Source organism: Microtus oregoni, unplaced genomic scaffold (assembly GCF_018167655.1).
Source record: "Microtus oregoni isolate MIOR12 unplaced genomic scaffold, Mior012 000052F_004, whole genome shotgun sequence".
Taxonomy (NCBI): domain Eukaryota; kingdom Metazoa; phylum Chordata; class Mammalia; order Rodentia; family Cricetidae; genus Microtus; species Microtus oregoni.
The window spans coordinates 230,628-302,716 of record NW_024543816.1 but is presented as its reverse complement, the minus strand read 5'-3'; the positions used below and the strand labels follow the sequence as shown (position 1 = coordinate 302,716).

Sequence of the window (72,089 nt, the reverse complement as noted above, 5' to 3'; positions counted from 1 at the left end):
GGCTAAGGATGTGATGTGAGAACGTTGCTCAAGCTCTTGATGCTGTATGACGTCACTGCTATGATGGACTGTAGGCAAAACAGTGCCCTTCTCCATTAAGTTGCTTTTTTTGTTTGTTTTTCAAGACAGGGTTTCTCTGTGTAACTTTGGAGTCTTTCCTGGAACTCGCTCTGTAGACCAGACTGGCCTCGAACTCACAGAGATCCACCTGCTTCTGCCTTCAGAGTGCTGGGATTAAAGGTATGTGCCACCACCATCGGCTTACTAAATTGCTTTTTGACAGGGTATTTTGCCATAGCATTGGAAAGGAAGCCTTAAGAGGGCACTACAATCACCTCTTAAAATGTTTTTTGGAGACAGGATCTCTTGTAGCCAAGGCTGGCCTCAAAATCACTATGGAGCTGTGGGTGACTTTGAACTCTTGTCTTTGATCTCCTGCCTCTATCTCCCAAGTACTGGAATTATAGGTATGTACTACCATGCCCAATTCATATGGCACCGGGAATGTATACAGAAATTTATTGTGATAGGTAAAACCACTCTGCCAATCAGGCCATATCCCCAGGCAGAATCTTTTGGCTATGTTTCCCAGGCTTCACCCTATGAGTACCAGGGAACGCTGGGATTAAGCCGTCACCAAGGCCAACTGTTAAAATAAAAGATTCATACTCTTCTATATATCTAGCTCAGTCATCCATTCCTTCTGCAAGTAGTGAGCCCCTACTGTGTACAGGCAGTAAGCTAGGCCTGAGGATCCAGCAAGGAACAGGAGATCATTCTTCACGCCCACCATGAAGCAAGCATTGAGGTTGGGGATCAGTAGGGGGACAAGCAAAAAAGGAAGTCAAGATTCATGTTAAGCATATATTGTCAGGTTTGAAGAAATGAAACACGGGAAGTTCATGGAATGGTAGCAGCTGCTGTTTTGAGTAACATGGTCAGGAAGATGTCTGAGACAATATTTGGGGTATAGACAGAGTCGGGGAGGTTTGGGAGCAGGCTATGTGCAATTACAGAGAACACCTAAGAGAGAGGTGCTGGCTGCCACACTTCAGCAAAGAGTCCGAAGCAAGTATGGCTCTGGTGTGATGGGGGACAGAGGAAAATGGCAGACGATGGGGCGAGAGGGGTAAGAGGAAGGAAAGTAGAGCTCTGAACACTGAAAAGACGTTGCGTTTCATTCTAAGTGGTGGTGAGCCTAGGAACGCAGCAGCTGAGTTGGACCGCTTGCCTAGCACACATGAAGGCCTGGGCTCCACCCCCACGCAGCACCTCATAAGTGGAGTGTGGTGATGCTGCCTAGAACCCCAGAACTTGGCAAATAGAAGCAGGAGCCTTGGAAATTCAAGGCTGTTCATAGCAAATTTGAAGCCAGCATTGTCTCAAAACAATAAATAAAAATCTTTAGGAGCTGGAGAGAGATGGCTCAGTGCTTACGAGCATTGGCTGCTCTTCCACAGGACCCAGCGCTCTTCTGGCCTTGGGCAACTGCGTGCGCATGCTTCACAGACAAATGTGTAGGCGGAACACCCACATATGCGAAATGAAAATGAAGAAGGCGAAAAGAGAGAAAAACGTTCTAAGATATGAGAAGGCTGATGTAAGAATCCAGACAGTCTACATGAAGAAGTGTCCCTTATGTGAGTGTCATGAAAAGAACGATTCCCATTAATCAAGTAACTCCCCCCCCCTTTTGTTTTTTTGGTTTTTGGAGACAGGGTTTCTCTGTAGCTTCGGAACCTGTCCTGGAACTCACTCTGTAGACCAGGCTGGCCTCGAACTCACAGTTATCTGCCTGCCTCTGTCTCCTGAGTGCTGGGATTAAAGGCGTGCACCACCACCCGGCTTCCAAAGAACTCTGAATACTCAGGAACTTGGCCACAAGAGCACTCACTCCATTGCTGGATTGATGATTTCACCGTGCACACTTGTAATACAAGAGCACGCTTTGTCATCTTGGTATTGTTGCTCTGCACAAAGACTGAACACACACACACACACACACACACACACACACACACACACGACTGAACATCTATATGTTCATATATGTATGCTTGCTTTCATTGTTGGGACCCCGAGTTTCAGTGGCCATAGACAGCCACTAGCGCATGAGTTTATGTGACCGGCAGCCATATGGGCTTCAGACATTACAATACCAAGCAAGCTTCCGTGTGCAGAGGCATTGAGCCCAAGCCTGCAGTTTGCTGCTATACAGAAAACATGTTGTGTGGGCTTTCACCTCACACGAAGGACAGTGGAAGCCTGGGCTAGATTCCTCCCAGTCTGCTAGCACGTGCCTTCCCCCTGCCTTAATACATCTTAGTTATTCAAATGAACGACTATCAAGCTAGGTAAATCTGCGGATTCACTTTTATCGTGAAATAAGTTGCCTCAGCTTCCTGTGTTGGCCTCCTAACTCACAGTATCTCACTGGCTGGATTTAAACAGAGAGTCTTACTTTTATACCTGCACATCCTTTTCGGTGTTTCATTTGTCTGTTTTGTTTTGTTTTTTCTAGACATGGTTTCTCTGTGTAACAGCTCTGGCTGTCCTGGAACTCACAGAGATCCACCTGCCTCTGCCTCCCGAGTGCTAGGATTAAAGGCATGCGCCACCACCTCCTGGCTTCCTTTCGATGTTTTAGCTATGTGAACGTGCTCGTGTGTGTTTGGATGGACACCTAAGGAAGCCAGAGGACACACTCAGGTGTCAGTCCTTCTGCTTTGTTTAAGGCAGGGTCTCTCATTTACATCTTCCAGGCTACCTGGTCTGAGCGCTTCCAGTAATTCTCCTGCCATCTAGAAAATTGATTTCTAGACCAGGCTATCTTCAAACTCGCAAGCCTTTGCCTGTGTCTGCCTCCTGAACACTGGGACTAAAGACCCACCATGAATGCCTGGCCCTCTCTCTTTCTTCCTTTTTCTCTCTTTCTTTCTCTCTCTTCCTTTTTCTTTCACTCTCTCTCCTTCTCTTCCTCCTTTCTCCTTTCCTTCTGTCTGTCTGTCTTTTGTTTTGTTGTTGCTATTGAGACAGGGTCTCTCTATCATGTATCCCTGACTGTCCTGGAACTCTCTATGTAGACCAGGCTAGCCTCAGATTCACAGAGAGCCACCTGCCTCTGCTTCTCAAGTGCTGGGATTAAAGATGCAGGCCACCACAGCCATCTGTCTTTTTCATTTTTAAGACAGGATGTCAAGCACCCCAGGCTGGCCTCAAAATTGCTACGTAGTGGAGGATGGCCTTGAACTCTGGGACTTCCTGCCTCCACTTCACAAGCATTTGGATTCCTGGAGTGTAGGACTACACCGAATTGCACTGTGGGTAGAACTTGGGGCTCTGTGACTGCTAAGCTCCACACATGCTGTAAATACATGATATCCAGATAACTTTAAGCACTATCTTTAGTTCGCCTCGATTTTGACTATGACATGTTACATGACATAAGACATGTTATTTCTCACTTGTGACATCATGGCAGGGCTCAGAGACGTTCAGATTGTATTGTAGTTTGCACTTGGGGTTTTCAGAGTAAGGACACTCATCCAGAAGCGGTTATGACATAACTAATATGTTTACTCAATGAACAAGTGGATAAAAAAAATTCCTTGTACCGATTTTGTAACTTTTCTACGAAGTTTGAGCTTTTCTATTGGAGTTTAAAAGTGAAAAAAATGAAGTAAAACAAAAAAGACAGCTCCACTATTAAAAGGTAAAGGGATTCTGGGGAGACGGACCAGGAGATAAGAACACTCCAAAGTCTGCCCTCACACTTCCACAGAAAACCTCATTTGTCTTTGACAGCTGTGAGCTTAAATGTATAGATCTTGCGGATTCAGTCACTGCACACCGGCTCTGAACCAGTCACCGTTCTCGGTGGTGGAGACCGTGAGCAGAGACAGCAGCCAAACCACATTAGTTCCTCACTCTTCGGGTGCTTGTAGTGCACAACAAACAGAATGTGCATTTAACCAGTACAGCAGAAGAGGGGAAGCAGAGAGGAGACTTCGAAGCAGAAAGCAAAGCAAGCTTGGAGCTTGAAATACGATCTGCAAGGTCTGGAGTGTGACCCTGAAACATTCTTCCTGCTGCTAGCATCAGGGCTCTTTGGACAAATGGCTAATTCAAGGTCAGGGTCAAGAAGCATGCAAGAAGAACCTGGAACATTTTGCTACACTAGAAGGAGAAACTAAAAACAACATGCCGCTCATTAGTCATTGTTGGAGGGTAGAAAAGCAATTTACAGCTTGGCTTCGTGGTATAGGCCTATAATTTCAGAATGAGGACGTTGAAGCACGAGGACTGTGAACTTGAGGCCAGCCAGGCTAAGGAGCAAAAGCCTGACCAAAAGAAAGAAAAAACAAAGAGAGGAAGAAAGATAGATTGCATTGGGGGGAGAGGTGACTGAGTGGTAGGGCGTTTGCTTGTCATGTCCAAGGTTCTGGAGTTTTAGATAATAAAAGGTACCTAATCCAGGGATTCATGCATGCTATGCAATTTCTGTACACTAAAAACTTTTTGGACAAATAATAATAATAATAGTTGTTGTTGTTGTTGGTGGTGGTGTGTGTATATACACAGGTGTGTATGCATGTGTGTACAGATGTGTGTACGCATACACAGCTGTGTGTGTGTATGTGTGTGAGTGTACAGATGTGCATGTGCCGTGGAAAGAATATAGAAGAGCGAGGACAACTTGGAGGGGTCAGTTTTCTCTTGTCATCATGTGGGTCCCAGGGCAATCAAATTCAGGTCAACAGGCTTGGCCATGAATTCCTCTACCCGCTGGGCCATTTCACCAGCCCTCCAAACTGTTCTTTGAGATAGAATCTTGCTATGCAGACTAAGAAGGTCTGGAACTCACTATGTAGCCCAGGCATTTCTGGAACTTGTGGAAATCCCTCTGTCTCAGTCTCACAGATTCTGGGATTACAGGTGTGAGCTTCCACAGAGCTGCGTCCCTAAATTTTGATGATCATTATCTCTGGAAGATTTTGAATTAAAAATTATAGCAGTAGACACATAGCATGATATTCACGATTCTATTTAAAATATACAGTTTAACATGTTTTGATTGCTGTGCTACCGACATCCACTATACAGTCTCACAACATCACTATACAGGTTTTATCCTCCCCACCTAAATTCTTTTTTTTGTTATTTATTTATTTATTAAAGATTTCTGCCTCCTTCCCACCACCGCCTCCCATTTCCCTCCCCCAATCAAGTCTCCCTCCCTCATCAGCCCAAAGAGCAATCAGGGTTCCCTGCCCTGTGGGAAGTCCAAGGACCACCCACCTCCATCCAGGTCTAGTAAGGTGAGCATCCAAACTGCCTAGGCTCCCACAAAGCCAGTACGCGCAGTAGGATCAAAAACCCATTGCCATTGTTCTTGAGTTCTCAGTAGTCCTCATTGTCCGCTATGTTCAGCAAGTCCGGTTTTATCCCATGCTTTTTCAGACCCAGGCCAGCTGGCCTTGGTGAGTTCCCTATAGAACATCCTCATTGTCTCAGTGTGTGGGCGCACCCCTCGTGGTCCTGAGTTCCTTGCTCGTGCTCTCTCTCCTTCTGCTCCTGATTTGGACCTTGAGATTTCTGTCCGGTGCTCCAATGTGGGTCTCTGTCTCCTTTCATCGCCTGATGAAGGTTAATCCCCAACTAAATTCTATACTCATTAGTCATTAATTCTCTTCTTTCTATTGCTCAACTTGCTAGCACCATTGTGTGTGTGTGTGAGCACACGCGCACACACACGCATGCATGTATTTGTGTGTTTCCTTTTATTTTGACAGAGACTCATTGCATAGTTTAAATTGGCCTTGAACTCAGTCTTCCTGCTTGACTCCCCAAATGCATGCATCATGAGTTCTGGCTTAAATCATAGCAGTCTGGCATGGGAAGGGGTTGATAAATGTGTGTGTGTGTGTGTGTGTGTGTGTGTGTGTGTGTGTGTTTATGTGAGTGCGTATGTGTGTGAGGGCAGAGGCCAACATAAAATGTCTTCCTCGCTCACTCTCAACTCAGTATTTGGAACGAGTTCTCTCACTGAACCTGGAGCTCAGCTATTCAGCTAGATTGCTTGGCCAGCCAGCCCAGGGCTCTTCCTGTCTTTGTCTCATCTCCCTGGTGCTGGAATTGCAGACATACACAGCAGCGCCCTGCTTTTTACACGGGCCCAGTGGATCTTTTTGTTTGGTTTTGCTTTTCAAGACAAGGTTTCTCTGTAGCTTTGGAGCCTGTCCTGGAACTAGCTCTTGTAGACCAGGCTGGCCTCGGAACTCAGAGAGATCCACGTGCCTTTGCCTCCCAAGTGCTGGGATTAAAGGCGTGCACCACCATGGCCTGGCTGGGCCTTGGGGATCTTAACAATTCCTTATGCTTGCGCAGCAAGCACTTTACCTACTGCGCCATCAGTAGCTGGGGAGCCCTCTTAGCAATTTTGAAGGCATAATAATATTCCATTGTGAGGCTGCTTCGTTTCTTCACCCATCAACGGGCCCTTCGGCTTGTGAATAGTGCTACTGAAGACAGGGGGCACACGTGAAAACTTTTGCATCCTCGTAGCACGTGATTGGACATGGCAAGTGGCAAGCATTCAGAGGAGGTCCCGGTGGGCACAGATGGACAAAACAGTGCTCAGTGGAAGGCAGTACTTGACTGGGTCCTAGACAGTGAGCGGATGGGGGCAAGGACTGGACAAGTTTCCTTCAGCTATTGTTTTATGGCTAGTGGCGTATGGACTTCATGTGCAGACAGGCAAGGGTGGAGGTGTCCAGTGTGACCAGTTGATCATGGCACCACTCAGGCCAAAGGCAAGAAGATGGAGCGGGCTGGGAAAGACTGGACTAAAGGATGCAATGAGCAGGCGGCAGGAGAGGGCAAAGAGGCTGGGTATAAACTGTTTCCTGGGAGGATCCTATTTTCATTCATAACTGGTTTTTACCGAAGGGACCTGGAATCATCTATGCCATCCTCCCAAGAGGTATTGTAAAAGCTCAACCAATCAGGGCCAGGAATGGGGAACACAAAACTGTAACCCCAGCATTCAGGGTGCTGAGGTGGGAGGGTCACAAATTTAAGGCTGACTAGGTTACTCAGTGATAGTTCATTTCAGAACAAAAGCCAAGAAAAGGGGCAAAAGCCAGCAAAAATCCAGAAAATAAAACCCAAGATTTGGCACAGTATGTGTGTAATTCCAGCACTGGGGAATCTGAGGCAGAGGTTGCGTTGGATGGAAGCCTGGGCTACATAATGAGTTCAAAGCCAGGCTGAATTACAAATCAAGACCCTGTCTTTAAAACAAAAACAAAACCAAGAGGCCCCATGAATCAGGCACCAACTGTAGAAGCTAACTCGATTTGGGAACTAACCAGGCTAGCTTAAAGATAAACAACTATATTTTTATTTATTATAAAGGGAAAATTCACAAAACCATAATGAGAAGTCCAAGCTCAGCTGTGCAGCACGGAACCAAAGAGGGAGTGCACCTGGGCCTTGGGCCCGCCCCGCCTAGTTTTTTCTCAGAATCCCAGAAAGCCACACCCTAACTTGGTCCCACCTCTTAAAGATAATTGGTTAGCAAGGCTTCCCCATCAGAGGACTTGACATCAGTTCCCAGCACCTAGCAGACTGGCTCCCGACTGCCTGTAAAGTCTAGCTCTGGGAATTCTGATGCCTCGGGCCTCTCCAGACTCTTGCATTCATATGCACACACCCACACAGAGACATACACATATACAAAGTTAAAAAAATAAAAATAAGCCGGGCGGTGGTGGTGCATGCCTTTATCCCAGCACTTGGGAGGCAGAGGCAGGTGGATCTCCATGAGTTTAAGACCAGCCTGGTCTACAAGAGCTAGTTCCAGGACAGGCTCCAAAATTACAGAGAAACCCTGTATCGAAAAACAAACAAACAACCAAAAAATTAAAACAAAAAAAATCAGAAAACAACAACAAAATATGGAGCAAATCAAAGTATCTCAAACTCTGGATTTTTAGGGTCAACTCCAGTCTTTTAAGGTCAGGGGTAAAAGGTACTTTCTACCAAGTCTGAGGAGCTGAGTTCTGTCTCCTGGAGCTCCAGAATTTGTCCTCTGACCTCTACAAGTGTCATATGCAAACTCATGTACTCACACTCCCTCACCAGGGGTGCACACAAAATAAATAAAATGTAATAAAAAGTGTAATTTAAAACAAAAACCAAACCAAACAAAAAAACCAAACCAACCAACCAACCAAATAAACAACAACAACAACAAAAAGCTGGTCGGTGGTGGCTCAAGCCTCTAATCCCAGCACTCTGGAGGCAGAGACAGGGAGATCTCTGTGAGTTTGAGGCCAGCCTGGTCTATAGAGCTAGTTCCAGGAATCCAGGGCTACACAGAGAAACCCTGTCTTGAAAAACCAAAAAAACCAAGCAAGCAAACACGCAAGCAAACAACAACAAGAAAAGAACCCCAAGGGATTGGAGAGATGGCTCAACAGTCAAGAGCACTTGTTGCTCTTACACAGGACCAGGGTTCTGCTCCCACCTCCTACACGTGGTTCCAGACCATCTGTAACTCCAGTTCCACAGGATCCAGTGCTGCCTTCTAACCTCAGCAGGAACCAAGCAAGCACTTACACGTGAGCAAAAACAGTCCTAAAAGAAAATAGTTCTTTAAAAAAAAGTTCCAAATCCCCCAAACAAAACTCTGCAGTCTTTTTGATTATTACTGCTTGCAAACCAAGATGGGTTCAAATCCGGACAATTCTCAGGGCATTTCTGAACCATCTTCAGGCAGAGATTGTGTCTAGTAGTTTTTCTGGCAGTGTGTGAAATCCTCCATGTTTTACAGGCAACCCTGCTCCATCTAAACCCCTAAGTAGCAGGAAAGCTGGTCTGCAAGGCACCCCTCAGTTCCCTTCTCTATCCGGTCCTGCCACTCAGAAAGTGCTCAATGGTCTACACTCCAGCTGAACTTTCTTGACCTCAGAAACTAAACAAGACCATCCTGCTTAGTTCATGTGTAGGAAAGCATGGTGACTGTATTTGTTGGATGAATAAATACGGTAGGGTAGTTTTAAAAAGAAGTCTAATATACATTGTGGCAACCGACAGACAAGTGAAGTTGACCACAGAACAACTTCTGTCTGGGGACCTAATCTCTCTTTTTTTCCCCCACCTTTCTCTTCCTTTCCTTACCTCTCCTCTCCCCTTCCTCCCCATCGCTACCTTCTCTCATGCCCCCTGCCCTCTGTGTCATTCTCTTTCTGGGTGCTTATTGGTGGTGAGTGAGATCGAACACTTTGTCCAATCTTCACTCTACAAAAGAGGAAACTGAGGAAAGACTCCACAGGGATGTGAAAGAGGGCTCTGCTACGTACAGTTCTACACTTAAAACCTGCCAAGGAGAGACTCTCTGGTTCAGTACTTAACCAACAAATACAAACCCAAGGACAGGCATGGGGATTTGGGCTTTCAGTCCCCACACTGGGAGGCAGAGGCAGGAGGACCTCAGTGAGTTAGAGGCCAACCAGATCTACAGAGTTCCAGATCACCCAGAGTAACATTGTGAAACCCTGCTTCAAAAACCCCCTAACAACAACCCCTCCACCACAAATCCCTAGCAAGTACTCTGATTGGCTAGGCTAAGATCACATGAGCTAGTTTGAGGCCAATCAATAGGAAAAGGTGTTAGAAGACTCCCAGGGGAGGCGTGGGGGTTTACAATGATTGACAGCTCCCCCAGAGTCTTGTGATTGTGGTGGTGGTGGTGGGGCAGTTCACCAAAGCAAAGAGCCCCTGAACCATTAGAAGACCCAGAGGCTAGAGTCTTGGCAGCAGTAGCTGATGGGAAACCAAATGTCTGGAGTCCGGTGCATGAATTCTCCCCTCAGGACGAGGTTGGCCTGGGAGTCCCCGGACAGTCTGGAGGATCCCAAGACAAACAGAAAAGTTGGAAATGCTTGAGATCCTAGCTTGGTTTTTGAAATTTGCCCTCCTTCGAACAGAGAAACTGCTGTAAATTTCTCACCGCTGAATCAAGTCTGCACTCCGGGAAGTCACGGCATCGGGTTTCTGTTCAAGACACGGTTCAACCCTCAGGGTCTAGCCCGGCTTGTCTTTGGAAGCTAGGTTTGTCCTTGACAGGTTCCTCCAGGTGCTCTTGACTGTTCCTGTGACAGAAGCCATCTGTTCCTGCCTCTGTCTGTGCCCCTGTCATTTCCCCCTGCTTGGAATCCACTCCCTTATTCTCTCAGCCCCTTCCAACCCTACCCACCTTTGAAAGTGCTCCTCAAGTCCCTCGTGCTTCCCTGTGTCTTCTAAAGTCACTCCCTCTGCCCTTTAGGCCCAGTGTATAACAGTAGAAAGAGGCCTGAAGACCAAAGCTCAAGCTCGCCACCAATTCTTTGTATGACCTCGCCGGGAGTTATTTCCTCCCTCTGCAACTGCGTTTCCTCTTCTGGGCGACGAGGGAGGACTGGTTTGTTAGAAAGGGAAGCCCCCACCCCTTCAGCACCACCCCCACCCAGAGCCTCTTGGCTTCCTCCCAAGTAGGAGGCATACTGTCTGCCACATTTTAGGAGATTCTGTGATTCAGAAATGGAACTCTCCTCTTTCGTCCCCTGCTAAATGAGAAGGCTGGAAGCCCGGGGCTTCAGTTGGTGGAGTTCTCTCTGCTTCTTTGGGCCTAGAAGCGAGTCCTTCCATTTTCGGAAGGTCTCTCCCTCCCCTGGCTTCCTTTCTATAATCCTTGCCTAGCAATGATCAGAATAAGGCCTAGGGGGATGGAGGTTGCCTTGATTATTCAGGATAGTAAGGAAGTTCTCAGGGGGATTGAGTCTGGCTTGGAAGAAGCTCACAAGATCTGCTGGCCGCTGCTTTCATGCCACACGGAGGAGAGGATTTGAGCATCCGAGGTCTCTCTGGTTCAGCTTCACCCCAACTCTTGGTTATCTCCTATCTTCCTTTCCAGGTACAGTGTGAGGGGCCCAGTAAAGATGCTCTTAACTAAATGTGACTGAGTAAAATATTTACGAAAAACTCACTGTAAGGGTCTGTCTGCCCCTGTGGTTGCTGTAAAGCGGAAGAGAAGGACGTGAGGCGCTGCAAGGAATGCATCTCCCCCAGCAGCAACCCTGCTTTATGGACAATATGGCCTCTGCTAGAGGGCTTTATCTCTTGGGGAAGAGCTTTCCCAGAATGCCCATAAATGGCTCAGAGCGGGACTCCGGCTCCTCTTCTAAAGTGTCACATTTGAGGACCATTAAAAAAACCTCTGGGAGGGTGCATCAAGATGGCTCTGCGGGTAAGGGAGCTTGCCGGCAAGGCTGAGGACCCGAGTTCAGTCCCAGGACTCCACAAGGTGGGAGGAGAGACCTGACTCCCACACACTGTCCTCTGATTTCTACAAGGGGGTCACAGCACACGGACATCCTCCATTACACACACCCACAGACATAAGTAAAAATGTAAAACAGCAACCAAATCCCAAGAAAACCAAAAACACCCGTGAGAGGAACCTCGTCAGTGATGGGTCTGCTAAGTGATCAGATGGCTCCATCTCTCTTAGGAGGAAAGAAGAGGAAAGGCTGAACTGGAAGGTCGCGTGGAGTCTATATCCCAGCGTTCAGACAGATGTGGGCAATAGGCGGAGGAATGTAGCCAGCTGCTGGCATCTGCACTTCCACGAAAGTGGGCTTTCTGGAAGGGGTTTTCCCTGGCTCAGGCATTTCCCAAACTAGCCAGCGTGTCGTGAGGCCACGGGCAATCATCCAAGTGCCACCTTCCTGAACTGCTCCTGAAGGAAAACGGTGCCTTTCAACTCTCTCTACTGCTTGACTCCATAAGAGCCAACACTCTGGCCAGGAGGCACTAGGTTACTCTGGGTATATACAGTGTTTTGAGAGAGGGTCTCACCCATAGTCCAGGCTTGGCTCCAACTTCCCACCAAACCGCCACCCTCAGCCTCCTGAGTGCTGGGATTCCAGGCTTGAGCTACCACACCCAATCATCATGCTTATTGGTTTTCTTTTTCCATTTAGTGTGTGCATGTTTGTGTAAGTGGGAGTATATATGCACATGCGTGTGAGTGCACGGAGGCCAGGGGGCAACCTTGGCTATCATTCTTCACCTTGTGTTTTTAGACAAGGACCATCACTGGGACTTAGGGCTCACCAAATCAGCTAGAGCCCCCAAGGATCTACCTGTGCCCACCTCCCCAGAACTCAAATACAAGTTATATTTAACAAATGTCTATTTGAGTCTTTTGTCCACATGTATGCATGCACACTACATACTCTTGAAGATATTAAAGGGCTTCGGATCCCCTGGAGCTGGAGCTACAGGTGATTGTGAGCTACTGTATGAATCCCCAGCAAGGGCAGCAAGTGTTCTTAACCACTGGCTCATCTCCCCAGCCCATCTTTCAACAGCAACCGAACAGGAGCTCTGAGGACTGGAATGCAGGGCCACCCTCTTTAGTGAGGAGCTATCCTCCAACCTCTGTATTTTTTTTAAGTAGGCTATGTTTCACCTCGGCCCAGAATAAATCAAAACACATGTATGCAGTTCAGAGAATATGGAGGTCCTGCAGTTTTCCCGTAGACTGGCTGGAAATTGTGTTCTAAGCCCACCGCTGCCCACATAGAAACCTTTCCCACCACACAGGTCAGGGGTTCATGCTGACCAAAAGAAAAGTTAATGTAAAGCCAGGCATAGTGGCATAGGCCTTTAATCCCAGCACTCTGGGAGGCAGAGGCAGGCGGATCTCTGTGAGTTCAAGTCCAGCCTGGTCTATGTAGTGAGTTCCAGGACAGCCAGGGCTACACAGGGAGACCCTGTTTCAACTACCCTCCCCCAGAAAAAAAAATCAATGTAGACTCTAGTACTAATATAAAATAAGTTTTATTATATCTATAAAAGAGAAACAGTCTGTTTATATAAATTTTGGAAAATCATTAAAAATATAAAGAGAAAAACAAACATCACCTGTGATATATGTGCTGTTAAAGTTTTGTCGTGTTTCTTCATAAAGTTTGTCATGTTTCTTTCCCCCATGTAGTGATACAAAATTACGTATGCAACATGTTCCCAATACACTTATATTATGTATTCAGGAATATACTGCAAAAATAATTCTGTATCTTATTCCTACGATGCGCTGCTTCTTTCTTCCAGCCTGTGTCTATGAATTGATACAAAACTATTTATGCAAAATGTTCCCAATATAATTGCAGTACATATTAGGAACACATCGCAAAAACAGTTCAGTATCCATCACTGGTGGTGCCACATCTTGGAGGTAACTGTCTCTTTAGCCCATACGATTGATGCAGAACCATGAATGCAAAATGTCCCCAATATACTCATAGTACATATTAGGAACACATCGCAAAAACAGCTCAGCACCATGGCTGCCCTGTCTCCTTCCTCTATTGCTCAACCACAACCCCAGCCCCCAGTATCTTTGTTCAATGTTAAAGCACAGCTCAGAGATGACCATAATATTTTGATGTCTTTCCTCTTAGCCTTATATCTGCACATTGATCCTATGCATGTAAAATGAAAATACAGAAAAATATTTTGCATGTTTATCACTAAACATTTTATCAGGGTTTGTGGCATATCCTCATGACACGAAAAATATTTTCAGAAATATCAATTTCAGTTAAGGCAAGCCATCCCGATGTCTTAGAAAAACATTTTTATTTATGCAACCCTTTACTATTAGTCAGTCAGTCATCCAGGAGAGTCCTAATTTTATTCTCAAAATTACTGAAGGGAAGGGAGGCCTATAATCACAGTGATGTAGGAGGCTGAGGCAAATGAACTACAGATTCGAATTCTGCCTGGCCTACAGAGTGAGTTAAAGCCTTTGTGAGAGCAAATCAATGAGACCTCATCTCAAAAAGAAAGATATATAATAACCTATAATTCCAGCACTTGGGAAGTGGAAATCAAGAGGACAAGGAGTTCAAGGTGAACCTTGGCTATACAAGCTTGAGTCCAACCTGGGCTACATGAGACCTTGTCTCAAAGACAATTAAACAAATAAATAGTAATAGACACAATGGAAAGAGCATTTTTCAAAGTCTCTGCAACCTTCTGGTTCCTTTGGCTTGCATATTTCTTCGTGGCCATGGTATCCATGACTCCACATATTACAGTTGGCCTTGTGTTTCTAATGCTGGCAGCTGGTGTTTTTCTTGTTTGCTTAAGCAAACACTTTTTGTTTTAATATTCCAGCCTATATATAAAATCATATACCCTGCCTTGGCTTCAGTGGACTGAATAGAAACACAAATTAAAACTCCTAGGCAGAGCCAACTCCTCCCCTCCCCCACTCCGTGGCAAGCCCTCCCCTCCTCGCTTGGGGCCCACTTCCCTCCCAACCTCTCAGCTCCAGTCATACTCACCCTGCCTGTTCTAGGAAGACGAGTGGTTCCCAGACCTTTCAGTTAGCAATCTGTCACAAGGGCACAGTGTATCTCGTGACACGATGATCCCCGAGATGCCTGAGATCCTTGCGTGGGGAACCTCAAATTTCTGTCTTTCCCGAGACCCCTAAAAACTTTTAGAGAGTTACATTTCACAATGCAGCAGCAACAACAAGAGCACACCCAAAACAAAGCAGCAACTAAGCTGCAAAGAAGGAAAAACAAACAAGCGGAGCTTTGGGTGTACTTCTACCATTAAACAAGTCTTTCTGTTTGGCGATGCCCTCCAGTTTCTGCTCCTACTATCAGCCACTATAAACTGTGGAATTCGGTGGCCTTGGTTTTTAAAAACTTGTTATCTCAGGCATTTTTCTAAGTTTCTAGGTAGTTTTTACAATCTGCATTTGTAATGGCTAAAAAGGGTCTATTGAGGCTGGCGCTAAATGATTCCCTGCGGTTAGCTCCTATTTGTCCTCTTAATTTGGTTGAATCTATAGACAGGAGCAAAGATTTAAAATGAATTCACTTCACAGTGTTTAAGGCTGTGCGCATTGACTTATGCGTGGGGATGTAACTTATAGTCATTACTTAATTCTGAGGTCAGTCTTGGGCCTCAGTTGGGAAGTGTCTAGCAGTTAGGCTCTTACTCGCCTTGGCACTAGGCCGCTTCCACTAGAACACACAAGTTCCCTCCTTTTTCTGTTGTAGTCACTGTGGTGTTGGTTTCTGATGATCAGGTAGGGCCGTTTACCTGGCACAGCAGGAAGTCTGGATGCTGAGACCTCGGTACCTAGGCTCCCATATATCCCTAATCTTCAGAATCCCCGGGGTGTCTTATCTCAAAGTTGTTGCAAACAATGCATCTAGGAGAGCAGGTGGGAAAGTAGGTGAGCAAAGGAAAAAAGGGCAAGTGCTGAGATGAGGATTGCAAAGATTTTGTTTCTAGGGCTCAAAAAGCTAGGGCTTTCTCGCTACAGAGAGGAGGTGGGGGCGGGGCAGCAAACGCCCAGCCAGGGCAATGCCTCAGGAAATTCAGGCTGCAAAGCAAGCAGTATTCCCAGCCCCCTGACTTGGGACCAGGGCCCCCTCTTCAGTTTCCATCAATTGCTCAGAAGACGCTTAAGGGGAGTGATCTAAGGCTGAGGGACTACAGGAAGTGGAAGTCTGTAGAAGCTCCTCCCTAATGACGCAGCTTAAGGTCCCCACTGGGCTCTAAGGCCTTTTGAACTTAAGGAGATCAATTGTGAAGCCAGGAAGGAAAGCAGATGGGTAAAATATTAGGACGGAGCGAGGGGATCCTAGCTAGGTGAACAGATACTAACGGGTGGGCGTAGTCAGGTCAGGCCGTACTGAGCCAGGGAGATACATATTTGATATGATTGGTGTATACATACTGTGTTTTGTTTAAGAGTTATGCAATAAGTCTAAATAAAGATGAACATATAAACTTCTGGGATCACGAGATGTGCTTCTCGCCAATGGGAAAATAGATCTCTAGAAATGAATGTCAGCTTGATATAGTCCCCAGCTCAGGTCCTTCAGTCTCCATCAATACACATTCATTGATCTTCCTCAACTATACTTTTGGAATCTATTTGTATTTTTCATGCTACATGGTCTCAAGGGAAAGCTGCCTGTCAATTCACTTCCTGAAGAATCATGTTTTCTCCAAGATTCGAGGAGCAAACTCAGTCCCTTGTTGTTCTTGCTTCCTCGATGGACTGACAGATTATGGTGTTTTAGAATACTCGGTAAAAATAATGTGCACCGCCAAGTCCTTCTTGGGCTTTTGTTTAATTGGATAGTTGCCCAAGTTAATGGAAATCAAAAGCAACATACAATTATTTAGTCTCCCAGCACTGGAGTATATCCAAATGTTTTCCTGTTTAGGATTCTACTTTTGTCCTTGTCTGTGTGCAAGCATAAATGCTTTACAGAGTTACACCTACTGCCTTTTGCTGTAGCCCTGGTTATTGACATCTAGTTTTTCCAAGTAACACTGACGCACATCTATTCAAATCAATTGACGCTCCCATCATGACTGACTCATTTGGTGGGAAAACAAGTTTACATGCCAACTGGAACAAATTTGGGGGGAGCCTAGGTTGGGAGTAAAAGCAGGAAGAATGAAATGGTGGGACCGGATCCTTTGACTTACAGATCATAAAACACTTTCCAGGAACATTTTTAAAAGACGTATACTATTACACTAGTGATTGATTATATTTTAACCCCCTAGTTGGGGAGTTTTCAATAGCTAGTGTAGTAAAATGCATATAAATTACAGCATCTGAAAGATGATTGTACTTTCTTGAAACAGAAGTCTTCTGGGTCCACATCCCCAAGACTGTTGATGTAGTGTTCCCTTGTTGGAAAAAAAAAAAAAACACCAAACCAGTGCTGCTAACTGAAGATGCCTTTGGAATTATTCCTGTTATGAAAATTGTTGCAAAATTATGTTCCATTCCAGTATATCATAATAACCTGAATGCCATGTCCTACTGCTTACAGAAATGTCGAAGTTTAGAGTTAGAGTCAGGCTCAGCCTTTTATAGTTTTAAGAGCCATGTCTGCCTAATAAACTTTATACAATGCCACGTGCACACAGCTTCCTCACTAACAAATAACGTGTGTTGGGTAAAAAAAAAAAGAGAGAGAGAGAGAGAGAAAACAATGGAGAGGTGTCTCTTTGAATGTGGTGATGGAGGATCAATTAATCAGCCGACTGCAAATTGAATCACTTTAGACAAGTCTCCCGCATTATGATGCGCATTTAGCAATGCTTGAAAAAAAAAAACAATTGAAAAGAATACCTTCGGGAGTGGTTAAAGAGAATTTATAGTCCGGAACGAATTGCCATCTTCTTAATTGACATGGAAGTGTTTGGCTAAAACATTGCTTTATTCACATTTTTGCCCTTGGAAGAAAATCTAGGCTCTCCACAACTGAGCAAATAAAGGTGTGAAGAACATTGCAAACCAGAAAAGGGCACCACGCAGCCAGGCGCGCTACGCAGATGAGCTGTTTTGGCATCCTTGGGCAAAGGACATCTTAGATTTTGGAAGGCAATGGCCCTAAATCGGATCATTTGCTCCCCTGCTCTCTGCCATTTTAAACCCCTAATCCGCCTGAATCTCACCTGAGTCCTGCGGGCACCCGCTGGAAGGAGCCGGATGACGCGGGCCAGATCCTTTCGGATGGAGCACCTTCAGTGCACCCCGGTGCTCTTCCTGTGGCGAAAGGGAAAAGCCTGTTGGACAGCAGAAATGGAGAAGGGAAGCTGGTGAGGGAGAGTAAGGAGTCTCAAAGTGCCCCTCCTCCAACCCAATGTGGCGGAACGCGGGAGTCTGAACCTGTTAGCCATTTGCCCTGGGGATTCCGGGACAGAGGGGCCCTGCCACGGGGCGGGGTGGGGTAGGAGCTGGGGGCGTGGCTTCAACAAATGGAGGGGGTTATGGGGACCGGGATTGGCTGAAGTCCCAAGAGCTATTGGTGCTCCTGGGAGCCTGGGGGTCCTTGGGGGCCCAAAGGAACCTAAACCACCTCCCACACATTGCTCAAGCGCAAGGGAGTCTGGGAGAAAGGCATTCGGTGGCTAGAGCTAGACTCCCAGGCGCACAAGGCCTCCTCTAACTGTAAATTTTATGGGGCCCTGTACCCAGTCCCTGGGGAAGACCACTACAAGGTAGCTCATAGAGACCAGAAGGGTGTGTGTATGCGTATTTTTATTATATTTTTTTAAGATGACAAAGCAGAGAGATTCCATTCCCACTACATTTTCCAATATGCCGGTGCTCTAGGTCATATAAAGTGATGTTCACAGGAAAAGTAAGGCCGTGCTCAGGTAATTCACACTCTTCTCCAGTTCCCAGGTGACTCTGAACCCCCTTTCTCATTGAGGGCTCAGAGGGCTCCTCAAGGGAGTGGAGGTGGCATGAGGGTGGGCTACAGAGGTGCCATGATCATTAGTCACAGCACAGAGTTTGGGGGGTCACAAAGGGACTTGGAATATACAGCTCTGATGCTGCTTGCTATTTTCTCAGAGCTTCTAAGAGCGAGGGTGTCCTTGAGTCCCTGCGGTCAGGGTAGGTTTGTGTGGTGACTTTGGGAAATGGGGACAAAAGCGGTCTAGAAACACTCCGAGGCTTCCTGTTGGCCTCTGCTCCTCACTGTGCCACCTGAGGTTCATCACCAGCAAGGCCATGTGCCTCTAGGTATGGTTTTATTTTTTTGATGCCAGAGATCCACGGATGCTGCCCCTCCCCCCCTCCAGCACAGCTGTGGGACCCTTAATCTTTCCTGACCTCTAACGTCCTTTCTACAGGGGGCTAAGCTCTATGGGTAGAAACTGCAGAGAGAAATAGGGATTGCTTCAAGTCACCCTTCCTGACCATCTTTGCACCCCTTCTTATTCCTTTTAGGGAAAGCCCTTCCCCGTTTTGTTGTTGAGGACTGAAGGCAGACTTTCTTCATTGCTGTCCTGGGGGTGGTATTTTACTAGGTTGTCGGGAAGTTCTTGCTTTCTAGTCGGTTCAGTTTTACCTGGGCAGGGAATGAGGTGCTAACAACAGTTTCTGTCACACCCAGTCACATAATCACAGAGGGCCAAGTGCTTCGCGGACAACAAACACAAAAGCTCTGGTCTGGAGCTGTTCTGGGGCCTGGCTCCCATTGGGGCCTATGCTGCAGGCGACAGATGGAAACTTACCTGGTGGGTGGGTGTGCCCATGTGTAAGTCCCAGACTTACCCGGGCAGCGGAAACAATACTCCAGGGCACCAAACACTCACTGCAGTACTGTTCCCGCTGCTAGGGCACGACTGAGTGTGGTGGGCTAGAGCAGGATACCTTGTCCCTCCTCCATGCGCATGGCCAGCTTGCTTGGCAGTCACCCCCTCCCAGGCCCTTGAACAGTGCAGGGTGGCCCTCACTAGACTAAGGCCCTGCCCAGGGAAAGGATGGACCGCAAGCCCCTGCCCTCCCACCTACCTGCTTTGGGGTTTTTAGGAGAACCCACACGGGGTCTGCTTTGCTGGCCCCCACCTTCTACTTTTCCCGCGAAGGGGTGGTGCAGCGCTTCATGTTTTGAACCTTTGCAATACTCCAAAACATGAATTGCTGCTGCATCCCTTCGGAGCCAACGAGGGTGGGGGTCGCACTGGGGTACCTGTGAATGAAGAAAGTCTCTGTGAGAAGAAGGAGCCCCTCCTTGCCCTGCTCCCTGGTGAGGATTAACTACAATGTATGCTGCTGAGGACCTATCACTCCAGGTTGATGGACTTTTCATAAGCTAGCACTTCTTAGAACTTTGTTTGCTTCAGGATCTGCTGGAGAGGTGAAGGGTAAGGCTTTCACACACCCTCACCATGAATATTGGAAAAGTGTATTGGTGGATAATGGGGTGGGGGGTAACTCTTACCTCAGAAAGGAGATGAAAAGTAAGATTAAATAAATCGAGACAATTTGGTAACATCTGGATCACTCTTGCCAGCTCCAAAGTCTTGGTGAAAGTTCCTGCTGCCTTGTATAAGTCTCATTTATTGTCCCCAGTTTGGGGTCATTTATTGGAAATTGATGCAAGGAACTTTTGATTTAAAAAAAAAACCTGTGGGTAGCTCCTTTGGTTTTAACTCATGTCTAATAGTTTCCTCCACTCTTACAGTGAACACCTTCTCATTAGTTGATTTTAAGCATGAGAATGTTCTATAGATGAAACCCCTAGATGTTTTCATACATTGCAGGTTATTCAAACTTATTCACAAATACTTTACATTTGTCAATGTCACTTATCAAACCACAAATCAGCTTTAAATACTTGATGTCAAATGGTTCCTTCTTGAACAACTCCACAGAAACTCGTGTCTTGAAATGGCCGGCACTGTGCACACTCCCGTTCTTGACTCTCAAAATGGACACATGAGCAGTAAGTTACATTCATTTCATTTCCTTTTGTTTAAACAAAACATTCAAGAAAGCACACACAAAAAAATCCTTCGGTCCTTAGCCACAGGCCTAATAATTAAAACAATAAAACTATACTGCCTTTGAAAGTAAAAATACATTTTGTATACATAAACAGAGATTCAACCTCACCAAACTTCCTGTATTTTCATTTAAAATTATGTCCGTTATTCAAAACTAGTACAATGAATTCTGGGTCCTATTAACTAATTGATTAATTAAATATACAGAGTATGTAATTAAACTAAGTACAAAATGCCTAACACAACAGATTGTGATCCAGTGCTAACAAATGCACTAATAATAAAGCCATAAGGTCATGATAAATAAAGCCATTAATAATAATAGCTCTACTCCTTAAGTTGGAGTCTCTAAATTCCATCTTGTCTTGGCTATATTACAAATCATTTTTACACGGACACGGCGGAATAATGGAGAAAAAAACCGTTGATGGTCGCCCTTAAAGAGAGAGAGGGAGAGAAAAAAAAAACATGTTTAGTAAAGGTACAATTATACTTTAAAGATACATAACTTTCTCCCAATTTAATTTTATGTACCCCTACAAATATGAGTCATCACATAATAGATTAAAGCCAATCCTAATTTAACATTTCCTTAGTTGATTACTTTTTTAAAAAAGTAAGTTCATTAGAAGTAACATCAGCGCCCTTCTAGATCATTTTGTTAACGAACACACCGGAACCAAATTCATCTATATTTTACCTCACAGATTTCTTTTCTTCCAGTAACACTACAACGACTTATATCCCTTAAAAGTCGTCTCACTCCCCTGGCTCACGTATTTCCCTTTGGGCTGAATTTTACTTACGAAAGGAGAACACAAAGAGGCGTCTGGTCACTTCTAGAGAGGGTCATTCGCTGAATAGAAAAGACAAAGAATCAATACTTTGGAGTTGCCCTGGCCCCACCCCCTTCAGGACTGCGACGTGTTTGGCCAAATGATTTAAGAGCCAAAGACTACGCCTCTTCCTCTCTTCACAGTTGAGAACGTCTCGTCTTTTAACGTTTTAAGCCTTGCGCCCCCACACCCAAAACGCACGGTGTACACGTCCTCCGCACCTTCGAGCCAAACTTTTCCAACGTCGAGTTTCATACTGGAAGAGCTAAACAACCTTAAAAAGTTTTAGTTAGGGAGAGACAATGTAAACTGAAATTTATGTTTCTTTCCAGGACAGTCTTTACTGCTTACAAATGAGAGTCGCCTAAAGTCCATTTACAGTCTGTCAAAACCAGTCGCTCCCCACCCTGGCGAGGCTGACAGCCGGCCACCGCCCCTCACTCACTTTTCTCTCTCTGCTCTTCCCTGTTCACTCTTCTCAGACTATTTTCTGAGTTCTCGGGGCACACTCTGTCCTCTCCCCACACCGACCCCCCCAAACACACTTTCCACCCCCACCCTCCACTCAGCGCGACACAAAACTTTTTTTCAGAATTATCCCCGCATCTGTTACAGTCTGCAGTGACTAGCCTCATAGTTGGGGGGGGGGCGGGAAAGGTCAGCCTAAAAGTCCCCTCCCCCTCCTTTTTTTAGATCGCAAGTCACCTCTCACTCCACTCGAAAATGGCGCCGAAATCGTAGAACTTCTTAAATTTCATTGTAAGCTTTTTGCAATGGTTTCTGGGATTTTCCTGCGAAGCTGCCCCGCCAAGTCGAACTAGCGAACAAGCCAGAGACGCGGGACAGAGGAAGGAAAAGGAGGGTGGGGAGGCGGACAGACAGACCGACTGACGTCCAGACAGTTGGAGAGCGAGAGAGAAAGGGCAGAGGACTGTGGCGGGGTTGAGGGGGGTAGAAGATTGGGCACAGGGTCTTGGGAGGGCGCGAGGTCACGGGGGTACGGGACGCTGAGCGCCAGAGGGACCGAAAGTTGGGAGTCGGGAGTCGGGGTGCGGAGCTCACAGAGAGGCGTGGCGGAGGAGAACGGGAGCCAGGCTGGAGCAGGGCAGGAGCCGGGCTGGAGCAGAGCCGGAGCAGGGCCGGAGTCGGGCCGGAGTCGGGCTGGAGTCGGGCTGGAGTCGGGCTGGAGTCGGGCTGGAGCTGAGCGCACCCCAAGAGGCGAGCGGGAGCAGCCAGCGCCCAGTGGCTCGCCGCAGCCCTAGAAAAAGCCGGCCCGGGGGGTGTGGCCAGGCTCTGCTCCGCGCCCCTCCCAGCGATTCCGAGGCCCGGGGGGCGGAAGGAGGGGGGGGGGTGAGGCCGTGCTGGCGCTCAGCGCCACAGCCTTGGCCTGCAGCCAGGAAGGGCTGGGGAAGGACGTGGGGAGCCTGCAGTGGCCACGTCCAGAGCCTCATAGCCCCGGGTTCTGGAAGAAAAAAAAAGGAGAAAGGGGAAAGGGGGAAAAAGAGCAAAACCAAGGACACAAGGTAGCTCAGCTCCAGCTGAAAGAACCAGAACACAAATGCCACTCTGCTCTCACTAGTCCTCTGGGCTGCCAGCAGGGCACAGAGTGGCTAATCAAAACCTCTTGGGATTGTTTATCTTGGGGGGGGGGGGCGTTCTGAAATGGGATGGGGGAAATAAGGGACCCTCAGACTGCAGGGGGGTGCTCAGGGTGCATTCGTGTCCCAGATCTGTAGGTCTTCTGTGCTCTGACTACTCTTTCCAAACTCTCCCTCAGGTAGAGGACTCCCTTAGGTCCTGGCGGTCCACTTTGGGGGTGGTGGGTGGGCATAACACCGAGGCAGGGAACAACATTTTTTATGTATGTCCAGCCCAAGAAGGGAAGTCTTCATGACAAGTTTTGAGTCTTGACTGAGGAAAGAAAAGGAGTCTTTCTTCTGTATGGTCGATTTCCTTAGGGACAACGCGGTTTAGGGAGGTGAGAGAATGGTATTGAAGTTAATAGCAGGGTGTCCACATTCTGACAAGGTCTGTGTCAAAGCAAGAGAGATGAAGTGTAACGATGGCCACGATTTTCAAATGATGTCGCCGACACACACACACACACACACACACACACACACACACACACACAGAGAGAGAGAGAGAGAGAGAGAGAGAGAGAGAGAGAGAGAGAGAGAGAGAGAGAGAGAGAGAGAAGAGAGAGAGTCAGAGAGGGGGGAATGCATTGCCACGAACTAACAGACAATGTTGCTTCTGGGTGGGAAGGAAATAGCCTTTCATTGTACTATATTCGCGACTTGCTTGTATATTTGCAAAATGTCATAACAACACAAATCTGGAGAAACCAAACATGGTGGTGCACGCCTAAGATCCCAGCACTAGGGAGGTGGAGCAGGAGAAACAGAAGTTTAAGAGCGTCCTTGGCTACATAACAAGTTCGAGGACAGTTTGAGCTATGTGAGAGACTGCCTCACAAAAAAATCTGGGAGAAATCCCTTATAAAATAGCGCCTGGATGCTAAACATAAACTCAGCTTCTTTCTTTACCCCTTTCCCGGGTTGGACAAATCTTTGAGCGAGCGGGATGTAAACTCAGATGGATTTGAACAGGAAGGGCAACGGGTATCACTGGCCTGCATCAGCCACATATCTGGGGGCACCAGAAGATGACCAGAAGGGGCCACAGGGGCAGGTGGAGTGCTGGGTGCAAGGCGCTACACAGGAACTACTTAGCGCGTTTGCTTGGGGACTCCGAGGGAGAGGCCCTAGTCCTGGTTGGCAGCTCTTGACTAAACCTCCACTCCATCCACCTCTTGTCTGGTCTGGGACTTAGTGGGTTCTGGGGCGTCATCGACTACCGAGAACATCCGGACGTTCGTGAAACGCCAGCAGTTGAGTGTCACCCTGGCAGCTGCGGTGCGGGCCGCGGGGTCCTCCATGCTCCCAGAGTACAGCCTGTTTTGTTGCTGAGGGTAGAACGAGTGAAGGATAGTTTGGAACGTCAGGAGGGAGCTGGAGCAACTGCAACAAAACGCACCAGGTGTCAAAAGAGGGGGGCAAAAAGCAATCGTAAAACGGGTAAACACGCTCGCAGGCGCAAAAACAGCAGACGGATACTAAAATCACGAATTCCGCCGTGCTCAGCGCTGCCGCTTCTTTGCGCTGCTTAACTCTCTCTGTACTTCTGTATTTTACTGCGATATTTCTTCAGGGCTGATCTGAAAACTGAGTTTTACGAGGACGATCGCAAAGTTTCAAGGCGTTGCTAGAATCGCGTGGCCTTATTCTGATGATTTGGGCTTATTTTCGGGTTTTTTGGGGGGGGGAGGGGCGAGAGGGCAGGACAGCAGAGTCTTCCAGGGTCTGCAAAACTGCCGAGAAAAATTAGTCAAAAAGATTTTCGAGACCAAGCTTTTCTTTTCAGGATTTTTTTTTTCCCAACACGACGGATAACGTGTATAGTTTTGGTGAGCACTTAACATTACTAGTAGGACCTACAAATTTTTTCTATTAATATCTTCATAACTCGTGGACAGGACTGAAAGTTTGCCGGCTTGCCAGACGTGACTGAACACTCGTCTAAGTCCTCGGCAAGATCATTCATACAGTTCCCGAGTCCTCGGGGTAAGAGGCTTTCTTTGGGCTTTTAAGGTTCGGCTTGGTGGGTCCGTTTGTTTGGATTCCTGCACATAAACATTAATTTTCCTACATAAATACCAGAAGATTCCAGCGCTGGAAGATGAAAGATGAATTTGTGACAGGTCCTCTGAAGAAAAATGGCAACAGCTTTCTTTATTAAACTCCTTTTGCTACATCAGCATATTAAGAGAGCCAGTTGAATATTGATGAATTCTTTGAGGCTGAGTAATATGGCTACAGGCCCAAGAAAGCCAGGGAGGGCAGGCTTAAGTATTTACTCCAGTGAACAATCTTCAAATATTTTTTCAAAGATGGTGTCTCAAGGATTTTCTTAGGACATCTGTAGCAAGCTCTGCTCTGAAAATGGCTTCTCACCTATTAGGCCCTTCCTGACTGAGTGTGATAAAAATCACCTTAAAGAGTGGCCCGAAGGTCTTTCTGGGCGTAGAAGGGGAGCACAGTTCACCAACTAGAATGCTAGCGAGCTTCCGATAGGGGAGTCAAACACTTCTCATGGGGCAGCTAGGACCCAGAAGGAAAATGCACACAGGGTGCCCCCAGCCCACACCTTCACTTCCAAAATGTTGCTTTTAAGCAGTTTTTTTTTTTTTTTGGAAAATAGCATGTAATTTTTTTTCCTTTCAATTTTTTTCCAAATAACAGTCAGAAATTACCTTGATAAATAATTGTAGCTGGTGAGGGGGGAGAGGAGGCAGCAGCAAATTTTAATGGTCTTGGGTGCATCTGAGAAAAATAAATCTGCCTTAGACTTGAAACATTTAACTGGAGATACAACCGTGAAGGCGTTTGAAATAATTTGGGGGCCATAATTTTTAGAAACATTCATTGACTTTGGATGTTAGGGAATCAAGTTGAATTGAAATTTTTTTTTAATTACAAAGAAAATTTCTAGACGTTGAGATTTTTAATTTTAAATAGGAATGCTTTTTATGGTATGTGGGGTTCGTGTGTGTGTGTGTGTGTGTGTGTGTGTGTGTGTGTGTGTGTGTGTTAAAAAGGCCTTGAGTTAGAGAAACAGGACTTTCCTTAGGTTGTAAACATTCAGAAGTCTTGAGAGAGAGAAAGTCAGGATACAGTTACAGATTTAACAGAAAGAAAACAACCGGAGGATTCTACTGTGTTATTGATAAAGGCCCCCAACCCTCGGAGTTCAAGCAAAGGCTAAAAGAAACAGTAACGACACAACTATCAGATTAAACTAAAATGATAGCGTCCTTTGGCAATTTCTATCTTACTTTATAAACTCAGTTATGAATGATTTAAATAAACAGTTCCTTGAAAACTTTCGAACTTGAGGGGAATTTTTAAATCTACATTTCTCCCAGCACCATGATCTCACCCTAGAAAGGAATGAATTAGGACATTTTTCCTTTCTGCCAAGGAGGGGCTTAGTAAGTCACTGATGCTTCTGTCTTTGGATCTCAAGAGTTCTTGTCCCTCCCCAAAGACGCACACAGTCGCTGCCTTGAACAGGTGTGCACTTGCATTGTCTTAATTATTTCTGGATTTCGGACCATTTAAATTGAAAACTGCCTCAGATTACAGAACTGCCTGATTAGCCTTCGTACAAAAGAGGCCCCTGGTGATGGGAAGTAGGGTGACCTTAGTGTCCCTGTGTGCCTGCCCTATCAGGGGTTGAGATTTGCTCTCTGGTCAGTTGAACTGACAAAGTGTACCATGAGGGACTTGGTGACAGAAAACCTGTGTATATGCAAACAGAGGCAGTTAGTTAGTTTTGAACTCGACTTTTCTATCACTTTCCTGGAATCTCATCTCATTAGGAACAAGAGAAGGAAGAAGAAACACTCTAGTCTCTATCAACATCACCCTGCCAAATGTGTTCAGGGAGGCAGAAGCGCATTTGGACAGTTGTCTGGTTGCTCCATTTATATAAAAATGTCAAAAAAAAACCCCAAATGAATCCCAAACAACAACAACAACAACCTCAAACTAACAAGCTGAAGCAGTGACTGGAAATCCTGAAATCCCCTTAAAAGTGCAGTGCTCTGGCAAGTCTGAATGACGTCATTTTCTGAGTCTGGTTCCATAGGGATCAGACTCCTGGGGGTGAATTTTATCTTACTAAGTAAGGGAAGAAGAGGAACCAGGAAGTGGAAGGCTCCCGAAGGATGTTATCTCTGTTTAAAATGGACACGCGGATATGGGTTTTTTAAAGCCTGGCTTACTCCGTTGCAGTAGAAGAGGGGAAAAAACATTTCCCTGTGCTGATAGTACAGACTTTTCCAGAATTGACTTAGAGTTCTGTTCTGTCTCCATAACATTAGATGTTTGCATTAAAAAAAAAATAAGAAGACAGGGTGTGGTGACCCTTGCCTGTAATCCTAGCACTCCAGAGGCTGAAGCACAGGTCGAGGCCGCCTGGATTACATGAAACCCTGTCTAAAATAAAATAAAATAAATAAGACTTAGTTGGTAGGGTTTCTGGGTCCTGTGGAGTACGCCATTTCTTTTACTTCCCGTCTCTAAAAATAATTTCTTTTTCTTTCCCTCTTTTTTCAAAGCAGTTCTGAGGGCCAGACACGGGGCCTTGTGCTTAGGCAAGCATTCTGCCACTGAGCTCCAGTTCAAGCTCTTAATAATTACGGGGCTTGCAAGCGAGGTTGGAGTCCGCAGCTGTCCATGGCCAGAGTGAAGTCCATCTGTTCGTATGAGAAAGGAAAGCGAGATCGGAAATCAAGGTTTCTGTTTCTAGACAACCTCTCATGTAGCCCAGGCTAGCCTTAAACTCCTGATCTTCCTGCCTCACCTTCCCATGTACTGGCGTTATAGGTGTGCACCATCCTCCCTTCAGATTGAAACCTGTTCCATCAACATTTTTTTTTTAAGCATTGGGGCCTAAACCCAGAGCCCAGCAGCTTCTTTTGCCGAGGGCCCCCAGGAAGACAGAGGGCTAGGTCAGCCAGAGCGAGCATAAGAATGAGAAGAAGAGAAGGTGTCAGCACAAGAGAAAGGAAGAAGGTGAGCGGATGACAAGAAAGACTGTCTCTTCCCTTTTAACATTTGCCCTAAAGTGCAGCCCCCAGAGTGCCACTGGCTCATTACAAAGACTGTTTCAGACTGTCTGGACAGCTTTCGACTGATTTCTGCCTCTCTTTTAGTAGTCCTGAGTGCTTCCTGGAAAACAATTTTGCACAAAAATCCCATACCCATAAAGCTTCACTCTGGAATGTGACACTCCAGGCCCTCCCTAGCCAGATGCGACCTACTCCTCCGGGTGCGCGTTCTTCAGCAGCCTCCTCTTGATACTTTCATGCTGAGACACCCGGGCCTCACATTTTCTCATCCTCCAAGGCCTATCACCAATGCCTCTCCTTCCTGGGTGTCCTTACTCCTCCATTTTCCCAGCATTTGATCACTCTCTACTGGACCGGCTTTCGTAGCAGACAAAACGCTCCTAGAGGGTCAGGATATGTTTCACTGTTGCTGTCTTTCCCACATGCTGGGCAGTAACTTGCCTCAGCTGGCATCTAGTACTTATCTGTTGAGTGAGCACATACCTGAGAGCGGCCAAGAGAAATGGACAGAGCGAAACCATGGTCTTGCGCTGAGGCTAACAGCCTTAGTTCCTCTGGGAGAGACTGACAGGGCTTTCACCCAGGTCTACCATGTTGGTGTACCAGAAGTCCATCTGGCGCCAACATTTGGAGCACACTCGCCAAAAATAATGTGGAATTAATTTGGTTTTAGCGGCTCCAAACTCTGAACTTTCTCCTCAAAAGCCGTCTCTGTGCTTTGAACTTGGAAGTTTGAAGCCAGACTTTGTAGGGAAATGGAGATTTGGATGGAATGGGGGGGAGGTCTTTTCAGGGGCCCAGTAGTGGAGGAGAGCTAAAAGGAGATGGGCTTAGCTGGGCGAGGACCGCTGTTGAAAGAATTGGAGAATGTCCTGCATTCAGGCAAATCATACTTGGCTTTCAAGGGCTTTGTGTAGGGTGGGTTGGGCTATCACACAACAGTGCTTTTTAACCAATTCACCTAACTTAAATGGCAACCCTGTGACATACACATAGCAAAAGCCACACACCATCTTGTGTGGAATATCTCGGTCAGCCCTGCATAAAAATGAACTGTTACTTAGAAAAGAGAAAAAGGAGCAAACCCTAGCTCTGCTGACCCTGTATCAAGAGCTCTGTTAACTTCCTCCATGTGCTGGGGTTTTCCCCCTCCATGTCCTGTTTAATGTAACTTGTCAGCTTGACAGGCTCTGCAGTCACCTACGACACAAGGCCAGCGGCACGTCCCTGAGGAATTATCTAGATTAGGTCAGCCCCTGAGCACTTCTGAGAGGGCCTGTCCAGAGTAGGTTCGTTAAAGCAGGAAGATCTGTCTAAACTGTGTGAAAGACCATACCGAGGGCTGGGCCTTAGGTTGAAGGGTCGAGGAGAAGAGCTGACAAGTGAGCACTCGGCCCCTCTGCTTCCTGAATGTGGATCTGACGGGAAGAGCAGCCTCAAGATCCTGCCCCCACGACTTTCCTCCCTCGAAATGATAAACTGTACTGTTGAACTGCGAGCTAAAACAAACCCTTTCTGTCTTTAAATTTTATCTATGTGTGTATATATTGGATACCAGGTGTGTATTAAGTGCCCGCAGAAACCAGAAGAAGTGTTGGATCCCCAAAGCTGAAGTTCCTTGTAGTTGTGAGCCACCTAATATGGGTGCTGGAAACCAAACTGAGGTTAGCTGGAAGAGCAGTCTTTGCGGTCTTAACCATTTAGTCACCTCTTCAGCCCACTCTTTGAATTCCTTTCCTCAGGACATTTGATCATAGCGACAACAAAGTAGCTGAGTGATGGTGGCCCCTGCTCCCCAACCCTCTTCCTTTATCTTCCTTCCAACCCTTCCTTCTCTCCGCCACAAGTCCCGACTAGGCCTTGATTTTCACTGATTTTTAAAGTTAACCGATGAACTTACCCAAGGTATGTTTTACAATGCCAGTAAATGTGAGGCAGAAGAAAAACAAAAGAAAGAAGGAAAAGCAAAGGAAAAGGAATCAACTCAGCAGGCAGCACTGATCTGAAAGAACAGACGAGCGAACTCACTCACTATCTGGACTGAGTCTGGTTTTGGTGGGGGCACAGCTTCCAAATGGACAGGGCTCATTTGCCCAGGTAGTTGGAAGTTATTTTCATCAAATATTTTCATGAAGTTAAAACAACATTGGCACCAACTTGGGGAGCCAGGATCTTCCACGCAATTGCCATATAACCTGAATATCCTCCCTTCTTCAGTGTGTGGGCACTGCTATCATCTTTGGAGGGTGATTTTTTTCAGAGTGGAGCAAAGACTAAGCTGACGAACTGAGAAACAAAGGCCTGAGGATGTAGTTCAGTGGTAGAGGGCTTGTCTAGTGCGTGAAAGGCTGTGGATTTAATTTCCAGCACCACAAAAGAATTACTAAACACCAAGTGTAAATGAGAATGAACTCATAAAAACACGAGAGTTTTATACAGTTGCTGTCTTCTTTGAGACAGAGTTTCATGTGACTCAGGATAGCCTTGAACTCTCTGTGTAATTGAAGATGGTCTTGAACTTCTGATTCTCCTGACTCTACCTCCAGAAGACTGGACTTACAGGCATGCACCACCACACCTAGGTTTATGTGGTGCTGTGGACCAAACTCAGGTCTCCAATGACAAGCCAGGCAAGCACTTTGCCAAGCAGGCCACATCCACAGTCCTGAGATTGCTGTATTTTGATTGTAGTCTATAAATTATTCTAGGGAGTTGGTGTAGAAATAACACGGGAGTTCTGGGACACTGGTGGACCAGGACTGCCACAGCGAACTCCACCTGAATGGGTACAGGGGAGTAACCGCTCAGGGAGTGAGCCAGAGCCAGAGACCCCTGAGGGTGCTGAGGGTTCGGACATGAATCTGGGACCTTCAAGGGAGTAGACCGAAGCCAGGACCCCTGTGGGTCTGGGCGTGGCCTAGGACTTCTGAGGAACTAGCCTTGAGCCAGACCTCTGCCAGGCTGGGCATGAATCTGGAACCTCCAAGGGAGTATATGGGAACCAGAGATCTCTGCAGGTCCGAGCGTGAGTCTGGGACCTCAGAGGGAGTAGGCATGAGCCAGGACATTTGTGGGTTTAGACGTTGGTCTGGTACATCAAAGGGAATAGGCAGGAACCAGAGATCTCTGCTAGTCTAGGAGTGAGTCTAGGACCTCAGAGGGAGTAGGCCTAAGTCAGGTCCTTTGCGGTTCTGGGTGTACCTGAGCCTGGGAACTCCAAGGCAATCGACCAGAGCCAGAGACCTTTGCAGGACCAACTCCAAGCCAGGGACCTCAGCAGAAGTGGATCCAGATCAGGATTTACAAAAACAGGACAAAGGCAAAAACAGGTCTGACATAGCAAACTCCAAGGGAACAGAGCAAAACCCGGGAGTGCTGAATTATCTCCAGGAACACAGAGTAAATAACAGGGTAACTAGAACTGTGGCACTGACTGTACCACGAGGAACAACCATCTGAGCTTTGGATTCACTGGCACCTAGAAGACTGATTAACAGAATCTCAGACAGCTCCAACCACACCTATTAGAGGAAAAGATGACTGGAAAAGGTAAGAACACACGCTACACCACAAGGAGCAACACAACACCAGTAAAACCTGAAGACCATACAACAGCAAGACCTGAACAACCAAATATAGATGAAGCAGAAAAAAATGACCTAAAAATAACTTCAGGAGAATGTTTAAAACTCTTAAAGAGGAAATGAGAAATTCCCTCAAAGAAATGGAGGAAAAGACAAACAAAAAATTGGAAGATATCAGCAAATCCCTTAAAGAAAACCAAGAAAAAGCAATCAAATGTATGAAAGAAACTATTCAAGACTTGAAAACTGAGATAGAGACAAGAAAAAACAAGCTGAGAGAATCATAGAAACAGAAATCATGAGAAAACAATCAGGAACCACAAATGCAAGCATGAACAGCAGAATACAAGAGATGGAAAGGAGAATCTCAAGTGCTGAAGATACAATAGAGGAAATAGACTCATCAGTTAAAGAAAACCTTAAATCTAACAAAAGCTTAACCCAAAATATCCAGGAACTATGGGACACCATGAAAAGGCCAAATCTAAGAAGAATAGGTATAGAAGAAGGAGAAGAAGGTCATCTCAAAAGCACAGAAAACATATTTAACAAAATCATAGAAGAAAACTTTTCCAACCTATAAAAAGATATGCTTATGAAAATACAAGAAGCTTACAGAAGTCCAAATTGACTGGGTCCAAAAAAAAGTCCTCTCGCCACATAATAATCAAAACACTAAACATACAAAGTAAAGAAAGGATATTAAGAGCTGCAAAGGAAAAAGGCCAAGTAACATATAAAGGTAGACCTATCAGAATTACACCAGATTTCTCATTGAAGACAATGAAAGCCAGAAGGGCATGGTCAAACATTATGCAGACATTAAGAGACCACGGATGCCAGTCCAGACTACTATACCCAGAAAAGCTTTCAATCACCATAGAAGGACAAAACAAGATATTCCATGACAAATCCAGATTTAACCAACACCTAGCCACAAACCCAGCCTTACATAAAATACTAGAAGGAAAACTCCAACCCAAAGAAGTTGGCTACACCAACAAAAACACAGACAATTGATGGTCTCATAGCAGCAAATCCCAAAGAAGGGGAAAACGCAAAGTTAACATCACCAACAATGAAAACTAAATTAACAGGAGATAGCAATCACTGGTCATTAGTATTCCTTAATATAAATGGACTCAACTCACCTATAAAAAGGCACAGGCTATCAGACTGGATATGAAACCAGAATCCATTCTTCTTCTGCATACAAGAAACACATCTCAACCTCAAAAACAGACATCATCTCAGAGTAAAGGGTTGGGAAAAAATATTCCAATCAAATGGACCTAAGAAACAAGCGGGAGTAGTTATCCTAATATCTAACAAACTAGGCTTCAAGCTAAAATCAATCAAAAGAGACAAAGAAGGACATTTCATATTAGTCACAGGAAAAATACATCAAGAGGAAACTCAACACTTCTAAAGCTTAAATCATACATTAAACCCTCACACACTAATAGTAGGAGATTTCAACACCCTCCTCACCACTGGACAGGTCAATCAGACAAAAATGAACAGAGAAATAAGGGAACTAATAGATGTTATGACTCAGATGGACTTAACAGACATCTATAGAATATTCCATCCAAACAGAAAAGAATATACCTTCTTCTCAGAACCTCATGGAACTTCCTCAAAAATTGATCACATACTCGGCAACAAAACAAACCTCAACAAATACAAAAAATTGGAATAACCCAATGTATCTTATCAGATCACCATGGCTTAAAACTAGAAGTCAACAGCAATACTAATTCCAGAAAGCCCACAAACACATGGAAATTAAACAATGCTCACCTGTGGCTCATCAATGGTTCAATGAAGAAATAAAGGGAGAAATTAAAGACTTCCTAAAATCCAATGAAAATGACCACACAACATATCCAAATTTATGGAACACAATGAAAGCAGTGTTAAGAGGAAAGTTCATAGCACTAAATGCCTACATAAAGAAGCTGGAAAAATCCCACACTAGTGAATTAACAGAACATTTAAAAACTTTAGAACAAAAAGAAGCAAACTCACTTAAGAGAACTAGACGGCAGGAAATAATCAAATTGAGATCTGAAATCAACAAAATAGAAACAAAGAAAACAAAACAAAGAATCACTGAGATAAAGAGTTGATTTATTGGTTCTTCGAGAAAATCAACAAAATAGACAAACCTTTATCCAAACTAACCAAAAGGCAGAGAGAGAATATCCAAATTAACAAAATCAGAAATGAAAAGGGGGACATAACAACAGATATGGAGGAAATACAGAAGATCATCAGGTCATATTTCGAAAACTTGTACTCTACAAAATTGGATAACTTAAAGGAAATGGACAACTTTCCGGATAAATATCACTTACCAAAATAAATCAAGACCAGATAAGCAAGTTAAACAGACCTATAACTGCTGAAGAAATAGAAACAGTCATCAAGAGTCTCCCAGCTTTAAAAAAAAAAAAAAAGCCCAGGACCAGATGGTTTCAACTCAGAATTCCACAAGACTTTCAAAGAAGAACTAATACTAATACTCCTCAAATTGTTCCACACAATAGAAACAGAAGGAACATTGCCACACTCTTTTTATGAGGCTACAAATACCCTGATACACAAACTACACAAAAACATTACTAAGAAAGAGAATTACAGACCAATTTCACTCATGAACATTGATGCAAAAATACTAAGTGAAATACTGGCAAATCGAATCCAAGAACACATCAGAACCATCATCCATCATGATAAAGTCCGCTTCATCCCAGAGATGCAGGGATGGTTCAACATATGAAAATCTGTCAACGTAATCCACCATATAAACAAACTGAAAAATAAAAACCACATGATCATCTCATTAGATGCTGAAAAAACTTTCAACAAAATACAACATCCCTTCATGATAAAGGTCTTGGAGAGAGCAGGGATACAAGGAACATATCTAATCATAATAAAAGCCATATACAGCAAGCCAGCAGCCAACATCAAACTAAATGGAGAGAAACTCCCAGCGATCCCACTGAAATTAGGAACAAGACAAGGTTGTCCTCTTTCTCCGTATCTATTCAAGATAGTTCTTGAGGTCCTAGCTAGAGCAATACGACACCAAAGGGAGATCAAGGGGATACAAATCGAAGAAGAAGAAGTCGAACTCTCACTGTTTGCTGATGATATGATAGTTTATAAACCGATCCCAAAAATTCTACCAAGGAACTTCTACAACTCATAAACACTTTTAGTAATGTAGCAGGATACAAGATTAACTTAAAAAAAAATCAGTAACCCTCCTGTACACAGATGATAAAATGGCTAGGGAAGAAGTCAGAGAAACAACACCCTTCATAATAGCCACAAATAGCATTACATATCTCAGAGTAACTCTAAACAAGTGGAAGATTTGTATGACATGAACTATAAATCTTTGAAGAAAGAAATTGAAGAAGACACCAGAAAGTGGAAAGATCTCCCATGCTCTTGGGTAGGCAGAATTAACATAGTAAAAATGGCAGTCTTACCAAAAGCAATCTACAGATTCAATGCAATGCCCATCAAAATCCCAGCAAAATTCTTCACAGACCTCGAAAGAATGGTACTCAACTACACAGGGAAAAGGAAAAAAACCCAGGATAGTCAAAACAATCCTGTACAATAACAGAACTTCTGGAGTCATCACAATCCCTGACTTCAAACTCTACTACAGAGCTACAGTACTGAAAACAGCTTGGTATTGGCATAAGAACAGATAGGAGGACCAATAGAACAGAATCAAAGACCTGGATATTAATCCATATACCTTCAAACATCTGATTTTTGACAAAGAAGCAAAAAATATCAAATGGAAAAAATAAAGCATATTTAACAGATGGTGCTGGCATAACTGGATATCAACATGTAGATGAATGAAAATAGACCTATATCTATCAACATGCACAAAACTCAAGTCCAAATAGATCAAAGACCTCATCAACATAAAGCCAGCCACACTGAACTTATAGAAGAGAAAGTGGGAAGTACACTTGGATGCATTGGCATAGGAGATCACTTCCTAGGTATAACCCAAGCAGCACAGACACTGAGAGAAAGAATTAATAAATGGGACCTCCTGAAACTGAAAAGCTTCTGTAAAGCAAAGGACTCAGTCAACAAGACAAAATGACAGCCTACAGAATGGAAAAAGATCTTCACTAACCCCACATCAGACAGAGGTCTAATATCCAAAATATACAAAGAACTCAAGAAATTGGTCATTAAAAGAACAAATAATCCAATAAAAAATGGAGTACAGACCTAAACAGAGAACTCTCAGGAGAGGAATCTAAAGTGGCTGAAAGACACTTAAGGAAATGTTGAACATCCTCCTTAGTCATCAGAGAAATGCAAATCAAAACAACTCTAAGATTCCATCTTATACCTGTAAGAATGGCCAAGATCAAAAATACTTCTGACAACTTATGCTGGAAAGTAATAGGTTAATGGGGAAAAGGGAACACTCCTGCATTGCTGGTGGGAACACAAACTGGTACAGCCCCTTTAAATGTCAGTGTAGCGATTTCTCAGAAAATTAGGAAACAACCTTCCTCAAGATCCAGTAATACCACTTATGGGTATATATCCAAAGGATGCTCAATCATGCCACAAGGACATGTGCTCAACTATGTTCATAGCAGCATTGTTTGTCATAGCCAGATCCTGGAAACAACCTAAATGCCCCTAGACCGAAGAATGGTTAAGGAAAATGTGGTATATTTACACCATGAAGTACTACACAGCAGAAAAAAATAATGACATCTTGAATTTTGCAGGAAAATATATGGAGCTAGAAAACATTATTTTGAGTGAGGTAACCCAGACACAGAAAGACAATTATCACATGTACTCACTCATAGGTGGTTTTTAAACATAAAGCAAAGAAAACCAGGCTACAAAACACAATCACATAGAACTTAGACAACAATGAGAACACTATGAGAGACTCACACAGTTCTACGTGGGAAGCAGAAAAAGATAAGATCTCCTGAGAAAATTGGGAGCACGGGGACCTTAGGGGAGGGTTGAAGTGGAGGGGAGAGGAAGGGAGCAGAGCAGAGAAAAATGTAGAGCTCAATAAAAATCAATTAAAAAGGACAGGAAAAGACAGAAAAAGAAAGAAATGACAAGGAAGCTTATTTCTACATCAATTTGTCCTTAAACTACTGCTCCTGTCTTACCTGTGAGGTGGGTTGCAATTTCTCTTTGTTCCCTATGCTAGTTTTCCCTGAGTTTTGTCATGCAAATGAAGCTTAAAAAACCAGATGGGGTAAGCGAGGTGGCTGAGAGTGTAAAGTCACTTGCCACCAAATGAGGACCTGAATTTTCTCTCTAACCCACCAGACAGGACAGACAGAACTGACACCAGAAACTCGTCCTGTGATCTCTACACGTAAACTGAGGCACACTAGAAGTCTTCTATACAAATAAATAAAAACAAACAAATGGAAATTTTAAAAAGAAAATAGAATGACGGACATCATTTAAAAAATAGACTTTTTTCTTTGTTCTTCTGAGACTGAGTATTATATTGTAGGCCAGGGTGCTCTGAACTCACTGTGTTGCCCAGGTTGGCTCCAATCTTTCAAGAACCCCCTTCCTCAGCCTCTGAATGTTTTTCAAATGATGTATGTGTGTTGAAGTTGTATAAAGAGCTTAAAATATTTTGGCTTTTCATATTTTTAGACAAGATTTTCCTATATAGCCCAGGCTGACCTTGAACTCATAATCCTCCTAATTCTGGGATTCACAGGCATGAACTACAAAACACAGCTACACATAATTAGATTATTTGGCTAAAAGAAAAAAGAATGTTAAAGTACCTTGAAAAGCAAATCATTTATATTAGTACGGTATGTATGACAAAGTTAAAACAGCATCAGCCACATCTTGGGTGATTTCAGTATTCCTCCCAGTAACTGTAGAACATGGGTGCATTCGAATGGCTGGATTTCTGCATAACTGCCAAGTTTCATATGTAAAGCATCTTTACATATAAAATTAGCATTTGTCTCTCAGATTTGGAGCTATTCCCCTTTGCCTGTCCGAGAACAGGTACAAACAAATGCTGGCAAACACAAGGTAGTGAGCACACCTGCCACTCCTCTTCTGGTACCTTCTGCCCTCCTTTGAGCACATCACCTGCCATGCATGGCAGCCCCTCTCAGCTAATAAGGCCATGAAATTCTTTGGTTTCATGCATGGGTCTTCAGGTAAGCCATACATGGCGTCACCAATGGCTGAGGAAGATAGGCACGAATGGTATAAGAACGAAAGTAAAACATGAAATAGGAAGCAATGGGGAGCATGGTTTGAACACAAATATAAATCAGTAAGCCAAGGGCCGTCCCAGTCTCTCAACCTTAGCTACTGCATAATGTGAGGAAATATACAAATATTTACCACACACACACACACACGAACATAAAGATACACAAACATGTTAGAACCATCCTTTGGTAGCCATAGGGAACTAGTTCTAGCACTCCACCCCTCACTGATGGCAAAACCTTTACATGTTCTGGTCTATATAGATGCCATTCTCATGGCATAGATTTTGCATATGGCTTATGTACATCCTCCTGAAGACTTAATCTCCAAATTATTTATAATTTTTCTTCCAAAATGATATTTATTTACTCACTATGAATGTATGAGTATGTGGTGCACACGTGAGAACAGCTTTGTGGAGTACTCCTATTCCTTGAGTCCTGGGCTTCGAACTCAGATGGTCAGGTAGCAAGTGCCTTTGTTGCTGAGCCATCTCACTGCCTCCTCCTCCTCCTCCTCCTCCTCCTCCTCCTCCTCCTCCTCCTTCTTCCTCCTCCTCCTCTTCTTCTTCTTCATTTTTTAATCTTATTTTACAAGCCAATCCCAGTTCCCTCTCCCTCCCATCCTCCCACTCCTTCCACTTTCTCCCCACCTCACCCCCATCCACTCCTCAGAGAGGGTGAGGCTTCCCATGGGGAGTCAATAAAGTCTGACCCATCACTTGAGACAGGACCAAGCCCTCCCCCATGTATCTAGGCTGAGCGAGATATGCCTCCATAGGGAGTGAGCTCCAAAGAGCCAGTTCATGCAGTAGGGATAAATACTGGTTCCCCTGCTAGTGGCCCCACAAACTGCCCATGCCACTCAACTGTCACCCACATTCAGAGGGCCTAATTTGGTCTTAGGCTGGTTCCTCAGTGTCAGTCCTGGGTCAGTGAGCTCCCACTAGCTCGAGTCAGCTGTTTCTGTGGGTATCCCCATCATGGTTTTGGCCCCTTTGCTCATAATATTGTTCCTCCCTCTCTTCAACTGGACTCCAGGAGCTCGGCCCAGTGCTCTGGATCTCTGCATCTGCTTCCATCAGTTGCTGGATGAAGGTTCTATGATGACAATTAAGGTAGTCATCAATCTGATTACAGGGGAAGGACAGTTCAGGCACCCTCTCCACTATTGCTTAGATTCTTAGCTGGCGTCATCCTTGTGGTTTCCTGCCAGTTTCCCTAGTGCCTGGTTTCTCACTAACCCCACAACGGCTCCCTCTTTCAAGGTATCTCTTTCCTTGCTCTCCCTCTCTGCCCTTTCCCCAACTCAGTCTCGATGCGATGTAAACAGTTGGTTTACTCCATCATTTAAGGAAAGGTGAACAACACTAGGAGTAATCGCTGGTTGAGTTGGAGAACGTGTAGTCCGCAGGTACAGTTGGAGATTGGACCTGATCACTAATCATTTGAACCTGAATTAATTTAGATGATTAGCCCACTGGATGGTGGTGGCACACACCTTTAATCCTGGGAGGCAGAGGCAGAGGCAGAGGAATCTCTGAGTTCGAGGTCAGCCTGGTCTACAGAGTGAGTTTCTGGACAGCCAGGGCTACACAGAGAAACTCTGTCTTAAAAACATAAAAAAATCCACCTGAAAAGAATATATGCATGTGACAGCAATGTCAAGCTGAGGCATCTTAAGTCAGGACTTGCTGGGATATGCAAGTAACTGATTGGTGCACAGGAAAAAAATGTTCAATGTCCATTAATTTCTAGCACATTCTTTAGAATTATCCATATGCTTTCTAGTTTGTGTGCATACTAGTAGAGTAGTCGTGCACACAGCTGAAAACCGTGCTGGGTGTGGTGGCCAAAGGCTTTAATCCCAGCTCTCCGGGAGAAGAGGCAGGCAGATTGAGGCCAGCTTTGTCTACAGAGCAAGTTTTAGGACAGCCAGGGAGGGCTACAGAGAGAAACCCTGTCTCAACGCCCCGCCCCAATTGATTGTTTGATGAGAATTGCGTTTGAAGATCCTTTTGGTTTGTGTTTTGTAGTGCAAAAGATTGGTTCCAGTAGCCGGGTGGTGGTGGCGCATGCCTTTAATCCCAGCACTTGGGAGGCAGAGGCAGACGGATCTCTGTGAGTTCGAGACCAGCCTGGTCTACAAGAGCTAGTTCCCGGACAGGCTCCAAAACCACAGAGAAACCCTGTCTCGAAAAACCAAAAAAAAAAAAAAAAAAAAAAAAAAAAAAAAAAAAAAAAAGAAAGAAAAACCAAAAAAAAGATTGGTTCCAGGGCAAGTTCTATACCACTGAGTTCCAGCCCTAGGTCCCTAGAAGAAGATTGTTCAATTTATATATAACATTGTGGGTAAAATTCGAAACAAGCTGAGTATGTCTATCCAATGCCAGTTTGTGAAGCTTGATTTCTATTTTACACTTCTCATTTGATTTAAAATGAAGACCAATGTTTTTTACAAAGTAAATAGAGGCTTCCTGGGGCAGGATTTTTACCAATCCTCAGTTGATCTTATGACTTTTGCAGCTTGTGAACTTATCCCCACCCCCAAGGAAAGCATAAGTGACTGAGGTAAAGGTGCTGTGGTGTGGGAGCATGTGCTTTGCACTCCGTCAATTTGTTGACATATCTGTTTATGTGACTAAATTGAAGAGGGCTGTGTTTCCATAAATACACGAATCAATTGAGGAATGTTGCATCTGTGTAGTTTGCCAATGTAATCAGATGGAGGCTATGGTAGTGGCCTGTATGATGATTTCCAGTAGCTGCCCCCTGATAGCCTCACTGTGTGTATTCTCCCCATAGCCCCACTGTGTGTATTCTCCCCATAGCCCCACTGTGTGTATTCTCCCCATAGCCCCACTGTGTGTATTCTCCCCATAGCCCCACTGTGTGTATTCTCCCCATAGCCCCACTGTGTGTATTCTCCCGATAGCCCCACTGTGTGTATTCTCCCCATAGCCCCACTGTGTGTATTCTCCCCATAGCCCCACTGTGTGTATTCTCCCCATAGCCCCACTGTGTGTATTCTCCCCATAGCCCCACTGTGTGTATTCTCCCCATAGCCCCACTGTGTGTATTCCCTCCCCTAGCATGTGCATAGACTCTAGAGGAGTTTTTTTTCTTATTTATTTTTTATTGCTTTATAAATAATACCATTCAAAATTTTCACTTCCTCCCCTCCTCCCACTTATCTCTCGCTCCCCCAGTCACCCTCCCCCCACTCCCTTTCAGTGCAGTTTTTTCTTTTTGAGTAGGGTTTCTCTATATTTTTAGGTTGGCTTCGAACTCACAGAGATTTGTCTGTCTCTGCCTCCTGAGTGCTGGGATCAAAGGCGTGCGCCACCACCGCCTGGCCTAGAGCAGTTGTTCTCATTCTCCCTAATACTTGGACCCTTTAATACAGCTCCTTATGTTGTGGTGACCCCCTTCCCATCACCAGGAAATTACTTTCATTGCTATTCCATAAATGTAATTTTGTTGCTCTTCTGAATTTGTAATGTAAATATCTGTGTTTTCACAGATGGTAGTTGGGGGTCGCGACCCTCAGGTTGAGAATTACTGATCTAGAGACTCCTTTGATAGGTAGAATATGGCAGAAATTACAGGATGTCCTGAGATTGGAAAGTGAATTCCAACATGGCCCTCCTGCCTTCCCATCCTCTTCCCCTCCCTTCTCTCTCCCCACTTCTCTCTTTTTCTTTACCTGACTTGTGAGGAAACCTGAGGCCTCTTGGACAGCTTATGGATAGGCTCTCCTGCCAGCAACCTCTTGAGTGAACCTGAAGGCAGATTCTGCAGCTCTGGGCAAGGGTTAATATGGCTGCACCTATCTCCTACAACTGTCCCCAGAGACCCGGAGCCAGGGCACCTGGCTAAGTCTTACCCAGATTCTTGACTCCTGCCACCAGGAAGACAATAAGGGCTTTTTGGTGTTTGGGGGTAATTCATTATCCAGTGATAAATTCATTAATGCAACAGTTTTGGTAATTGTATAGCTAAAGTGAGTTTAGAAGCTAAAATTTCACGTCATTTGTTGAAAGAGTCATAGAAAAATCACAGAACTGAAACTCTCCTTCTCTCTTTGAGAAGATCCAGCTATAATTAGAGTTTAAACAGGACATTGTAGAAATCTCTCATAGGGATTAACACTAATTAGAAGAAATAGGCATTTTGTAGAGTTTAGCTGTCGTCTTACAATAAACATTCATTTCGTGATAACATACTTTTAAAATGAGGTATGTGAGCGTGCGTGCGTGTGCATGTGTGTGTGAACAGTTTAAGCTAACGTTTGACCAGATTTTCATTATTGGTTGAGGGAAAGAGAAACAGGAGTATTTAGATACACCTCAGAAATGGGTTATAGGGCCAATGACGTGGTTCAGGGAGTAAAGGCTCTTGCTACCAAAACCGAGGACTTGAGTACAATCCCCAGAACCCACATGATGGAAGGAGAGAGTGACTTCATAACATTGTTCTCTGATCTCCATACACATGCCTTGACACACATGTACACACACACAGACACAGGCACACAGCATACAGGCACACACACTAAATAAAAATGTAATAAAAAAGCTTATAAACTAAAATTACTTTGCCCTTAGCGTGTATATATATATATATATAAAATGTGTGTGCATATATACATGCACTTTACACAATTAAAATATGGTTTGGTCAAAGAATAAATAAACAATATTTTAGAAATACGGTTCACTGCTATGGGACTCCGAGAGCAACATTTCACCGTGCTGGGAGACTGAACCCAGGGCCTTGCACACACCATGTGTGCATTGTACTAGTGAGTTGCATCCTTGGCCCAGGAACAAAACAACTGGACATTACTCTGAGTCCCCCTATATGGGTGAAACATCTCAGTACAGCTCTAACGTTTAAAGATCTGACAAGCAATTATTCTAAAAAAAAAAATGGTGCAGACACTTTGGGTTTTTCTAGAAATTGAAAAGTATACATGCCCGTTTCCTTAATGGCAACCAAGCATTTCTTGCTATTATTACAAACATGGTGAACACTATGCTATGGAGTTTTAGAAATCATGGTACCTTTAAAATGAACTGAGCACTACCGCAATAAAGAATGAAAGCATTCTTTTGGAGTGGTGTGTCACTCAGGCTCTAGGGCTTGGCGACATGACTCAATAGTTAGGCTAGCTTTGTGCTCTTCCAGAGCCACATCTCAGTCCTTATTACTGATTAAAGACATTGCTGGATGATATTGTGTTGTCAAGCCTGTAAGATATGATTACTGATCAGCAGTTCTTTGCGTGCATGTTTTTCTTTTATTATTTGAGAATTTTATGCATGTGTACAATACGTTTTTAAATAAAAGCTACTCCTCCTGCCTCCTCCCAGTGTCTCCCATACCTCCTCATAACTTTTCATTTCAAACTCATATACTATTTTTTTTTAACCCATGAGTCCATTTAGGGATGCCAGTAAGTGTGCGGGTAGGGCCATCCACTGGAGCAGGGGGGACGTTGCACATCATAACCCACACAGCAGCTGGGGCTGCGCGTATCAGACAAGATCAAGACAGCTAAAACTCCAGCAGGAAGCAGGGCAGGCCTCACCAAGCCCCACCCATAGCTGCAGGTCTCTTTGCACGTTTCTTTTTTGGCATTCTCTTTATCTAAAATGGCCTTCTCCTTCATATTAATTCAACAAAACAAACTTTCATGTAAGATCCTCCTCAGTGGTCCCCAATTTCATGAATTGCAGGCTTACTCTATCTTGGTTTTTATCTGTTGCCCTGGTGACTAGAACTGATCTGGCTTTCTTCTCAATCTTTCCACACATCATTCTGTGGTCACTTCTGTCATCTTTTATCTCTCTCTCCCTCCCTCCCAATTTCATCGTTTCTCATCATCATCGGCCCCTTTGCCCTGCCTCCACTATATTGGAACAGACTACTGGTCCTTTCTCCAATGACCACAGCTCTGGTCCTCATATCTTTGTGCAGATCCATCCTCTGGCCTTGAATAGCCTTTGAAGCCTCCGACTCTGCAGGCATCTTTCCGTGCCTCTATCACATGAGATTGTGTTAGTTTTGTCAGCCATTGAGTTCCCAAGACCTAATGCAGTGATTGACATATCAGATAACTGCAGTAAACATTTGTTGCATCCATATCTTGCTTCCAGGGATTGCTACCTGGCATTTTATCAGAAAGGACTAGAGATACTGAGATGAATCTGGTTCTTTAACGACCATAGTTGAATCTTTTCCCTTGATGGTTTCCTTTCAAGTACTTACTTGTCTGCTAAAGCATTTCACCTTCATTAATGAGAAAAATTGTGCTAAAACATTGTGTCCTTTTTAGTTCAAGATTTATTTTAATATATTTAATTATGTGTAGATTGTGTGCCAGTGCCAACAGAGCTAGACAATTTGGATCTCCTGGAACTCAAGTTATAAATGGTCATGAATTGCCTGATATGGGTGCTGGGAACTGAACTTGGATCTTCTGGAAAAGCAGCAAGTGGTTTAAACACCAAGCCATCTCTCCTAAACATTAGTTTCCTCTTTAAACAGCAATTTTTATTGACAAATAAGAACTTTATGCTTATTGTGTACAGCATAATATTTTTAAGAGTCTGATTCTTACTAGGTATACTGCCTTGAACTGCTTTCTTAATCATTCATGCCTCAACTTCTTTACCCCGTGTGTGAGAGAGATAGTCTCACTAAGTAGATCATATTAGTCTGAACTTGTAGCAATCCTCCTGCCTCTGCCAAGTCGAGTTTTCTTATTTTTTAAAAAGGGTGTGTGTGATAAGAGCTCTTCTTTTTTAAGGTTGTGGTGAGGGTTAAATGAGATGTTTCTACTATCTGGAATATTTTCTCCTCAGATTTCCCTGCCTTCACATCTAAGACATAGTTCAAAGGGCAGGACCTCAGAGGCCTGGTCCCTCCCCAGTTTCCCATGTCACCGTCTTTGAAGTTCTTCATAGCATTTGTCACTATCTGAATTTATCTTTATTTACTTATTTGCTTACTAGCTATGTGACCTCAATTTCAGAGTCCCTTTCTTCTTGCTACTATTTCCTTGGTATCCAGAGCCTGGTCTGCATGTAACTTCACTGCATAATAAATAGTTAAGTTATTCACTTCCTCTTGTTGCTCCAAGCCTTTGAGAAAGCTAACGGACAGCTATACTTTGGGGCTGCTTTCTGACAGTTTATATGTTGGGGATGGGAGGGCTTTTTATCAAAGTACTGTAAAGCTGATGATCCAGCTCAGCCTTGGGAACCTAGCCTCGGACCATTGGAACGTGACTTGTCTGCTTCCCAGAATCACTGGAGACTTGAAGATAGCCAGCTTATCCTTTCTGTACATAAAAAGTGGTAGAGCTGGAGATCAAACGAGGGAGACTTAGCGCTAAGCTCGTTGGTGGTAAACAGAAGACGGGAAGTGGAGATAGAGGGGAAGAGATTCTCCTGGGAAAGGCTTTGGAGAGGAACCTGAGGGGGTGGGAAATCATCCTAGAGAGAAAAAGCAAGGCACTGATGGCGGCAAACCATGTAGATTAACTCCTGGCCCACAGATAAAGTGAGATATGTGTTTATGAAGCAAAACCATTCAACTGATACTTTTGTGCCATCAGAATTTTATTATTTTTTTAAAAGATACAAAAATAGTAAAAAAAAAAAAAAAGGAAGGCATAATCAGCTATATATGAATCGGCCCTTCACAAAATTCTTCTTAAAAAGCCATAATGGCATCTATCTGACTGGCAGTAGAAAATGCTATATACTAATGCTAGGAACAGGTCTTTCAGAAACCTCCAAATCTGGGCACTACACGGGTTTCCTCATGCCATCTGAGTGAACACGCGAGTCCCAAAAGTAGTCAGTGGTGTCAGACGACTACACAAGATGGGCCTCCGAAGACTCTGTCCCTGACGTGGGCCTTAGATGCTCTTCTGCTGGAAGACAGAAGGTGGACAGCTGCAGTTAACTTGCGGGCTCGGCTCTGGCAAGCTGAACACGTGGTAGGACATCTCATTCTTCGGGGTCGCGGCGTTGTTATTGTTTCCAGCTTTCGTGGAGTAGGGCTTGGTGAGCCAAGGGGACCGTCGAGGAGCAGCACACGACACGGGGATCACATATCTAGATGATGAGGTCTTCGAAGCATAGTGAATCTCCGAGCTGTAGATAACCACATCTGGAGAGACGGCCTTGACGCGGATGCCACATTCCGTCACGCGGTAGGTAAACTCGTAGAAGTGTGGGTGAACTTGGTTGGGAGGACATCCCAGGCCCAAATGCACCTCATAAAAGTGGACGTACACATCATTATTCAGCAAGAAGGGGTGGACTGTGACCATGAACCAATCGGTCGAGCACAGCACATCCACCTGATTTTGCTCCGAGACGCTGTAGAACATGGAGAAGAAGACCATCGTTGCGAGGAACTTGAAGAGCTTCATTGTTGCCGTTGGTTGGGTAGCAACTCACAGGAGGCAAGAACGCGTCCGAGAAGGAATTCTAGAACACATAAAAATACAAGAGGCAGGTTACCTTATGTCTTACGCAAAGTTCCAGGATGCGTTTTTGAAGAAGAACCCAGGGATGAGGGGAACTTCCATGTAAGGCAGAAATGAATTTGTGGTAGCTCACATGGTAAAGATAACTAACATGGCGCCTTGGGAATTTATTTATTTATTCGGTGGCACTTTGGATGAAATCCAGGCCCTCTTGCATGCAAGGCCAGTGTTCCAGCTTTGAGATACACGGGCCTGGGATGGCAGTGGTTTCTCTAAGTGGCTTTCTCATGCTGTTCTGGTCCGAAGCACACATCCCTCCCTCTCATGTAGCATGAGAGCCCGCACTGATCAGGATAATGGTCCCATTTTGTGTACATTGGCATAAAACCCAAACAGTTTTCATGTTAAACACAAAATCAAGGCATAGGAAATAGAGTTTAATTCAAATGAGCAACCTAGTCTGCTTTAATGGCTGTGATGTCCTCATATATATTATCCCAACGAGCCCTTCCTCATGACCTTTTTTCTTAGCAAACAAATTGAATTTTAAAATAGAAGTAGAAGCTTGCAGGCAAGCCTGATGACCTGAGTTCAATCTCTAGAACTCAAATGGTGGAAGGATAGACTCCTGATAGGTGTCCTCTGCCCTCTCTGCCCTCCAGACACTTGCTGTGGCAAGCACATACCTCCCCAAAGTCGAATATAACAAATTCTTCAAAAATCAAGGAGAGATTGCATTTTATTCCTGACAACCACACATTGAAATTGGATGAATGGCTCAATTAAATACAACCAAAAGAATTCATCTGGTACTCCATCAGTAGCATTGTAACTCAAGATGAGCAAAAAATTCTCTGATATAGTGGGGCATTTTGTTAATCAAAGAAACTTTGGGAACAACGAGAGAGGGAGAGGGAGGAAGAATGGAAGGAAAAGAAAGAAAAAAACAGCTGGAGCTACAAAGTGAGACTTTCTCAAAATTGAAAAATAAAACCAAAAGCAAATAAAAACAAAATTCTGAGCCTTTTGTGGTGGCTTACACTGAAATCCCAACAATTCTGAAGTAGAAGCAGGAGGATTGTCACAAGTTCAAGGCCAGCTTATACTACAGAATCAGACCCCTTCTCAAAAAATACATCCAATCATGCTGCTCTTAATTTTACATTTTAAATGCATATTGCATAAAACTACTTAAAAGAAGTGCTATATTTAAAAGGAATCATATTGTTTTTGTTGTATGTGTAGATTGATCAACTGGCTCCTAAAATCTTTGTTTTGGATTCATTTGTGCTTGCTAGCTTTTGTGTTCTTTTTGTCTTTTGCCCTGAAAAGAGTAGTAGACACAGTGGCAGGGAGAAAGGAACAAAGCTAAGAAGAACTGTCTGAGGCAAGGCAGCAGAGGGAGGCAACAAGGGGAGAAAGAAGTACACCATCAAATATCCAGCTTTCACTTTAAATGTGGAAAACCACATAAATCAAACAGAAAGTGCCTAAAAATTGGAAGGAAATGCATGTGCATAAGTGTAGGGATTAACTTTTGTTCCCTGCTAAGTATTCCCCATATAGATGATTTCATCCTTTGACTAATATTTATTGAGTGTCTACTATACTCATAGCATCAGGCTAAAAAGCCCCCCCCCCCCAGGACATTCCCTTTTCCCATCTGTAAATAGGCAGCTCTTTCTCTGCCTTTGCTCTTGACAGATGTGAAGAATTCTTGAGTGGAAAACGTGGTGTGGAGGCCCACTAGAAGAGTGTACTCTCCTGGATGAAGTGCTTTGTTTCTGATGGGGACCGCTTGCTTGCTTGCACTGTGTTGCCTCTCTTCCTAATGACTCTTCATTCTCTCTGTAGTATCGGGTGTAGTGTTGGGAGGGGGTAAAAAGGAACCAAAGGTGACTTCTCTGTGCTTTTTCTTTATTCTGAAGTGTCGTTGCTGAGACTGGCTGATTTTTCCCCATAAAGCAACAATAGAGATAGCAGCAGCAGCAGCAACAAGAACAAGAACAAGACCACACACACACACACACACACACACACACACACACACACACACACACACACAGAGAGAGAGAGAGAGAGAGAGAGAGAGAGAGAGAATTACCCCACTACTGTCACCTTATTATCTGTGCCTAAAGAAACCACCCTGTCCTAAGCATGCTTTAGAAACGGCTTTCTCTCTCTCACCCCTCCCTTCCTTTTGTTCTCCTTTTCCCTCTCCCTTGCATCCCTCCCCTTTCCTTACCATGATCTCAAAACCTGGGACCATCTGCCTTGAACAAAACCCTTCTCCATAAGCAGCCTCTGGAATAGGCCAAGGAAACAATTCTTTCATCCCATTTTTGTTCTCAGGCTCCAAAGTGAGGCTCCAGCTGAAGGCCGTTCTGGTCCAGGAGTTAAGCTTTCCATTTCCTCTCCCAAGCATCCTTCATGTAGCCCCCCTCTCCCTTTCTCTCATGAATAATCCAAATAAAGTTACCAAATGCATATATTCTCCAAGAAGCAAGACAAATTGGTCCCCAGGCAATCATTTCAGACTATCTTCTTGCTCCATGCCCACTTTTCAAGTTCCACTGCTCTCATTGAGTCTGAAAGAGGGGCTTTGGTGACTGCACTGTTTCCATAATCATTTAGTACAAATCTCCAAACTGGGGCAAGATAGAAGCTGCTTCCTCCAGTTTCCTTTGAGCCAGCAGCAACAGATTGCCACGTAACAGGGGCAATAAATGAAGATGCCTATGTGTATGACAACACACCTCCGGACTCAGAAAAGACTTTAATAAAAGTCAGGGCAAACTGTGCTCGAGGTCCCATAGCCCTGGGGGAGAAGTGAAAGGCTAGAGATTAAGAGGAAAGCAGAATGTACTTAATAAGGAGCTTGCTAAGTCAGAGCCCGGTACTTCAAGGCTTGGCTCCCTTTTGCTGAAGGCACATCATAAAAACCAGAACAGCCTCCTTTCCCCAGCTGCCTGCTCTTTGCAGGGACAGTGAGAAGGATGTGCGTATGTACACCCACACGGCAGTCATTTGTGACGGGAATGGCTGTAAGTCACTCGCTGCCATGTGTGACCTTCCTAACACCTAGCTGAGATGGGCCAGCAGCATAGGATCTAAAGAAGGGATGGGGAAGACTTTGGTTGCAGGGGCCGAAGGCAGCTGAACGACTAAGAAGGGAAGTGGGAGACTATAGAGTAGGTGCCAGGCTGAAGGTATTTCCAGCTCTAGTTGGAACTGTACACAGCAGCTCAGGAGCTGTGGAATGCGAACAGAATTGCAGCTAAACTCTCCAGAAATCTTCAGCGCTGAGGGGCAGTTAGAGACCGAGGAGGAGGGAAACACAGAGACAGCACGGCTCACCTTGTGATTACTGTCCGCTTCTGGCAGGTGGGCTTAGAAAACAGGTTTTAGAGTATGGATTACAGGAGCCCCATTTGGCCTTGACTGCACATTTTCTCTGCAGTGAGCTGAGATTCATTGGTTTAACCCAACAGGGCTCAACTATGGAACATACCCCCCTGAACCCAGCTATAGAGCAGCCAGGCAAACTCTTCTAACACCTGGATGCAAAATGTTTGTTTTCCTTGCAGTTACTGAGTACAAGGAGCTTTCTGTTTTCTTAAATGTGGCTTATGCATATACATTTCCCAGCAGTTCCTTCAGCAAACATTTCCCTTCGCTTCCCTTCCTCTCCCGAAGGTTTCCTAGATTTGCACGAATCATGGATGAGTCCTTTACATCGAAAATTCATGCGATCAGTGCTAGGGAGATGGCTCAGTGGGTGAATTGCTTGCATGGCAAGCATGAGGACCAGCTCTCCAGGAGATAAAACAGCAGTATGACTGCCTGTAATCCTAGGGAAGGCGGTGGGGCAGAAAGCAGAACCAGTCAATCCACAGGGCAGGCTGAATAGCCAGGCTAGACTATAAACGGTAACCTTTAGGTGCGGCGAGAGATTACAAATGTGTGTCACCGTGTCAAGCTTCCTACAGGGAATGGCTGAAAAGGCTACTTATGCAGCTCGGCACTGCCATGTTTAAAGTGGCGAAAGGCAATTTGAATAACAGAATGGATCCAGCCGTCCCTCGCTATCTATGGAGGGCTGGCTCCAGAAGCTCGGGGTAATACCCAAATCTGTAGATGCTCAGCTTTCTTATATAAGCAGCATACAATCTAGCCCCATCCTCCAGGACACTTTAGCTCACGTCTAGCTTACTTAGAATACCTGGTACAATGTAAGTGCTATGGAAATAGTTGTTAGGTTATACTCTTCAGGGAATAATGGCAAAATGTCTATATATATGCAGTACAGCGCCAATTATTTTTCTCTAATATTATCAAGCTGCAAATGTGCCTATGGAATGAAAAGTGCATCTTTATATTGTTGAAATAATTTATGGGGAGCAATGTGATATTATAATATAGTTGGCTCAAATTATTTATTATATCCATCACTTTCTAGTCTTCAGAAAAACAGTGGTTCTCAACCTGTATGTCGAGACCCCTTTGGGGATCGAATGGCCCTTTCATGGGGGGGTCACCTAAGACCATCTACATAATAGATATTTACAGTAGAATTCATAACAGCAGCAAATTACAGTTCTGAAGTAGCAATAAAAATAACTGTATGGTTGGGGTCAGCACAACATGAGGAACTGTATTAAAGGGTCGCAGCATTGGGAAGGTTGAGAACCACTGTTCTGAAAGTTAAAAATAGAACCTAGGGTGAGCAGGAAAGGTGAGGCAGTGGTTAAAGGCAACAGAGCTTCATTGAGACTGGAATAATCTGTTTGTTGGTTGGTTTTACAAGCATAGGGTATGTGTGTGACTTTCTGTGTGCATGTGGAGCCCAGAGGTAGACTTCAGCTGTATTTAGCTCTACTGTGCTCTGCCTTATTTAAAAAATGCTAAGAGCAAATCTTAATTTTTCTTACCATCAATCTATATCTTTGAATATTGGTCAAAACATAGGGCCTTTGAAATTTCAGGCTGCTTTTTTTTTTGATAGGGCTCCACTATGTAGGCCTGTCTGTCCTGAAACTTACGCTGTAGACCAGGCTGGCTTTGAACTCACACGAGATCCGCCTGCCTTTGCCTCCCAAGTGCTGGGAGTAAAGGTGTGCGTCACCATGTTTGTTTAGAAATTTTTTGAAAAGACACAAAAGCTCAAGTGCAAATCAGTATTTGTGGTGTTACTGGGCAAAGTGAAGAGTTTACGGAAACCTCCTGGAAGGCAGGTGGGAATTGTGTCTGCCCATCTCCTCTGATGTCTTTAGAGACACATAGGAATTCTGCATGGAGAACGGGGAGGGGAATTAGCTAAACATTTCCACATCTGTTTTTGGAACAGTTTGGAGAAAGGACTTGCTCCATAAGCTCCTGGAAGCTTTCTGGTTCGACAGTTAATTTATTTTTAAAATTCAGTATACGCGTGACAGCACAGCGATCATTTGTATATTGTTTTCGCAGACTCTTGTTGTCAAAACAAAGGGAAACAGAGGAAAAGGAAACTCCAAAAGAACATGCAATTAGCTCAGGGAGATAGAACTGTCAGAGCTCTGATTTGCAATGAAATTTGTTCATTCTGTAGCTTATTTGAAGAGAAAGGAATCAGAGTCAGAATAAAGAGTCTTCTACAGAACAAGAAGAGGGGGAAGGCAAGGAAGAGGGATGGGGGTCAGAGTGAAAAAGACAGACAGACAGACAGACAGAGAAAAGCATCTGCGAGCTCTGAAAGTAGTTTAGCAGTTCAGATAGTGGCAGTGTATCTTTGCCCTGCACACCGTCTCAAGGGTGGAGAAAAATCAGTGTTTTCTCACGGTCCCGTTTTAAAGAATTAGTTGGGCTAACCGTTCTCAAAAAGAGTGAGGCTTGTGAGTAAGACTAATATACCGAAATGAGCTAGAAAATGAAATAACCGCTTGTATGGAACTTGCATTTGCGCTAAAGACCCTGGGACGGGTTCTATTTTGGAGCCTCGTGACACAGTGTTAAGGTAACTGCGCGTTCGTCAGCGCTTTCTGTGGAAGAATTATGAACTGCTAATGCTTAACCAAGTCCATTTTCTTCATGGAGGAAAACACCTCGACTGGATCCTTTAAAAAGGCACCATTTAAATTAAACTAAAAAGCAGCCATTAAATATATACACATATATAGTTTTATTCTAAAAGGGACTGCTGGGGGAAAATAGAGCTATGGAAAAGATAAAAGAGGAAAATACTCCTAACTAGCCATTGTTAAATTTTTGTTTTATATACTTCTTCTAATTTGGGGTCAGGAGGTCCATGTATACATACATGATTCAAAGTCATTTGTGGAAAAAAAAAGTCAAGGCTTTTTGAAAGCTGTTTTTAATTTTTGGCGTTGAATTTGAAAGCAATCAAAGCATGATTTTTGTTTGGCCATCTGGTTTTGTTCTTATAATCTGTTAAGCTATCAAGCATAGTTTAAATGTCATGGTTCATCTCATACACAAATAAAGGTTGTGAAAGAAATAAGAGCCCAGGCTCCTCGTAAGAGAGAATTTTTCATTGGCCTGGGAATTTAGTTACTTAAAGGTAAGTAGTCCAACATGAAATCAAGTCACAATAAGGCTATAAAACAATGGGAAGCATGCCTTAGCCACACACACACACACACACACACACACACACACACACACAAATTTAACAATAAATACAGAAAGCCATACATAAGGAAAAAGTGAAAATCTCAGGTCCTGGGAACCTCTTTCCTTCTGAGTGGAGAAGCTGAGTTGGTTTAATTTTAAAGTTGAACAAAGGGATGTATTTCATAATTTCCATAAAAATGTAAGGAAAATCCCAAATGCATGCCTCTAATTCAGTTTATGCTTTAATTTAATCATTTATTTGAGATTAATCTCCCTCCTATAAAACCCAACACCATTTGCCACAAAGCCCAAGAGTCCCTTCTCATTTTAAAAAGACAAGGTAGGTTTGTGTCCATGCAAGGCTCAGCAACCCCACAGCACCCCCGACCACACAGTTAACCCTTTAGTAGGCTTTACAAGGCTACTCAAAATAAAGACCCATTTGCTCGAGATGATTTCAGGGCGTTACCCTGGGGAGGGCAGAGAGTTGGATGAGATGCTCCACCCAGGGCTTTACCATCCCCTTGATACACTTGTGTCAATAAGCGAGGGCTCTCTCCCGCTTCCAACCCCCAGTCAGGCACATTCCTCGCTCCCTTTCAAAACTGGGAGCTCTGGGCAAGGAGTCTTTAAAGCGGGGTGCATGTATACGGCCTCTTAAGAGTGGCCTATGTCCAAGTCAAACCCTGGCTGATTTTATGGGCTGTCTGGTTGATTTTTAACGGGCCTAACTGGCAAGCATCTTTCCCTAACTCAAAGCTACCATGGTCTCTGCTCTACCCAGAGTGTAACCACGTGGTACAAGGGTATGTATCCTGACTGGGGCCACTTGCCATCTCTTGGCTCCTGAGAGGTAGAAAGGGTTCAGAAGAAAGGTTCTTTTGATAGTGAGGCTGTCAGTCAATTTTAGGGAGCCTACAATTTGGGAGGTGTGTGTGCTTATTACAGAGAGTAAAGAAGCTTTGGGCCATGCTGGGACTTTGTGAGAAAAGAAAATCATTTCTGTATATATGTGCACACATACATAAACCCCTAAAATAGAAAGAAAGCCTCAAATCTCTTTCCTGTGTGAGTCTGATCCCTACCACCTCTTTTCATTCCTTAATACCTGGTCCGTAAACATTTTTAATTTAAATTTTATTTTACGTGTTTGGGTGTTTTATCTACACGTATGTCTGTGTATCACATGCATGCCCGATGCCCACAGAGGCCATAAAACATGTTGGATCCTGTGGAACCGGAGTCACAGCTTTAAGCCACCATGGGAGTGCTGGGAACTGAACCACAATCTTATCCCCTGAACCCATGTAAAAAGCCAGGCAGAGTGGTGAGTGCTGGGAATCCCAGCTCTGGAGGGACAGGGGTGAGGTGGAGATGGACATCTCTCTGGGGCTCACTGACCAGGCAGCTTAAATGGCTCCGTGAGCTCCAGGTTCAGTGAGAGACTGTCTTAAAAAGTCAGAGAGCAATCAAGGAAAACACCAACACTGGCCTCTGCCCTCCGCACACTTAAACGCATGTGCACACATATGTACATATCCACACATATACATTAACATGCGTGTGTGCACCCCCCAAATAAAAGGATACTAGAAATCATCTCACGCTCCTCTGCCTCCTTGTCTAAACCTTAAGGACGTGAATCTAGTTATTGGCCAGCCCCTTCCTTCCTCACACCTCTTCCCAGATTTCATTTCAAGGCCTGCAATAGTGAGAAGAGCCTCTGTAAACTGAGAGCACAGGGCCCTGGCCAGGTTCCTGGCCTGCTCATTGTCTGGCCGATGACAAGGACTTTCTGTCTTCCTAGCCTGATGGTCCCAGTGTTCACGATCGCGAATGGAGGCAACAACTCCTTTCCCCGACTCTGTGATGAATTGACCTCTAAAGAGGACAAAAAAAAAAAAAAAAAAAAAAAAAAACAAACAAACAAAAAAAAAAAAAACAAAAAACTTCCTTGGTTTGGCTTTTACACGGAAGGAAAGAAGAAATTCTCAAGCCCAATCCAGACTGTCTTGGCAGTTGAGAGACAGAGTCTAATGAGAAGCAGAAGCTTCAGGTCCATGGAGTGCTGAAGATGATGGCTGTCTGGAAGGGTTGTGCTGCACCCATTGGGATTACTCAGGTAGATGGGTAGGGCTCTGAAAACCAAAAAATAAAAAGAAAGAAAAAAAAAAGCAAAAAAAAAATAAAGCAAAAAGAATAAATTTTCTAAGCTAAAGAAGGAACGGCACAGCCACAGGCTTCACAGTGCTCCTTCTGAAAGCAAATGGACAGGTTCACCCCAGATCCAAGCATAGAGGGAGGAACCAGAATACTCCACAAGTCCTGGGCCGTCTCCTCCAGGCTAAGGTCACCCATGGTCCATCTCAGTTTTGTTTAAGTATCCCCCTTTCTAAACACTGTCAAAAGTGCTCACAGTTGATCCTGTCTCCACATACATACAGCATTTTATTGGCAAATAGCACTATCCATCACTCTCACCAGTACTTTTTATGTAGCAGTGATTTAAATTTAGCCATTCTGATCCCAGCAACGTTAACAGAGACCTGATCTGGTACCTCCTTCCTGAAATCACTACTTAGTTAAAACATACACTCATGCAAGTACATATGCATATGCAATAGGTTGAATCAGTGTTCATTATATATGCTATAGAATATACACTGAAAAGAAATACATAGTATATTTACTAAAAATAAATACAAGATGGCTAATACCTTGAATCACAGCACTTTGGAGGGAGAGTCAGGCTGATCCTGTATGTTTGAGGATAGCCTGAGCTAAATAATAAGTTTCAGGTCAGCCAGAACTATAGAGTAAGACACTGTCTCAATAAAATAAAATGAAATAAAATAAATATGTGAAATGATCCTCTATTGCACTATTGTATCTGATAATATATTTACACATATGATACACAATATTATTTTATGACTATGAAAAGGGGTAATTCTCTGCTCCTTGATAATCTTCTCCTCACCAAAAACAAAAACATCTTTTATTTGCAGTTTTTTTAAGGTGAGTCTTTCCATCCACATCACTCGTCTACAAATGTATGTGGGCTCGATCGCATCCCTCTCCAAAAGATATGTCGAAATCTTAACTGAGTGTCTCAGAACGAGACCTTATTTGGAAATATGGTTTCTACAGAGGCAAAAAAGTTAAAATGAGATCATTATGGTAGGCTCTAATCCAATATGTCTGATGATGTTCTTATTAAAAGGAGAAATCTGAGCACAGAGACAGACATGGGCAGAGAAAAGATAACATGAAGACACACAGGGAGAAGATGACCACATGCCTGGAATGAACGATGCATCTCCAATCCAGGGATTACTGACAAATACCAGAACTACACAGCTAAGCTCCCCGCCCTGCACCACCTAGAGCTGAAGACAGTGTGGCCCTCCTCGCACCTCGATCTCAGCCTTCTAACCTCCACCAATGGGAGACAATAAAGTTCTGCGTCTCAAGCCATTCAGTTTGCAGTATTATGCACATCAGTCCCAGCAAACTAGTCAATGTAGTTTTTTTCAGAAATTGAACATACATGTCCCTTTCCTGAGAAAATAGCCTTTAACTATACACATCAGATTTTGTAACTTCCACAAACTGTAAGTTCCGTTTTAGATGAGAAAGCTAATAAGACAACAGGAAACGAAGCCACGCAGAGAGAAATCTGTCATAAGGGCTGCTGGTGCAGGTCTTGGGTATCAGGAGGAGATATAGAAAGCTGCTCTAAAAACAGGTGGGGAAAGCTGGTGAGGGACTGCGTGCCTTTTGCTTTCTCTGTAGGTATCCAAGTAAACACTAATTGACAACTTCTCGCAGAATCTACTCCCCCTCTGTGTGTGTGTGTGTGTGTGTGTGTGTGTGTGTGTGTGTGTGTGTGTGTTTGCATGTATGTGCAGCCTCAGTCTCCCAAGTAGCTGAATTTACAGACTTGTGCAGGCACACGTGGAGAAACCCACCTTGTACTTAGGTTTTTATTGAGAAGGAGAAGTCTTATCTATATTTAACTTCCAACCTTTCTCTCTCTCCATTAGTTGGGTTGGTGCCACCAAGCCTAAGAGAACAGGGACTTGAGATGGGCTTTCTTTGAGAGCCTCGTGCTAAGACTTAGTCTTTACAAAGTTCTTATGCTGGATTGAAATGTTAGGGCTCACTCCTCTGCTCCCTAGAAATAGAAGACCACTCAGGCCCTGCTATAGCAATATGACAAGTGTTCAAAGACAAATTTCTGTTTAACTTAGAATGGAGTAATGGTAATGACCTTTAAAAATACCTTTATGCTTATTTACAAGGCTTTAAGCAATTGCAGAATCCAGAGAGTTCATAAAAAGCTTGTTTGATCATATATAGGTTACATATGGCAACAACTCTGAAGAACATCACATTTTTGCTTAATTTGGATACTTTTTATTTGACTAGAACTCTCCCTCTGCTAACACAGCATATTGTGTCTTCTTATCCCTTTTAATGCCTGCAGCTGTCTTGTAAGCTCCCCAAAGGCAGGCATCACATGTTAATGCCATGAAAACAGGGGCCCAGGAGGGCAGAGAGTCCTGGCCAACATCATGGTTGCAAAAATGAATTTGGTCCTCAGGCCTTTCCACCAGCCTGTTGATGTCTCTCCCCCTTCGCAGTGAATCTGCTGTCATGGGACATCACGATGAATTGATCACTGCAATACGGGAGGGAGTCATGAAGAGGTCTGGCCTGTGGCCTACTGCTCTAAGATCCACGGGGAAATCCGCCTGATTGTGTGTGCTGGCTGAGCTGTTTGGGAGAGTGAGCAGAGTTGGCATTCAAGCCGAACAAAGCAAGTTCCAGAGGGCCTCCGCAAGCAACTTCCTAGCACAGTGAAAGGCCGAGAGATGGCACCGGCATTGAGACACAAAAGCCAGCCTTTCCAGCTAGACTGAGTTTCGAAGAAACCACAAGGAAGCGTATTGTAAAGCATTCTCGTGCGCTCTCCACCACGGGCCAGCCAGGGCAGGCCCAGGTGACTCTAGGCCGTACTGTCTCGGAAAGCTGAACCTCATTTCCTCGAAAACAGGTACTTGAGAAGGGATGGTATGGTTACAGAAACTCTGCACAGCCAAGGAGGGCATCATCCATGAGAGGATGTCCCCTCCCAGAAGAACAAATGATCTTCAAACTCCAAGAGTACTGCACAGTTATTTATGAGGCCTCTTTCTTCCCACCACACTCAGCAGTTCCCCACGCCAAGGCACCAGCTCTTAAATCTACGCCGCCACATGTGCGTTGGATTTAAGGAGATGGGGGAGGGTGCTGTTTCATTTTCAACACGCTTACCTTCCACCATGTTACAGCATCCACAGCAGAGCGAGAGCTGACAGGACTTTGCGGTAAACAAGCCCGTGGGGTATTCTGAAACTTGACTATTTTGTCGTGTATATATAGAGAGGACTTTTCCACTTGCTTACGCATAGTTTAGAAAGTTTTCAAAGTTTTCTGTTTTTATTGCTAAGGGATATACAGAGACAGAAACTGGCTTCAACATTATACAAGACCACTCCTCAGGGACAGAAAGCTTCCACTGCAGAAGGGAGGAAAAGGAACACTTATCGAGGCAGGGAGTGAGGGTTCCTTGTGTACAGTCCTATAGGTGCTCCATGGCAACCCTGTGTGATAGGTACTAGTATTACTACTATAGGCTCATGTTAGAGAAGACCCTGAGGACTCTCGCTAAGGATACAAAACCAAGGTGGCAAGGACAAGATGAGAAGAATGTGCAAGCCCCCAGATCCTCCATAGTTGTCTTTCTAGTGTATGCCAACATAGGCAGAATGTTCAAAAACAAACAAACAAACAAAAAACCAACTCCCTCCCCTACAAAATAAACTAGGAAAGAGGTGGGTCACACCTTTAATCCCAGCACTCAGGAGGCAGAGGCTGGTGGATCTTCACGATTTCAAGGCCAGCCTGGTCTACCAAGGTTACACAGTAAGATCACATCTCAAAACAAATGAATAAAGAGGAGAGAAAGAGAGTTACAGGTTGTTTGTGGGTATCAGGGCCCAAGGTGATGGGGAAGCTAATGACTTTTTAAGCAGGGGAAAAGAAAAGCAAAGACAATAAAGGAGAGGCAGACATTCAAAGGTACTTAGGGCAGACAACTATAGGTCACTTTATATTTTATCATTCCTCTTATTTGAGAAATTGAGAGAAAAAAGCCACTCCCTATTTCAACAGGACATATTTGTTCCATGATCTGCATGTATACTTAGAACATAATGAACTCGGGGACTTGTGGGATATTCAGGCCTTCCCAACCCCCCTTCCCCTATATATATATATATATATATATATATATATATATATATATATATATATATACACACACACACACACACACACACACACACACACACACACACACGAACAGGCATGTGGCGGCCAAAGACCAACACTGGCTATTTTCCTCGGTTGACAATCACCTTACATTTTGAGATAGGGCTTCTAACTGAACCAGAACTTCCTCAGTTTGGCTCGAGGGGCTGCCTAGCAAACTCCAGGGCCCTGCCTGCCTATATCACCCGAACACTGGGGTCACAGGCACGCTACTAAGCCAGCTTTCTACATGGATCCTGCGGACCTGAATTCAGGTCCTCAAGCTTGGACACCAATGACCTCACCAACTGAAGAATCTCCCAAGCCCCCCCACTCCAATCCTGCTTTGGTAAAGGAAACACATGTGGCTTCTACAGAAAGCCACCAGATATGGCAACCCTGAATCTGCCTTTCCACTCACCTAACCACTCTTCCGGATGTGGAAAGGCTTGGTCACACATCCTCAATGCCTTGGATTTCTCATGGAAGTAGGTCACATCGTCCCTATTCCATCCCAAGGCAGGGACCGTGTCTCTTTCTGATTTCATCATGTCTTTATAAAGAATTCCCGACTTCACTTACCAAGCCTAGGTGCCTGTATCACTGCAGACAGTGCTGGCAGGGAAGGGAAGGGAGAAGCATCAACAGCCAAAGGGTTGTCAGTGGGCGACTTGTCATTGGTGCTGGCTTCTACAGCTCTGTGCTCTTAAATCACTGAGATTGTCACAAACATTATAATGCACCCCCCCCCCCTCTCTCTCTCTCTCTCTCTCTCACACACACACACACACAGAGAGAGAGAGAGAGAGAGAGAGAGAGAGAGAGACAGACAGACAGACAGACAGACAGACAGACAGTTCTACTTTTTTCCAGGATGAAGAAAGCAGCAAGGGTGGGAATTCTTCATTCCTGGTCAAAAATTACTAGCTTGAAGTGTTGGAGAGAGCAACTGAGTTGATTTCCCCCCACTAATACTATCTTGTGGTTTCATGGGCCCGTTATGAAGAATCTTATATTGTTTGAGCCATGAACTTGGCTCAGACTAAGGGCAGAACAACTGTGGCACCCACCTGTTAGAAATCAAGCCCCGGGTATTAAAACCAGAAGCATTGGCCCATTAGAGGAGCCTGGCTGTGCTGCGTGGAAGGCGAAGCTCCTGTAAAGCCAGGGATTAGTGTGTCCACATTGGGACAGCGACTAGAGCAGGTGCTCCTTCTATGGCTTGTTCACATGCATTTGGCCCCTGACTCCCTACAAGTCGAAGCTGAAACAGAGTAAGACCTCACAGGGCATGACCCCAGAGAAGAGATGGGGAAGTAACTGACACTTTTTGGGTTTTATACACCTGGAAAATGGCAAGACAATCTCTTGGCACAGAATGGCAGCTGCCCTGGTTCTTTTGGTGATGGCTGTGTTACAGAACGAGGGAGGAAAATCTCAACAAAGGCATAGAGGCAATCGTATTTGTCAGAGGAACCCACGACACTTCGAAAAGGGCCACCCCATTATTATTTATGAACTGTAATGTATCTCCAGGAAGGAATTCTCTTTTTAGGCTCTCGTTGGGGGATTTTGCTTGTGGGAGACTATAGATCTGTGGTTTTTTTTTTTTTTTTAAAAAAAACATGTTATAAGCACAATTTGTTATTTCAAGTACACAGGAAGATGGAGGTGCTTAGTAAATACCACCCTAGGCTATACATCTATTAAAAACCAGTGTAGGTTCATTCCAAGATCATCCTGACAGGCTGAGGTAGCTCGGGTACTAAACTATCTTGCCCATGTCTGGGCATTTTCAAAAGCTCAGTGTCCATCATATAGCCCCATGGTAGAGTGTTTCCCTAGCATGTGCCCCAGGCTCCAAGCAAACAAACACTAAACACATACAAACTTTAAGCTGGGTGGATGGGGTGCATACCTGTAATCTCAGCATCTAGAGAGGCTGGACATGAGGTCTGAGGCTAGCCCAGCCTACATAGTGAATTCCAGGTCAGCTTGAGCTACATAACAAGATTGTTTTTAAAACCTTCAAACCGAGGCCAAAGAATATAGGGCATGCAGAGTTAACCTTGAGGGAGGGCTCTGCCACGTCCTACATGGCCCTGGCCCTTCCAACTCCTGGCTTTAATTTCCTCATACAAAAAAAGGGTGTTATCGTAATAGTGACCTCAAAGGACTGGAAGATTGAATGAGGTATGAGAGACAACATGTACAGGGCCTGGCACAGACCAAAGGTCCTATCAATGGGAGTTATAGAGTAGGCTCGGGCCGACTGCTGGCTGCGTCTCCACCTACCTCCTTCCACTCCCTAGTTAACTCCAACCAGAGTCTCATCAATCTGCCACTCTCCTTGGGGGTTGCCAGAAATTCCTGGCGCAGATGTCTCCTGCAGGGACAGAGTTTGAATATTCCTCCATCCAGCCCTGTTACCACTGAATTATGGGGAGAGAGGGAGAGGAGAGAAGAGCCATTGAGAGGGAGAGGAGAAAACAAATGCCTTCTGTATACTCCTGGCCTGGCTCATGCCTGAAATAGGTGTTCGGTAAATACTACAGGAATGTATGTACAAGTGAATTAAAAAAAAAACAAGACAGACGGCGGGCAGGCAGGCATCCGGGAAGAGAGTTTGACACTGTGGCAAACTTTCCCTCACAACACCTCCATGACAGCTCTCTAGCTCAGGGGCCTTCCCTAGCTGGGGGTTACAGCCAAATCCAAGACTCCCCGTCCCTCTCGCCAGGGTCACGAGCAGAAACTGAGACATCCCATTCAAGCTAACAGCACAGAAGCTTAGGGGGCTCCTTCTTTGGGTTCAGAACACCTGAAAATTCCAGCCGTGGCCTCTAAAACAGAGCCGCATTCTACTGTTGGCCTCAGACAGCTCCTCGCTGGCTAGCCAGATATAATTCCATCCATCATTTTGAGATTCCCCTCTTGTGACACCAAACTGCAGGGGGCCACACAATGGACCCATTATTCTACTTCCAGTTTTCATGTAGCCCATGGAAGAAATATGACCACCAGGTTTGGCTGTGCACACCAACAAGCAAAGACACCTGGACACACAGGTGGGCGAACATGAGCGCTGGACCGGCATGCTAACCTTCAGAGGGTCTGAGGTCAGGGATTATGCTCTTCATGGGTGACACAACCTTATCTGCTATGGCTTTCTCTATGCCCCTCACAAGTACCACTTTGATCCTGACATTTGTTTCAAATAAGTCTTCCTTCCAGAAAAACCCGAGGCAGGGCCATGTAGAGAGAAGACGAGTGTGACTTTTCCTACGTGTTAAACACTCAGTTGGATGTGCTGACTTCCAGACTGCATTGCTGGAAAATTAATATACATTTAATTAATTGCCCGCATGCCGACCTCTCAACCAGAGGAGCAATGGCTTCATTCTTTACCTCTGTTCCCTGTGAATTCTTAACCTCAGTTTCACCCCAATCCCCCTTTACCCACAAATTCTGCAAAACATCCTCTCTCCAAATAAAAACAAGGAACTGGGACTAGCGGGTGAGAATTCCACTCCTCGCGCTGCAGTTGGAAACTTTAGAAACGGGTTTAAAGAGAAGCATTAAGCTAGACCTTTGTAACACATGAAGCTTCTTGATTGGTTCCACATTCACTTCACTCTGGCTGGATCCAGTTCTGGGCATCTGACTCAGCAAACTTTTCTGTTTTATCTCATTCCACATGTGCAGAGAGTGAGGGCTATCTGAAGGCTGCCCTTTTATTGTTAAAATAAAATAAAAAAATACGGTGAAGACCATAGCTGACTTCCAAGGTGGGTAATTGCAGTGCACTGGTCGGAGAAGGAGCCCCAGGGAGTGTGTTTATCATGTCCTGAGGTGCAGACCTTGAGGTGGGGGTAATTTTGGCCTAATGGCAGTTGGTTAGGCAGCTGGCAGAGAACAGCTGCTGGAAGAATGGGGCAACTTCTATGGAGGGCAGAGTTTAAAACTGAACTTCTCTATAGAACCAGCCAAGCTGACCTGAGTCTGGGTAGAATTCTACCCACTGGTATCAAGTTAGGCCTGGCTTTCAGACATACAAAGAGCTGAGAGAGGGAACCATGGGTACACAGAAGGATCCTTGCCTACTTCCTGAGTCCCGGCATGGCTGAGGAAAAGTTGCCACCCCAAGGTGGCGATTCCACGTGACCTCCTTCCTCTCAACGTGATGCTTTGATTGGAAACTAGTGGGGAGAATGTCCTGTGAACAGGGCTCCCATTTAAAGTTTAAAATGTTCTTTCATAACTGTTGGAAAGGAGGTTTGTATACATAGAGAGCATCTAGGATTTGCCCGATGCTGTGGGAAAAAAAAAATCCTTCCTGACTGTAAATCCTGCGCTCTGTAAATAATTTGTGAGCCCAAGAAGACCAATAACTCGCATTTTCCTATCCCACAGTCCATCGCACTTTTGAAGCCCTCAGCATGGGGAGGGAAAGGCATCTGGGAGGGAGATGGGAAATGGAGCCAAACACACATATTCATTTCGTAAACAAGCTCATCATCTTCTATGTTTTAAAATTCACTGCGAGCAAATAGAGCAGGCTCCATTTGAGGGGGGGGGGGGGGGGAGACAGAGGCCCAGCCTCTCCCTGCAAGTCCTTCAGTAAGTGCAGGGAGAGCAGTGGTCTACCCAGGGGGCAGGACAGCAAACAAAGTCCCAGCCCTTTAACCCGAGGGGCCACAAGGCAGCCAGCCCTTGGGCTGGACTGTGAAAGCCCCCTCTGTTTTTTCAGAGGAATCCAAGGTTATCGTATCTCATGTCCTCCTTTGCTTGGTGGATATTTATGAACCATCCCTACCCAAGAACCATATGACAGTTTCAAGAGCCTTTCTCAGGTGATCTGCACAGTGTTCAGAAGCCGACACTGTTGTTACCCTATGCAAGAGAAGAAACAGGGGTCCAGAGTCTTTAGATGACCCAGAAAAACAGGTCACACCTGGGAAAGGGACTAGAACTCAAAGATGGCTAAGTGGCCTCCACGGCTGGGCCTCTCCCAGCAGACGTCACGAACTCGAGATCTCCCTTGTAGATGCTCCTGAAATGGGTGGTCCTGTTTTAGTATTTCACTTGATTTTGTTTGCAGTGCTGCAGATGGGACCATCAGCCTTACACATGCTAGGCGAGTGCTCTACCACTTAGCGATGGGCAGGAGCCCTTCAATATCAGTTAAAGAGGCTAGGCCTACGGGTACAGACATGCTATTCCAGCTACTGGGAATGCTGAGTTAGAAGGATCATAACCCTTTATAACCCTGCCTGGGTTATAGAGTTCGTTCAAGGCCTGATTAGACAGCTTGGGGAACTGAATCTTAATTTTTTTTTTAAGTAAAAATTAGTTTGGGGATATTCACTGGTATAGAGCTTGCCCATATGCAAGGAGGTGCTGGGTTTAATCAGAAAGAGAAAAAGGAAGAACTTAAGGGGTAGTGGTGATGTGGTGGGGCCCAAGATGCTTCCCAGTTTCCCTTTATTGCTCTCTGGATGGACCCGACTAGAGTTCTCAGGATTCTCCGGTTATTTAGGAGACATGCTGGGTTTGCACAAGGCAGGCAAGGTAGGGAAGGGTTAGGGATTGGAAATCTAGGTTGTCCTTTCCTTCTCCTTTTTTAACCTCCAAGCTATAAAAAGAGGCAAGCTTTATGTAGGAAAAAAAAAGCAACTGTCAACATATTTCTTGTTTTTATGAACTGGGATAGTTTTCCTCCCTGCTTTTAAAAAAAATGTGGTTGCTCCCAGAAAAGTTCAGTTTGCAAGGTTCTGGTGCTCTCATCTCTTCTCAGAGTGTGAATTTCAGAAGTGTTGAAAAGAGCCCTCGGATCCATTCTCTCTGCTTCTAAGCTGATTTTGCATCCTAGTTCTTAGTTCTTGCTGTTTCACTAAAACTATTCTTCTCCTAAAATTCGGCACTAGTTTAGTCTTCTACTTTATATACTTTTATTTTGGATTATTTCTTAAATTTTACATGCTTATGGAATATAGTGTGATAATTCCACATATGTATATGAATACATGATTATCAACTCAGGGCAATTAGTGTATCTTTTTTTGTGCGTATGTGCCAAGAACCTTCAGAGTCTATTCTTCTAGTTCTTTATAAAACACACATTTTCGAGACATAGTCTCTTACTGTGTATCCCTGACTGGCCTGGTACTTGGTATGTAGACCAAGCTGGCCTCAAACTCACAAAGAATCATCTGCCCTTGTCTCCTGTGAACCACCATGCTTGGCTTCCATGTTTTTTTTTTTTTTTGAAAATGTAAAACAAGTTGTAAAATCCTGCCACCGGCAAGTATCAGAATTCAGCTAGCTAGGGAGAGTGAGTCCATACACACAATTCCCCTGGAGCCCCTCCCCCGTGTTCTCTGTGTACTGGAGTTGAACTGTACAGGGGAGACTAAGGTGGCTCCAACAGCCAATCACAAATTGCCGGTGGGCAAAGTACCAGTGCTGGGGTAGGCTGGGGTGGGCTGGGGTGGGGGTAAGGGAGGTTAGGGACCCGGGCCGGGACATTTGCCCTATGAAGACACTATGAAGAAAATCATCAGACCAATGTATAGCATGGCAGCAGCAGATGCCAGGAGCCTGAGGACTACGTAAGGATGGAGAAAAACAGAAGCTGGTGGGAGTGAGTGGGAGAAACTTGGGGAAGAGAGCCTTTCAGCCGAGAGCAGCAGTTAGAAGCACAGCTGGGGGCAAAGCCGAGTTAATGGAGGGTGTAGGGCGAAAAGCTAATTCCAGACAAGACAGGTTGAGGGAACAAGAGCGACTTGAGCAACAGCTCGGTGTCAGGTGGCTGTGAGGAGAGAGCAGTTTTCACTGTAACCTGGGGACTGAGCAGGGAACTCAGCCAGGGAAGGACCTCCATGGGCTGAGGGGGAGGGAGGAGGAGGAGCCTCCGTGGCTCAGGGATGTATCCTGGTAACCGAGGGGACAGGACAAGCTGCTGTGCGAAGGGCTGAACAGGTTGGACTCGCTCCTGGAACATACTGTGTTGGAACATGGGCAACCCCCAATTGCTCCTACTGCAGAGTCTGTGCTTCCTAATTGGCCAGAGGGAGAGCTCTAAGGTGCACAAGAAGGGTTAGGAGACTTGCAGAAGAGTGAAGATGCACATTTATTTAGCTGCCAAAGTCCAGTTGGGGTTGCGGTATCACCTCTCAAATCTTTTATAGTCCCCCAAGCTACTTTTGCTTTCAGGAAATAGTGCCACAAAGATTTTTGATACCTGCTAGTCCTCCAGAAGCTGTGTGAGCAGCAGCACCCCTCTAACCTAGCCAGTGTTTCCACAATCCTGGACTCCACTGGGTGATTTGAAGGGATCCTTGGGAGGAGGCAAGAAACCCCACTTCCCAACAATAGAGGCATCCGTGCTGACGTGCATGTTTTTCTGCTAAGCACACTTTAGGTTTGGGATTTTCTATCTCAAAGAGCTAACAATGGGCCTTCAGACTCCGAAGATGGGAGAGCGCTACTTTATTACCATTGAGCCCTGTAGCTGGAGCTGAACAACCCTTTTTATTCCAAGATATTCTGCATATCTATAGGGTTTTATCCGCTGTGATAAGCAGGGTAGCCAATGTTTTCCTACTCTGTGAGAAAAAACAAATACAAGTTAAAGTTCATCTCCTTTTGAGTAACTGTTTAATTTAGTTAGAATCTTGCTCCTCTCCCGTCCTTCATGTAGTGAGCACCTTCCCTTGTGTTAGGCGCTGGGATTCTACGAAAGGGGGCTAAGACAGAGCGCCAACACTCATGGAATTTCCACTCCTGAGTGGGAGACAGACATTAACTAGATCACACACAACCTTATTGAACATTAAATCTTTCATCTCACACTTTTGTAATCACAGACACAACACAGACTATAAAGGATAGATTCAAGTGTTATCAACATGGGATCGAACCTAGCGCTGGGGCCCCTGCAAGGCCTCCCAGAGGAAGAGACAGCAGTTGCCAGACTCAGAGTTGGGGGCTGCAGATGGGAAAGACAGCACCATACACTAATGGGACAGCCTAAGCAGCTACAGAGGGGCTCGTTCCTCCCTTTCTGCTTCCCCTTCGCTTTATCTTCTCTCTCCGTTACTCTTTCGCCTGTGCTATCAGCCCTAATCACCCTTTCCCCGCGTCTGAGCACAGTCCAGTGGAGCGTTTATCTTTCATCTTTGAAAACGAGTCAAGGGGCAGGAATTGCATTGCATGGAAACTCTCATCTTAGAAATGTGCGCTTGCCGATGTGGGAAGAATGATAACATTTAAAAAGTAAACTGCCTTAGAGATGCTCCCTTCAAATGCACTGCCACAAAGCTGAAATCACCTGGAAGGCTTCTTTCTGACACATGGTTTTTGGGATCAGAAGGAACTGAATCGAGAGTTCTCCATGGCAGGGGAGGCAGAGGCGAAGAACTTTGTCACTCCAGATCATACCCTCACGGCCCCTCCAAATTGTCATTTGCGCTTTTCTTTTCTTTTTTAAAAATCGTACCACACTTTGTTTAACTATCAAAGGACATTTGGGGAGTTTAAAAAAAATTTTCTATTACAAATAAAGCTTCTATAAACATTCATGTATAAGATTTAGTGTGGATATAGTTTCATTTCTCTGGGATAAATGCCCAGAAGCGGGATTACTAGGTCCTATGGTAATTGCATGTTTAGTTTTGTAAGAAACTGCCAAACTGTTTTGCAGAGTGTTTTTGTAGCATTTCTCATTCCCACAGCAACGTCTGAGAAATCCAGTTTCTCTGCATTCTCCACAGCGTTTGCTATTGTCACTGCTTTTGATTTCAGCTGCTCTCGTAGGTGCGCATGTTCCACTGTGGTCTCAGTTTGTATTTCCCTAGTGGCACCCACATATCTACCATCCATACTTCTTCTTTGCTCTAACACAACTTCATCTCCTTTGCCCGTTTTCTTTTTTTCTTCTTCTTGTTTTCTGAGGCAGGGTTTCTCTGCATAGCCCTAGCCATCCTAGAACTCGCTCTGTAGCCCAGGCTAGCCTCGAACTCACAGAGATCCGCCTGCCTTTGCCTCCCGAGTGCTGGGATTAAAGGTGTGCACCACCACTGCCCAGCTAATACTCATTTTCTTACACTCCTCATTAATCAGCTATATTACAAGTATTTCCTCTAATTCTGCAGCTGGTCTTAAGAACAGCTCTTAGCATGGGTCTTGCACATTTTAAAAGTGTTTTGTGAGATAGGATCTTGCTAAACAGCCCAGGCCGGCCTCGAAAACACAGTTCTCTTGACTTCCCCTTGCAGGGGCTGGCACTGCAGGCATGTGCCAGCCCTCGCTCCTGGAGTCTTTCACATTTTCACCCGGTGCCAGTTGTTGACCTTTCCTGAGACTTGTCATTGCGCCATCTTGTCTATGAGCGTTTAGACTAAACTCTCGGACCTGGAGACTCTTTCCTATTTACTTTTGTGAGTCTTTTCACTCTGAAATATATCTAAGGCCATGATCCTTTTTTTTAACTTTTAAAATATAAAATATGAGTTCTGAGTTTGTGATGGTTAATTTTACTTATCAACTTGGTTATGCCTCTGCTGGGAGCCTGGGGGCCAGCTAGCCTAGGGTATGCGGCCTGGGGTATAACAGAAACTTCCTTGAATGGATACCCTGCCTCAGGTAAGGAGGAAGATGAGATCCGGCTCCGGAAAACTTGTTCTCTGACCTCCACAAGAGTGCCAAGACACATGCATGCCCTCCCATTAAATAAATAAATAAGCTTTAAAAGGCTTCTATCCCATCGAGTTATATTTGTATCTTTAAAAGAAATCAAGTAGCCATCTTTATGTGGGTCTCCTGAGTTTTGCCGCTCTGGTGCTTTATGCGTCTGTCCCTCTGCCAACACCATCTTGCCTTGATTACTGATGATGTGTAATAGTGCCAACTGATGGCTTCCACTTTATTCTCTCTCCTCCTTCTCCTCCACCCCTTTCAGTACCGGGGATCAAACTCAAGACTCTGTGCCTATCAGGCAAGCACTCACTACTCTCCTCCATTATTCGTATGGGTTTTGAAACTCACACATGGTAATTATATATATTTATGGGAGGGTCAGTATGGTGTTCCAATTATTCTCGAAATGTCTATTTGTTTTATGTATAATTGACTTTGGGTTATTCTTAAAGGAGTGAGAAAAAGTATGTTTACTCAAACTTTCTGGTGGCAAACCCCACTGGACCCCACATTTCCAGTTAGTTATGAAATTTCATTGCTTGAAGACAATGGTGCTTAGAAGTCATATGGTAATAAGCTATCTTTGTCGAGCAAGTAGCTCACACTCAGGTAGTTTTGACATGTTGGGGCAGAAATCCAGAGTTCTCCAGCTGCTGAACTGGTGGCCGATTGCTTGAGTCTCTACTGCTAGAGGATTAATAGGTCCCTGGGGTTGCATAGAATTGCAATGGATAGTTAAGAGACTATGGAGAGATACATGGTGGCGACTCTCAGGGATGTCATTGAGACAATAAGAAAAATGAGTTAGCCACCTCAAAGGCTCACACACATTAGATGCTTGTGTGAATGAATGTACTGAATAAATGCTAATTACTTCTCAGGGACAATTGCTGAGTTGAGCTGGATGATCTATACTGGAAGGGTTTATTTGTTCTTTGTGTATGTGCGTGTTCACGTAGACACACATGTGCACATGTGTGTGTGTATATTTGAAGGCTAAAGGATTTTTCTCAGGAGCCATCTAACTGATTTTTTTCAGACAGGGTTTCTCACTGAGACTTGGGGCTTGTGAATTAGGGTGACTAGCTAGAAGTCCCAGGGATCAGCCTGTCTCTACCTCCCCATGGCTACAATTACAAGAGCCCACCCTCATGCCCAGATGTTTTCCATGGGTTCTTAAAGTTAAACTCAGTTCCTCACACTTGTCCCACGCATATCTTACTAATAGGGCTGTTTTCCCAGTCCTCACAGGTATGTTCTTCCGGAGGTATGGGTTAATTTGTCACAAGGATAGGGACTAAAGGTGTTTTTGAAGGAAAATAGACAGAATTCGTTAGTAGCCTGGGGGTGGAGAGGGGTTGAAGGAGAACAAAAGTCAAATACACTCTGGTTCAGATTCCCAGCGACAGGGAAAGAAGGCAAACAGAATGTATTTGATATCGTCTCTGGTATTCTTGAGCTGACTATAAAATACCCAGGCGCCATGTACAGTAAGTAGAATAGTTATAGTTGAGGAAAACATCTAACTGGAAAATGTGTTTTATCTGCGAGTCACCAGAAGATGTAGGCTCTAGTCTCAACTTTGTAAGCAGGAAACCATGAGGTTTAAGGCGATTCCAAACTTTCCCCCGTGCATTGATTTCCTCATCTGTAGAATGGCGGTGCTCTGATAGGCGATATTCTTTTTTTTTTTTTTTTTTTTTTTTGGTTTTTCGATACACGATACAGGGTTTCTCTGTAGCTTTGGTGCCCGTCCTGGAACTAGCTCTGTAGACCAGGCTGGTCTTGAACTCAGAGATCCGCCTGCCTCTGCCTCCCGAGTGCTGGGATTAAAGGCGTGCGCCACCACTGCCCGGCAAGGGCGATATTCTTTAAACTAACATTTATTTCAGCATAGGCTCAGTATTTGTAAGGCATCTTATTCTTATTGAAATATTTTCCTTTCTGCTATAAAAGTCTAGGATTCTGTGATTTCTTAAGATATCAGCCTTTGGTGGCTAGTTTTTTATTTAGCACCAATTTCCATGTCGTCCCCCGCCCCAACAGAGCTCATCAGTTTATATCATGTCAAACAAAGTTGGGGAAGGGGAGCTGTACATCTTGGGTCTCAATCCTTCCAGAGTTCCTAAGCATTTCTGTCTTTTGAGCTCTCCTCCACTCTAGGGAGTACAGTTGGGCACAAAGCCATCAGGACACAGGAAGGGAGGCTTTGTGGTATATTAAATCCTTTGGGTTTTATTTATGTCCGGTTTCCCCAGCATTTGTTCCACAGACTTGGACAGTTGAAGGAAAATGGGTGGGAGTAGAGAGAGGGAAGGATGAGAATTTGCTAGAAGACGAGAAACCAGTGAATGGCTCTCAGTACCAAGCACAGACTCCCAGCACTTAATGCTGAAAAGACTTTCGGGCTTCATTTGGAAACTTAGCACTGGTGTGGTTCTCCACATAGCATCCCAAATGGCTTCCTCTTCCAGTTTCCATCAGTGAAATCTCTATCTTATTATTATCTATCATCAATTTGGATTTTTCCAAATCAAAGATTATTTTTTTAGAGTTTAAAGCATGACAAGCCCATTCCAAAAATAAGAAAAAGAAAATAATTCATAATCCCATAACAGAGTTAACTACTGTTAAAATTTATATTTATTCCCTTCTAGTCTTCACACCCCCCCACACACACATACACACACAGAGCCACACACACGGTAGCATGCCATATGCTCATTTGTATTTGTATATCTCCCCTTCCTCCTTTTAATTTAGGCTGTGAGTATTTCCTAGTGTTATTATAAACAGTCTTCTAAACATGATTTGAAATAATGATACGGCATTTTGTATTGTATAACTATTTAGCATATAAATGTTTTTCATATGAACATTTTCAGATGTTTTCACTTTATTTTTAAATGATGCTATAATTAGTTTCTTATTAGTTTGGTATATCTATTATATTTCAAATACTTTTTATTAACACTCAAATTATACATATTTATAGGGTACAGTGTTATAGTTTCATAAAAGTAGACAATGTGCAATGATTCAATCAGGGTAATTGGCATTTCCCTCTCCTTAAACACCTACATTTTTATTACTAACCCATAATGACTGTGC

At 44.5% G+C, this 72,089-nt stretch overlaps 1 protein-coding gene and 1 long non-coding RNA gene across 2 annotated transcripts; both read right to left on the bottom strand.

Annotated features, from left to right (window-relative positions):
- Positions 1-20,032: 20,032 nt before the first annotated feature.
- Positions 20,033-22,388, bottom strand: LOC121437405. The gene is made up of 4 exons (XR_005972964.1): positions 21,945-22,388; positions 21,461-21,513; positions 21,210-21,259; positions 20,033-20,839 (listed from the first exon to the last, which is right to left on the bottom strand). It is a non-coding gene; the product is annotated as an uncharacterized LOC121437405 (long non-coding RNA).
- Positions 22,389-45,737: 23,349 nt separating this feature from the next.
- Positions 45,738-46,256, bottom strand: LOC121437398 (placenta-specific protein 1-like). Its single transcript, XM_041637279.1, has one exon. The coding sequence runs from the start codon at positions 46,254-46,256 to the stop codon at positions 45,738-45,740; it is 519 nt and encodes a 172-aa protein (XP_041493213.1).
- Positions 46,257-72,089: the final 25,833 nt, after the last annotated feature.

Excerpts from the sequence above, each read along its gene's own strand:
- LOC121437398 (XM_041637279.1), bottom strand. The coding sequence starts at position 46,256 with ATGAAGCTCTTCAAGTTCCTCGCAACGATGGTCTTCTTCTCCATGTTC.